This window comes from Symphodus melops, assembly GCF_947650265.1.
Source record: "Symphodus melops genome assembly, chromosome: 5".
Classification (NCBI taxonomy): domain Eukaryota; kingdom Metazoa; phylum Chordata; class Actinopteri; order Labriformes; family Labridae; genus Symphodus; species Symphodus melops.
In genome coordinates, this window is record NC_136695.1 from 24,036,115 (window position 1) to 24,108,203 (window position 72,089).

General features: G+C 41.9%; 2 protein-coding genes across 4 annotated transcripts; one reads left to right on the forward strand and one right to left on the reverse strand.

Moving 5' to 3' along the window:
• Positions 1-13,676: 13,676 nt before the first annotated feature.
• Positions 13,677-16,486, forward strand: cited4b (Cbp/p300-interacting transactivator, with Glu/Asp-rich carboxy-terminal domain, 4b). Of its 2 annotated transcripts, none has more exons than XM_079344333.1 (2): positions 13,677-13,932; positions 14,785-16,486. In XM_079344333.1, exon 2 carries the CDS (start codon positions 14,790-14,792, stop codon positions 15,609-15,611), a length of 822 nt encoding a protein of 273 aa, XP_079200459.1. In that variant the 5' UTR covers positions 13,677-13,932; positions 14,785-14,789; the 3' UTR covers positions 15,612-16,486. The 2 variants fall into 2 exon arrangements, with proteins under 2 accessions (XP_079200459.1, XP_079200458.1); XM_079344332.1 differs by having other exon boundaries at positions 13,678-13,932; positions 14,781-16,486.
• Positions 16,487-23,591: 7,105 nt separating this feature from the next.
• On the reverse strand, positions 23,592-38,266 carry LOC306824245 (polycomb protein SCMH1). Of its 2 annotated transcripts, none has more exons than XM_079344318.1 (17): positions 38,099-38,266; positions 37,332-37,452; positions 36,418-36,489; positions 36,059-36,130; positions 35,690-35,760; positions 35,291-35,525; positions 34,605-34,693; positions 34,180-34,423; positions 28,952-29,196; positions 28,473-28,664; positions 27,622-27,748; positions 27,272-27,472; positions 26,988-27,158; positions 26,448-26,570; positions 25,336-25,461; positions 24,520-24,647; positions 23,592-24,425 (listed from the first exon to the last, which is right to left on the reverse strand). In XM_079344318.1, exons 3-17 carry the CDS (start codon positions 36,440-36,442, stop codon positions 24,306-24,308), a joined length of 2,169 nt encoding a protein of 722 aa, XP_079200444.1. In that variant the 5' UTR covers positions 36,443-36,489; positions 37,332-37,452; positions 38,099-38,266; the 3' UTR covers positions 23,592-24,305. The 2 variants fall into 2 exon arrangements, with proteins under 2 accessions (XP_079200444.1, XP_079200443.1); XM_079344317.1 differs by having other exon boundaries at positions 34,180-34,426; positions 38,099-38,264.
• Positions 38,267-72,089: the final 33,823 nt, after the last annotated feature.

Below are 72,089 nucleotides of genomic sequence, written 5' to 3' on the forward strand. Positions count from 1 at the left end.
CTTTTCAGGAAGTTTTCAGGAGATTTGTACAAGCACATGACTTATCACAAAGCAACAAAGTACTCTTGCAGTGGAGTTAAAACAAGTCAAATGCTAAACCAATCAAATGAGCGTCTCAGCTAAGTCTATATAAAATAATAGCATATTGCTGTTATTTAAAACTGTGTTGGCTGATTCATATGACAGTAGAGAATAAGACGTGGTTTGTATTGACGTCACTAAACCTTACAGTTCCAACGATCCCATGATTTAGCAACTTGCTGCTATGAATGGAAAGAATTGTTTTACGTGATAATTTCAATAAAGATAAATCCAATTAATGATCTATGTGGAAGCTGAATTCTACTTTTTATTCCTAAAGTAAAAGATAGTCCATAATTTAAAGTTGTTGTTTTTTTTAAAAAATTGAACACATTTACTTTATTGAAATCCAATCAATCTCGTGCAGCTTTCACACAGGCCTCAGAGTTAAATACATGTCCCTGTAATTTCTAACAACCTCCGTCACATTTCTACATTAATACCAGTTAACCAAAAACCTGAACTGCCCTTAGGAGCTTGGTTTAAGCATGTTGGCTCATACACTGCTCCTTTCAGTACAATCACTGCAAATGTTAAGATTACATTATGTACAACACAAAAATATAATACAGAATTTAGAGATGCTGCACATTTCTCCAATTGCATAATAATTAATATTAGCTACTTATTAAGTAAAATTAAGAGATAATAATCTGTACAGAAGCATACACATACATGACCATGCATCACCAGTAATCATGTGTGCCCTTTGAAGGAAAGTACTGCCATAACCAGAGTATGCTAACAATGTGATATTATGTCCTTCCATTTATTTCAGGTTTTGTATAAAAGAAAAAGGTGCTGTTCAATCAGCAAACTATTTGAACCAATGCAATTCAATTTGATTGAATGTTTTGAATATCTGCAGAGTGAAAGCGCTCTGAACTTCATTATTCTTTAAGATGTCTGCTCTCCAGAATATTTTCAACAGAATAGTTTCACTTGTATTTGTTCCAGTCCCAAGCTGTTTTCTCCCCTGACTAAACACCATACAGCAGGGTGGAGGTCAAGACAGAGGCAGCAGATAAGAGGGACACAGGAGAGGAGGGAGTAAAGGAGGAGGGAGAGGAGGGCGTACTCCCTGACCACAGAGCACAATGTCTTATCTTGTCCTCTGTCCTCCCTGTCGTTATCAACCGCACATGGATGTGGAGACTGTGCACAGCTGCTTGTTGCCTAAAGAGAGTGGAAATATGGATGTGGAGACATTGCACAGCTGCTTGCTGCCTGCAGAGAGAGGAAATATGAATGCACATTCATCATATTCAAGCAGCAGGAGTCTGTTAAGAAAATGACTCATAACTGTTCAAACTCAATAATGTAAATGTCATAAAAAGTAGGAGTGACACTCATTTATAGTTTTGGTTTCCAGTCTGACCAGAAAATGACACATGGAAATAAATTCTTCTAGTGAATAGGCTATAGCCATGGTGACACCACCACCTATTTGTGCAAACTAACATGGTATTTCCAGGAGTGCCATCTTATTATTTTTTAAGCCAGAATTTGCCATATTTGAATGAGACTGGTGATAAACATGACCCTTCTCCTATGATTAAAAAGTCACATCGGTTGTTAGCTTATCAATTACATGTCGCCACACAATAAAGCATACCTTGAGTTGTTTTAAACAGTTTTTTGAACATGTGCAGAATCAGTAGTTAGACGAGAAACACTAAATTGTCCAAGTGGGGCTCCAAAGTTGAAACAAACCAAAAGATAATCACAGCAGCTTTAAGACGATTCATCAGGACAATGTTTATTGAGGTGAGAACTCCTAATGATGTTGCCTGCTTCACACCATCTGACTTGTTTTTTGGGGGGATTTTTTGCAACCAATGGTCTCTCACTCTGCAGGCTATATCAACTTCTTACCTTCAGTCTAAAGTTGTGGTAGTGCATAACTTGTAACATAACTTATAGTAATAGGGTTAGTCAATGATAAGCTCAATGCACTAGCTTTAGCCAGATGTGCTTAAGTTTTTAGGTTAGCTTCAACCAGATTAACATACTCAATTTGATTCCATTGTGTTCTTGAGCTTTTGCTTTTTAAAAGGCCAGAACATTTTAGAAGTGACTTGTTAGAACCTGTTACATACTTCTCATTGTGAGAGGGGAATATATTAACCTGACAAGGCTGCGATGCAATAGACAGTTGCTAATCTTTTTAGGTGTTTGAAATTCAATTTAAATTTCGAGAGTGTCACGATGAAGCAAATGTTTTTGTCAGATTGGACTTGAGCTCTGTTCTAGTCGCATCGCTACTCACAAGGCTTGCTACACCATAAGCCCATTCACACCACTGTCACACTAAATGGCTGAGGCTGGAGTTAATGTTTGAAATGAGTTTTCTAATAGATAAGCCCATTTATAAGTTGGATGGCTCCATGTCAATACTTCACATTCAAGTCCAACAATTACAACTCTTTGAAATAGTTATCTGTTGCAGGGGTCAATATTGTTTCTATTGAAATGAACTGTGCAGCTGTCTCCACTGTCTGGGCTGTATTTAAAGGTCATTTATAACTGCACAATGTAGCTCACATTATATTCACTAGATGGTATACATAATAGCTAAAAGCGTGCACATCCTTTTCAGGTATGTGTTTAACCAGAATGAAAAAATGAAATGTAACACTTGTTGCTTTGAACAAATATAGATGGATGGGTAGATGGGTATATAACAGAGGTCTTTTACTTTTCATTCTGTATCCTCTGTTCTCTATTCATGGATTCAAACAGCAATATCCAAGGATGAGCCTAGAGTGGATCTTGGATAAGCCTCTAGCCCTTGGCTTAGGTCCCCACCCCCATCTCACTAGTGATTGCTCTCCTTCTCTCTTTAACTCTCAAACAGACACTGTAACACACACAAGTACACACCAACAAGGACTCCAAAAACCACAACAGACACTCTGCCAATTTAATAAAGAGAGACTTTGTCATACGTATCTCTCCCACAGTTTCCTGGCCAGAGTGACAACAGTGTGGGTGAGTGGAAAAACAGGAAGAGGACAGGCGGAGTATAGTTCTAGTGGGCAGTGGCTTGACCTTTATGTGTGTGCGTGTGTGTGTATGTTTTTGTGTCTGCACTGAAGCATGTGCATGTGTATATACAGCATATGTGCAAACCCGCAAAGACATGTGCTCACCAGGACATTGCTCAACATTTAGCAGCAGTGATGGTGGTGTAACGCAGGAAGGAGAACGTGCTGTTTCCTGGCGGTGAGGACTGGCTGTCAGCGCTCAGGCAAGACAGCAACACAGCTCCACCATTAGCAGACCTCATGATGGGAAGACCAATGGACAAAGGCCACAGGGGGAACTTTACCCAGGCACAGAGCTTTTGGGCGAACTCAATAATGCATGATTTGTGTTTTCTTTGTAGTACAGCATGATTGCTCTCTTGAATGTCCCCCTGGAGGATGTATATCTCTGAAAATGTTCAGATCCCTCCACTGTTATTGAATACACTCTAAAAGATGCATTGCACCTTTTAGAACTGAGTTGTACTTTTAGAACCACCCAAGAGACCAAAGACAACCTTCTCTACCCCATTTGTTAGTGTTTCTTTACTTTTATTCTGCAATATTTTCCTTTCCACACTGTCTCACTTAATTATTTTGCTGCTGTCAAAGATGTTGTAACCAACTGCTTGAATACTAACTGTGTGTCCAAACAGATTTTTGCTGTGAGTGAGTCATTTGGTAAATATAGGGAACGACAGCACTGACTTTCAATTTGGGCTCAGCTGTTTAGCAGTCTAGTTGGATCACACAAACACAGGAACACGATGACAGATGCACACACGCAAGCACACACACACAGCTGTTAGTGGTTTGAGTGTTCAAAGGAAGACGTTTCAATTTTTCAGTGCATACATGTAGGAGATGAGATTGCAGCGTGCAAACATGGCATGATATGAAAAAAACCTTTAAATATAGGTCACTTCACACAGGTTGTAGAGCTTTCAAACTGCCTCAAGTGTTATTGAATCGATGTATCAGCAGATGAGACTTGCTTTAGCTTGACAGCCACGGAGGCTCCCCAGATGGTGAACAGAGAAATGAAATGGAGCCCATAACAATCCAGATTCTTATTGTCCACAAAAAAATGCTGTTAGAGCAAAGTGTTTGTAGAGTTGTGATACAGGCAGAACAACCTTGCAATTATATGTCATACGAACACCTGACAAATAACTTCGGATGAGTGAGGATGGGAGAAAGCATCTGGCATACACATGACAATGCATCTCTCACGTAAGACTCAAGCTTATAGCTGTCAACTTCAGTTTGAAAGCAATAGCCATAAAAAGTCATACAGCATAAGACTGCATTGCAAACAATTATTAACATTGAAAACATTCTTTATGTCCAGTTAAGACCATTGGCAGTGTAAAAATATGGAAGAGATAATAGCTCCACAAAAATAAAGCCAAGACAACTGGTGCTCTTCCTTTTGACCTGCTATAATAAAGGATAAGCTCTGTCTCTTCCATGTCAGTGTAAAGGTAAAAAAAAACATCAGATAGAATTGAGTACATTTATTATAATTTATCTAAAAAAAAAAAAAAACTTGAATTTCCCTCGGGATCAATAAAGTATCTATCTATCTATCTATCTATCTATCTATCTGCAATTTAACAATGTAATTTGGTATTTTGCGTGTGCTATGGCACTGAAGAGTGCCGCCAGGATGCATCCAGATGGAATCAAATGAACACAGCATTTTGAAAAACGCTTTTAATAGGCGCTAAATCATTTAAGACAAATGAGGATAATGCTAGCATTACCAGCCTTCAATACTCCCTGCAGGTTAACATCCACATGCTTGAGTTTAAAGTGGTCATAAATTTCTCTGGTCAATTTGTCAGTTTAACCGGATATATTCAACATGCATTTTGATTTCTTTCTTGTTCAAAAAATGCTGCCCAACCACACTGCTGTTCTTCCTACTTACTGTGCTTGTCTACAGCCATTAGGCCGATAAGGCTAGAGCCCTTGATAGGGGCCGTGAGGCTGTTTTGCAATTTGAGCATATATATATTATATATTATATATAATAATAATAATAATAACAACCGATTAGTCTAATTCTGTTCTGTTGCAGACAAGCAAGGGTGACAACGTATAACCATTTAGTCAACAAAGGGCACACATCGCTAGTTTGGACTGACTTCACCAATCAGTCTTAACCTTAAAATGGGTACCCATTAATATGTTTTATTATTTTACAATAAAACATATTAATAGTTATGTATATCGTTGCCCTTTTTAAATCTCAAATCTGATATTTTAATAGGCTAGCTACAAATAGCTAAGTTAGCTAATATTAGTCAATGATGTGGATGACTATGGGTGTGCAATTTTAACATTGGTAAGTGTAATGTTTCTCCTGGCATCAGACTTTAGTTCACTAGTTGGCTAGACCCTTTCTTCCTGGTTAATACAGGAGTATGCTGTCTCCATTTACTGAAGAGGTGTGAGTGAAATAAAAAGCACAGTAAGACCACAGGTACTGTAAGTTTGGAAGCAAGTGCACAATCTTGATCTGCATGCATGTGTGCAAAAAATAGTCCCCGGGTGCTTTAGCCCCTGCCACAAACCCGACTCCTTCTGACATCTGTGAGTCAATTAGCTGACTGAAGAGAAAACATCCCTGCCCCCTCTCTCTCTCTCCACCACCCTCCCTCCCTCCTCTCCATGCATCCCTTCCTCCACCAAACAACTCCAGCCATCCAGCCAGTTAGGTAGTGTAGCATAGCAGCTCCTGTCTGCCCCGGCTGGTGTGAGGCATTTGGGGGAGGGGTGCGAGTCAGGGCCAGGGGGGTGGGAGGGTAGTGGGGGTGATGAGGTTGGATGTCAAGAATGTGGCTCATGGTCTGCTCTTTTGTGTGTTTTGTGCAAGATGAATAGGCCCATGGCAGGCTGGGGTGCTAGTTGGCTGCATTTCCCCGTTGACTTGTGTGTTGGGGAAGCCTGAAGGCCCTGGCCTGTGCCTCTTGAAATGAGACACACAGATAATGATGGCTGCTGTGTGAACAACTTAAACACCCACTACATATAGACATAACTATTTCAGAGTATTATTTCCTCTATGGCTCATTCTTGTCTCAATATTGCCTCATTATCCCTGGTCTCTTCTGTCTGTCTCTATCTCTCTGTCCTCTCAGAGCTCACTATCAGGACAGTTATTGTTTGCTAAGCTGGTGTGGGGGCTGTTCTTTTTGTGCTCGGTGTATCCCATATTCCCTTCCACATTCGTCCCCAATGTCTTCCATGTCCTCGGGCTACTGCTATGGAAATATGCTTCAGTCACATTGCTAATTATTTAAGAGTCGTCACCTCATTAAGAGTGCTGTGAGATAATGAATGATTAATAGGTCATTCTTTACAGTGTCACTGTGTTCTCCCACTCCCTCCTATAGAAAATACTTGTTTGACAGGTTTTTCTGGCTTTTGTTGTCCGCCCAGTCTGTGCATCCCTACTCACTGCTTCTCTCTATGTGCATGCTCCTGGAGGAAACTGGAGACGTCACCAGTGGCTGTAAGGCAGGAAGTGCATTGAAGGGCACATGATTAGTGTTTGTGTCGACAATGATCCCTCAGGCTAGTAAGTGCTGAAGAATGGTGTTGCTCAGATATGCAGGCAGTGGGCTTGTGGCGCTGACTGCAAATGACTGACATTGCTTGGTAATGATCCAAGATTGGATACATGAAACCTGCTAGGACTCAGGTCATATTTGTTTAGCTTGCATGAAGTCATCGCTGGAGTGTGAACACCTGCAGGCACATATACCACTTATCATGTCTTTGCTATCAGGATAGGCATACTGGGAATTCTCAGCTGTAGTAAGGAAGTTAGTCCAGTGGTTATCTGGTACCTCAAACATCCCTTCATGGTCTCTCCTCTGTCTCAGCTTACATGAACTTGCATTCTTTGGGACTTTATGACGACTCTTTTCCTGTGACAGCTCCAGTTTACTCAGACTACATCTACAGTTATAGTTCATATAAAGATTATCTTTATCTAAACAGACATAGAAAGAATGTTTCTGAATTTATCTCAGTCCACACTACATGCCTAAAAGTATCAGATGACGAATCAAGTATGCTTCTGACATAAACAGGAAGCATATTGTCCTCTGTGTGATTGGTCGGTTAGATACAGAAAACAGAATTACCCAAGAACAACAGATGAAAAAGAATGAAACTAGAGATTTCCCTGTTAGCGATGGCACAGAGAGGAACTGTGAAGAAAAGTGTCATGTGAATAAGCTGGTCAGCTCAGCAACTAATGAGACTACTGATGGGACTAGAGTAAATGTGGCGAAAGTTCTGTTTTAAAATGAAAACATATTAGTTTGAAGACAGCCTTTAAATGGATAAACACAGTGAGTCAGTATCAACTTGTCCGCTGACAACGTCTTAAGGCAAAAGCATTCTCTTTAAACTATCATTGAGTGTCAGTACTGACGTTACAGAGAGGGAAGGAGAGAATAAAGGATTAATGAGCCAAAGGAGGATCACAAAGCACATTTTTGGAAGGTGTTTCCTCTGAGGATAAGATGATGTTGTGCTTGGTTGAACAAAAATACAGCAGTGTTGATAGAGACTTACAAGGATGTTCAAGATCTCACTTACTTTGACACCACCAAAAATTGTTGGGAAAGGTGTTTTCACACGTGAACTCCTGAAAATATCCGTGAGGCTGTCCATGAGATCTTCCTGAGGGGTTTGTTTGGACAGCATGTGGGGTCTCAGGAGGTGAGATAACAATGGACAACAGCAAGACACTACACAAGTGGGGGATGACACAACGCTATTCCAACGCTATGATTACAATGTTTTGCTTTTGTACCAATGTTATGTTTAGTGGGACATATTCATAAAATCCACTAAAGAGTGCAGAATAACAAACTGTTTGGACAGAAAAGATAATCATAATGACTTTACATGGTCTATGGTGGTGTCTTGACCACAAGTTGTTAGCAACCGCCTTTTACTCACTCAGTTGCTAAGTGAAAATTTGTATTCAAGTATTTTTTATGTATGTGCGAAATTAAAGGTTTTTCTTTCAACAACTAATGTAAAACTTAAGTTCAAGTGGTTGTTTGCAGTTGGAACACAGCGGGAGGGTAAGTTCAGGTCATTCTTGTGCATGCAACCAAGTGCAAGATCACAAATGCCTTCCAAGAGAAAAAAAACTATGTTTACCAGTAACTCTCCGAATAATGAAACAAATATTTAGTTTCACATCACTCTATGACCTAACCTTTGATTGTTGGTAAAAACAACTAACCTTAGCCTCTTTACTTTTTTGATGTCATGAAAGCCATTTTTACACCTGGATTCTGCAACAGCTCTGTGACAAAGCTCCACCATTAGACAACCTTTGTACTCAAACACTGTACCAAACGGCTTGGCTCGACTTTGGTTTCCCAGTGTGTGATTTCACACAGCGTCTGAGCACGGTAGAAAACAAATGAGTTACTGACTGTGTGAACTTCTTAACTAAACTATGAATTTAAAATAAAGTTGGCCTCTTAGCAGCATCCTGTCATGATGATAAGATCATACTACATGAATACTTTACATAACTGTTTTTCCAAATTGAAAAATCTGAGGGAGGTCCAAGATTTAAACTGAAGTTGACATGTGCAAAGACTTTTGAGCTTTTCTTACATAACAGTGAACTGTTGAACAGTAAATTGTACAGAGTGATTGCAATTACTTTATAAATTTAGAAATAATTTAGCCTGATGGCTGTAAGATGTTTTTTAAAAATTTATCAATGTCAGTTACATTGTCTACAGCTCAACATTCTTCACACGGCAAATCCAAAACTATTTTTTTTGTTAGTTTGTTAAAAGTCAAAGACAGAGCAGGGCTATACATGCTAAAATAACTGTGTAAAAAAACAAGTCAATCAAGTGTATCACCTTCAAACAGTGACAAACCAAAGTTTGTTTTAAGGACAAACAGTGTTCATTTAACTCCACATGGAATAATCCCAGAGGTTGTTGGAAAGCTGCTTTAATGTGGTATGTTCCAACCACCCCCCACCTCTGCAAATCACTACTTTCACTCAAGTCTCACTCCCAACTTGTGGCCTCAGGTCTGTGAGTGGCAGTTACCAGGTCCCCCCCCCTCATCCAAAGTCCCTCACCCACTTCTACAGCACAGCATGTTTTAGTCGGACCCTCCCCCCGATCCCTCCTCTGTTAGCCTTGACTCAGGCTTATTGCTCTCTCTCAGCTGCTCGGGCTGAACAGTGTCTGTTGATTGGTGGTTGAGACGGAGAAGGAAGCCTTGGGAGTATTTATAGAGACTCTCTCATTTACCAGAACAATAACAACCCTCCCCCACAGCGAGAGGTTGAGAGAGGCAAACTGACTTTTGATTTCAAATCTTTGGGGACATGAAAGACAGACTTTGTAGAATAAAGTGTATGTCCATTCATGTTGATGCTTTGTTTTGTGATTCATTGCGCAAACTTATTGAGCTATTGAGAGAAAACTTCTTGGTTTCTACCAAAGTATGCTTCCAATTTACAAATGCTTTAAAAGTTTGGATGACTGGGTTTATGTGGACGTGTGAGGGCTACAACTGGAAAGGCTTATAGGTATAGATCTCCACAATTAGAAGCAGCAGCACAAAGCAGTTTAAAATATTTATATTTTTGTTGCCTGCCGAAGCCGATAGGTTATAGTATCCTGAAACAGTTTATTAGTTAATTTCAAAGCATTAAAACATTGAAATGAGAATCCCTTTGTCTGAAAGAAGCTAACACAAATTATTTTAGGAAAGTTAATACCAGGGATGCAAATAAAATGAATTTATGCGAAAGGATGTGGGACACTCCTCTGTACTATGACTCCAACTCCAACTGTATCTTTCATAAGGTACTATACATTACTGACTTTAGCAGTCACTACTGGCAGAGACAGTGTTGGCAGGATTAGTTGGGTTTCAAGGACTGAACCAGTATTAGATCAGTGACAGTTAGTTGATAGTGACAGAGATTTAAGATGACTTGGGTGATGAGTTCAGTGGTCACTGGTAAATGATTACTGAGGTTCAAAGACAGAAGGGTAAATGTCCATCTCTGCCTGCAGAAAATAAAAAGTGTATGAGCTCACAGAGAAAGTTATTTCAGCCATTGGCCTGCATTTAAACCTAGCAGTAAGATTTAATTAATTTATAGATTTATATTGTAGTTGATGTTGATAGGATATTTAAACTGAAAACCAAGCAAATCTGCAGGCTTGTATTTTGCTTGCACTGCTTTTGGCTTGTCCCCAATCCATTCAGATGACCTGATTCAGCCTTTTATCTAATTTAGGGCAGGTTTTTTTTAAATGGATAATCAGATTGGGAAAAGGAGCCACAGGTCAGACTAAAACCTGCTGGAAAGACTATAGCCTGCATACATGAGGTGCAACCTAACCATTAAACAAACCAGAACCACAAATTTAAGGCAATTCCCACATGCAAAAAACTCCTGAAAGCTTCATGAAAAGTTTTATGTGAAAGCAAATATAAACATTTTTAAGTACAATAACTAGATTTTTTTCTTTCTTCCGCACTAATATTGCATGTGAAGTCAGGATGAACAGATGTGAGAACACAGCAGGAAAATTCACCGTGATCGAGTGAGAGGGGATTTTAACATTTATATCCTGTGACCACGCCATCGCACGCCACTGGTATGGTCTCGATACGTAATAAAGAAATTTCATTTTGTTTTCTTATTGCCATTATGTTATTCTCTGCACATTTGTTCACATCGTGAATATGTTGAACTACAGTTAGCAGTGAGCTAAAGTTAGCACCTAGCATCGGACATTATTCGCCATTGTTTGATTCATGTCCTGCCTCCTTAGACACTTCCAGAGCGAGCTAACTAGCCTAGCAGCTGACCACTACGTCAAACATATCAGTTGGCTATAGACCAGGGGCTGTTTGGTCCACACATGCCTACTGGTAGTTTCAAACTTCATCACGTTTTTAAATGTATAGAGCGAAAGCTAACCTACAAGATAATGGGGGTACATTTATATTCCTTTGAAATGAATTTGATTAGGTTTTATTGTCATCATACAATGTCTGTCTGTCATACAATATAAAAAAGTGTGATCTCTCAGTTTTTCTGGTTCAGCGTTTGAAACATTGTCTTGCATTAAAAAGCACCTTCACGACCATTTCAGTTAATAATATCACTACATTTTGCTTTTAGAGCACTTCATTAGTAAATCCCAATGTGCTACAGAATTTAAAATTTAAAAAAACAGCAAATTTATAAAGAACAAAAGCAAACATACTGAAAGGTTATCAGTGTTTGCATGTACCTAACATTAAAACATGCCATGATCAGTTTTGCAGCTCATGGTGAGAAACTATTCTTCTGTCTACTGGACTGTGAACTTATGGTTTGGTTTCTAGCAGCAGATGTTTCAAATGTTGAGATACAGATTTGAGTCTATTTCCCACCACAACAGTTTGTATGTTGGCTGCCTTGTGAAATATCTTGTTCTAGCCAGGAAATCAAAGTTATTTTTCAACCAACTTGCAGAATCAAAACAAAAGATGGTCATCAATGCATGCAGCTTGCAGCTGACTCTTCTGATCAGAGCATCCACGTTCTAGTCCACCACACTCAAGTGGATGCTTTTTCTCAAGGAGGATTCCTGGAACCTGTAGAGAAGCATTGAACATTTGCCACAAGCTCTCCAAAAACTGTCTTTGCTCCCTTAATTTACAAAATAGAGGATTCAAACTACATGTTTTCTTTATGGTTAACTTCCAACAACAACATTAGTGATCAGCAATGTGTTGTCTGCTACCTCAAAAGTAGAGTCAACAAGGAACACTGAGGCCTTTTATCAAGGGAGCTCAAACTGATTTGCAGAGAAAACATGAGCATGAGTTATGTTAGAGGGGGAAACCTGTATGAAATCAACCCATACTGCAACCTCAGCACTTTTATTGCATGTTTTACAGTGTAGCATAAGGGTGTGTCCAAGCTGGGAATAGAAGCAACACTTCCAGCCTATTGCGCTTATAAAAAGTCACATAACCTCCCTGGTTTGCTCTTTATCACTCAAATAAAGACACACATGCACAATCTCACAGAAGCGCAAAAATCAATACATGGCTCAAGGCAAGATGTGTTGAGGCCTGACCCTGAAACCATAGAGCACAGCTAGAAATGTGGGTGAATCTGCGAAACATGCACAAAAAAGTAAACAGCCAATAAAGGAATAAGGATGCAGTATATTTCTCTAGCTAGTTAAAACACACACTTGGTCAGTGAGTATATAATTACAAAACGCTCATCTTCCACCGCAATCATAGCTGATTGGGATTTCATGCAAATGTTTTGGGATTTAAACAGACAGACATGTGATTGGTGAGCTCCAGAAGGTTGGGACATATTGAGCTCTCTAATGCAAATGACACCATTAGTAAAAGTGTGTGGCCCCAGGATAAATCAAAAAGGCGGCATTGATGCGTTTTATAATTCCTCTGTATCGTAGTGTCGCCAAAAGGAAGTAACCTTTCGTCAGAAATGTGCATAGCTACAAGAGTGCTCATCCCAACACAACATAAACTTGTGTTGAAAGTGTGTTTTGTTTGGATTGACTGGCTGGGTGAGTTTTTTCACATAGCACCAACACCTGGGTGTGGCTTATTAACACTAGCTGAAAGTGGCCGGACAATGTCAAACAATGACAAACGCCTGCCAGTGGTTGCCCATTTATAGACGAATTCCCGGGACAATAGATTGGCTGGCTGGCCCAAAGTGGTTCTATTCATTTGCAATTGCAGGCAAGAGGTTGTTGTCCTGAAGTGGGCAATCAAGAGACATGTGCATCTGCAGAGTGGAGGTACAAACAGAAAAACAAATGCCCAAACGCAGAAAACATACACAAGGTGCCTGCATCCATAGTCCATACACGTAATCAAGCGAGCACACATCCGTGCACAGCAGTTACACTGGCACTGCAGCCAGTGTGGCCTAGAATAGCATGCAGGCTACATTCCTCTGCCCTCCCTCCTCTGCCTCTCTGAAGCCAACACACAGCAGACTGCTGGGTCACATGGACACACAGTGATCACAGTGATCTTGGAGATGAGGTGTGCATGCACATACCAGAGGAACACTGCAACACTGACACACGGGGCAAATAGATAAGTAGGTGCAGACAAGTTGGGGACACAGCAGTGCATTGCAGATAAAAGCGTGCATAGACAGATTATCTATCTATCTATCTATCTATCTATCTATCTATCTATCTATCTATCTATCTATCTATCTATCTATCTATCTATCTATCTATCTATCTATCTATCTATCTATCTATCTATCTAAATCAATGACTGTCCTTTAATTGTCCTCACCTGTCATAAGAGCAGCAGTTACGAACAAAGATAAGCAAGATGTCTAAATTCTTGTTCAAAAAGAAACAGTGGGGAGGAGGGTATTTAAATTGGCTACTATGTCACAGCCTCTACAACAGCCCCTTTTTTCTACGCCCATGCACAATTATATTAAGTAGGGCCAATAGGAACAAAGAAGAGGCAGGACCGAGGCTCCACCTCTCCCCGACTGCCTTCCTCTGAGCTTTTTAGATGTACATAATCCCTGAGTTGACCCAGAAAATAGGCAGTCGTTTCAAGATCTGATGCGGCAGTCTTTGTGCACACCGTCCCTGTTAGAGCATGAAGCGTAACCCTGTGGAATACATACTGTAATTCAGAGGAGATTCGCCTTTGCAGAGGGAAACTGTTTGGAGAGACGGAGCCGAGGCAAAGTCGCGCAACTTTGTGGAAAACGTAGCGGTTACGGGTAAGTGATTCTTTATCGGATTGATTTGAAGGAGAATTTGGGGTTTTTGGACTGTGGTGGTCTCAGAGGCTGCTACTCCATTGTTTGCATTTGCATGTTTCTAAAAGTCGAGGTTGATCAAATTGTATTACATTTGACTACACTATCGGGAATAATTAAAGGCAAACATTTGAACAGATCCACCAAAAGTAATCGGAGAAAAATCGAAGCCTTTGTTGAATTTTTCCCTGCCTTGTTAGAAATGTGGTGATTCAGCTGTTGGGGAGATGTTGCATGATGTCAGTGTTCTTTGTTGCAACCTTACGTGCGTAAAATGTAACAGATTTCTGCTTTACTTGGCATGCATTATACACGGGATTTAAAGAAGGCATTACGCGATGCACACACATATTCCCTCCTTTGTCGATCTCCTTCGTGCATTTATTATCTAGTCTAAAATGTATCCAAACAATACACGTTAACCTGTGATGCCAACCTGGGCGTTCATTCATATGCACAAAGAGGGGAGGTTTGGTGAAGACTAAATACGGGGTTCAGTTTTCGCCAAAAGGTAAAGGAACCTTGCATGTATTTTTTTTCCGGGAGCATCGCTTGTTTAACTTGAGGCTGAATGGTGACGGTGGAATGTATCTTTGTTTCTTGTTATTCAATTAAGGTGAAGCGTGTTGGCACTACATTTAAACAGACCAATGTGTAGGCTATGAAATAGCCCTGGATTATTTAAATGGATAGACCTTTTAATTGCACAAGAGAACATCAGCTGGTTTGCCCTGCTGTACTTTTCATTACATGCTTGCAAACATCTTGTCACCCTTGCATTGTCCTAACAGTGTCTCCTCTTCTCGCAGACAGGAGGCATGGCCGACCATCTGATGATGCCCATGAATCACAGCTCAGCAGGCGCCAGTCTCCACGGTTACAGGATGGGCATGAATGGCGGCCTGCCGGCAGGTCACCCGCAGCATGCCAACCAGCAGGGCATGCGGGCACTGCCCAATGGTCAGATGATGCACTATGGTGGAGCCCAGGCCAACATGGAGAGCGCCATGAGGCAGCGACAAGGCATGGTGGGCGGGCCCATGAATGGACAGCTGAACGGGGCCCAGATGGGTCACCACCAGATGACCTCTGGTAACATGATGTATAACGGTCAACCACAGCAACATCACCCTCAGCAGCAGCAGCATCACATGCACCCACAACAACACCAGCAGCAGGCCCAGCACCCACAGCAGCAGCAGCAGCAGCAGCAGCAACAACAACAGCAACAACAACAACAACAGCAACAACAACAACAACAACAGCAGCAGCAGCAACAACAGTTCATGAACGGAGGGTTAACATCACAACAACTAATGGCCAGCATGCAGCTGCAGAAACTGAACACCCAGTACCATGGACATCCACTGGGGCCCATGGGGGGAAACCACATGGGGCCCACTGCCCAGTACCGCATGAACCCAGCTCAGCTGGCTAATATGCAGCACATGGCTGGGCCAGCTCTGGCCCTGAATGGCATGGATGCGGACATGATTGATGAGGAGGTTCTGACCTCGCTGGTCATGGAGCTCGGTTTAGACCGGGTTAAGGAGCTGCCAGAACTCTTCCTGGGCCAGAATGAGTTTGATTTCATTTCAGACTTTGTCAACAAACAGCAGCCCAGCACTGTTAGCTGCTGAGAGGACCTTATTTACAGGGGAGCACAACTGGAGACAGAAGAGTGAGAATTGTCCGGGATGGATGAAGAGAGCTCATCTCTTTACATTTACTTTTGCGGGCACCTCCATGTTCAGCTAAAGTGGTGGCGAAGGGTGCACAGAAGAGAACTCTGGATATCCACAGGGAACACACAGGGTCTCACGTGTGGCCAGAGGAAGGCTGGCTTTGAGACCCAGCTCCACCTCTCTTGATGCCTGGACATGAATGTAATACAGTAATGCTGAAATTCTTAAAAAGCCACTCTGAACAATGCTATGACACTGTGTAGCCTCCAAGTCTGGACCCCATGAAAGCTAACCAGTTAAGAGGTGTATTTATTTGTTCCTATCTGAGAAAACTGAAGAGCCGCCACTTGTTTTTTGGAACCAAGTGGTTTTGATGATTTTTTTTTTCTCTCCAGAGTAGAGTGAGAGAGAAAATGAAATTACATTTCCCCACTCATGAATTATAATTCTATCTGCTCTAGCATTACATATAAGCTCAGATGGTAAGGTTGTCTGAAAAGACGCAGAGTCAGACTTGACAGAAGTACAATGTTATTTTATCTGAATGGGAGTCTCATGCAGATCTTAAAAATGGTTCACTTTTTCTGTGAAGTGCTGCCTTTTTAGATGTGATGTCCTCAAAAATCCTACTGCTTGTACTGTATGAAGCTGTAAAACTCCAACATGTCCACACTGTTGTGTTCTATTGGAGATGTAGAACCGCCTTAATCGCGCAGATTCTTATTTATTGGTTGTTTATATTGTCCCCACTTTTTTTGTGGTCAAGATTGGGGGGGATGGTCTTTGTGAAAGGGGTTGTTGAGGATCAATAAACATGGCCTGAATAGAAATGTGGCCTGCTTTTCCATTCATTGCACAGTTCTTCCCCCCAGGCAGTGGAGAGCTAGCTAAGTGCTTAAGTTAACCTGTGGGTGAAGGGAAACCTCAGTTTCTCTCAAGTCCAGGATGGGAATATTTAAACGGATGCATAATTGATACTTTTTGAAAAAGATATATGCCCTTCTCCTGCATTTTCTTTGTCTTATCTTTTCCCTATTTTGACATTTTCCCTGCTATAAAGACAACGAGTCGCAGACAGGAACATGACTGACACATTATGATAATTAAAAGCGTCCCTTCTGGTTAGCAAAACAGCAGCTGGATTATGTTGGTGTACATCTGATATGACATCTCAGGTAATGATAGCCAAATTAGATTTACTGTGGATTGTTTTCTTGGTTGTAATCAGGCTAATGCCATGCACTGACATTTAAGGTTGTTATAATATTTATGGTCATTGCTAAATATTCCGTCAAAGGTTGGTGGGGTGGCAAAGCAACATTTGAATAATTGGTTTCTCTCCTGCACCCAAACATTTTTTTTCCTTGCAGAGTGTTAAGAGCAATGCGAGCGTGTGTGTGTGTGTGTGACTGGGGGAGGTGGAAATGGCCAAAGAATGCTTACCTTGATGGGGGTTTAACAGACTTACAGCTTGTAAGCCCTGAGTCAAAGAAAACGCTCCTTTCTTGCCCAGCTCCTAGTCCATGGTGGGAGAAACTGACCATTGGCTCAAAACAAAAATGACTAGTACAAATAATAAAAAAAGACTGTCTTCTTCCATCCCTTAAACACAGTTGGTTGGAGGAGTAAAACAAACGTATGAATTGCATTCATTATGAAATGAGGGTAATGAGATGTTCTGTGGTGGCTGAATTCACTGGATTGTTTTCCACCTCCGGGCTATGAAATGTTTGATTGTGGTTATGTTGGGAATAGCATCATCGCATTGAGCTTCTCATGTTGACAGGAAAGATGTCTTTACCCTGCAATGTGAGCAACAAGGGGGAAGTGAGAGCGCTGTAGGAAAGGGAGATGCTGATCGCCCAGATTTTGTCAACGTTTCGCTTTCAGCAACCTTTTACTAAAGATTCAGAGCTGAAGAAGGACATGTTTAAATGGCACATTGCAAAGGGAAATATCTCGCCATATGATGGCTCAATTCAAGTAACACTGACTTGCTAGAAAGGTGTGTGTATTTTCAATGCCTGACACTTATCAAGACTGTCTTATAAGTAGGCCAACAGCCCTGGCGCAGTGCTTAGTAACGGCTGCAGGTCCCTCACTCAGTGCCAATCTGGTGGTGATCTGTTGTGTGTGGTACATGGGACATGTTGGCTCAATGTCAGAACTCTGTCTCCTCATATATCTCGTAATTGCACGCTGCACGATGAGCTCCTTGTTTAGCCCCAATTAACTGCAGAGTTTTTTTTCTTACTCTTGGTTGTGACTCTGCTATACAGGCAAAAAGCTAACTACACACAACAGTCCTGTTTGCTCTCCTGATCCCTTGTTATGACTGCCGAAGGCCCAACAGAGACCGGTCTAGATGCAGGCTGAGCAGGGTGGGACACCCTGAGACGGTTTACAGTTACTTCTGTTTTTCTTGCTTTCTCGTTCTCAGCCCACCCACGGCAGCTGCTCAGTACAATGCTGTCTCTTCCTGTGGCTGTTTTCTCAGTATAAGTCAGAGAGCAAAAGCCACATTTTGATAGAGATGAAAAGTGAAAGAGACAAGATTAAAAGAAGGCTGAGAAAAAAAAAACGTGAGGATTTGTCAAGTTTACAATTATAAATGAGCTGGAGGGATTTTTGTTCTTCTTGGGGATTTCTTTGCTGGTTTTTCCCCACAACAATTTTTACGACTCCATTTAAAACCCCTTACTTAAACGTCACGCAATGTATGCTAAACGCAATCCAGATTGGATTCCTCTCTTTTACGGCATAATTGTGTGCACATTGTATGTGTGGATGCATTTAGTATTGTCAAGTCGTTTCTTTGCAGGCTTTATTCCAGCTGGTGCCAAGCCAGAGCTCATGGTAATCTCAGGCCCTAGTGCCAGTGATGGATAGGTGGTCATTTGCTGCTGTCACGCATGGCCACGTCTTCACATGCATGCAAGCACGCAAACAGACACACACACACACACAGAGTATCAGCACACAGCCTGATCAAACAAGCCTACATGGATACCTCAATATCAGCATGAAGCCACTGGAAGATAAAGGTTTTATGTCTCATCCGTCAGTGTGTTCCTTACACCTACAGTGTGTATTATTGGTGCAAATGAGAAAACCCCATGAGTGAAGGGAAAATGTTATTGAATTAAAAAGGTAATTTTGAAATCTGACATAACTGAGCATACCTTTAATGCAGAGCCGATTAATTTTGAGGTGAATGAGAAGAATGTCCAAGTGGGAATAACTGTAAGTGTCGAGCATTAAGTGAAACACTTGATGAAAGTGAAATATACGGCTAAAAAACCTGCATTTCCCAGACGAGCAGATGAGTTATTTATTGACAACAAAAGGCATGTTTCACTCCATGTGTGAATGTTGTGCACGAAAGAAACATGTTTGAACTTGTCTGCTTTAACAAGAGACTTTGGAGGCCTTTTGTGCATTTTATGTGTTAACCGTGTGTGTGTGTGTGTGTGTAGAATTGAGTGTTTGTGCTGGCAGGGGGTGAATAAACAGCAGAATCCCCTCAGGGGCAGAGTTCATTCAGTGGACAAGTTGCTCAAGCCGAACTTCCTGATTTTCTAGCTGCTCACTCACCTTGTAGCTGCTGCGCTCGACATGCGGCCACAGGAGATTCTACTCTTTGCACTCTTTGTTTTTACCACCTTAAAAAGCATTACACACATTACAGGGATTTTATTACCGCAGGTCTCCAGAAAACATCAGTTGTTGCACAGTCGGATTTGCTGCCGGCCTTTTTAGTCAAACTCAGCGTCTTCTAAGCAGCAAAAGTATTTCCTTTACTCACACGAGGGGAAAAACAATATAATCACATCACGCTTTCTCTGCTGGAGCCACATAGCTGAGCCTTGTCTGAGGATTTTTTTGTTTGTTTTCCATATGAAGTCAGCTGATGAGGCTTTTAAATGCAGCATGTACCTTGCTTAAATGGATCCTCCAGAGCTAAGTGGCTGATTTTGGCATGTTGGGGCAGGTGACACAGAGGTTGCCTAGTGACGAACAACTCCACCTCCGTCTCCTCCTCTGATGAACCCCCCCCCACCACCACCACCTAAAAAAAATCTGAGGTTGAATGGTTTGCCAGTTCTTTGAAGTAGAAGGAGGGGGTGTAAATAATTTATTTTCCTGCACACAGCTGACACGTCCCCGCCGAGCCGGCTCAAACACATCGAGGTGTCCCAACAATGTCTAAAGGTGGTAAATATTTAAGGGCTGTGTGATTTACACGCTAGAGCCAAACGGAGCAGATCAGCAGCTTTTGCAATGGTGGCAGAACGTTACCCTCATGTGTCAGCACAAATCCTGCAGGGGTGAACCTCTGACAACCCTCGTCAAAATAATGTTTTATAAAATATTTAGGCTCTTTAACAATCAGGGATTATCAAAAGGGAAATATTAAATAACACTAATTCAGCCGCGAGGTGTTCAATCTATCGAGGTGTTCCTTACTTTTGCAAATAATAAAGAGGTGAATCTAACAGTTTGTAAAAAAACAATAAGCCTCACAAAGGCAATATTTGGTACCAATGCTTTCTCAGAAGTGAATATTGTTGCCTTCCCCTTCCTGTTTTTGCTGTTTTATTAGACTCAGCATCGTCTAACAAGCGCAGAAAAATGAATTGTGCCTGCCGGGGGGGGGGGGGGGGGGGGGGGAGAGAGAGTTACAGGTTGGTAGGTTGGAGTCGAGGGAAACAGTATTACCATGAGCTATGTTCTGTACACAGTGTCTGTGTGAGCAGGACTTTAAGCCTGCGTGCTAATCTGGTGACAGTGGCAAGCACATGCTACAAAGGCAGGCTAACAGGCTATAGGCTGGGGGTGGAATTAATACAAGAGAGCAGAGCTTGTCAGGCTTTACAAGTGTTATCCTGCTGGGGAATTCTCCATTTACACTATATTCAATGTGTCAATGCCAACAAAATAATCATGTGCACACACCTTACATTCCATTGTTTGAGCGTTGTAGACTCAGATCTTTCTATTTTTAAGTTTTTTATTTATTTGGGATCATGGAGAGTTAATACCCACTATCGTGTGTTATTCACATTTTCATTGCAGGAAAATCCTGACATTAGCCCGTCCACACCATCTGTAGACGCAGGGATGAGGGGCGAGAGCTGTCATTGCACAGTTCTTAGCAGATATTATCTCCCAATCAAAAGTCAACAGAGACACGCAAGTGAAACAGGTCTACGGCCTCATTTATGGAAGCTGATAAGATTAAATGTGACTTCAGGGAAATGTGTCACTTGGCAAGGCTGTCAGTGTCATGGATAACAAAGCCTATTCAAAAATAAATAGAGTAGTTGGCTCTTCTTCAGTTGGGTGTCTGGGTTCCTCTGGAAAGGCCACATTTTTTGACTATTCAGGCCCTCATTGTTTAGTTTTATCAAACCACTAACGTTCTGTTAAACAGCTGACTGATAGAAGACAGAAGTGTCCAATAATAGCAGAACACTTTGTCCAAAGAGATGAGGTCTGCTCATGTAAACTAGAGCCACACATTCTTCAACACGTATCTGTGTATATGCCTTTCATCTTGAACTGATATGATTTCTTGTTCTCGTAGAACGTATAATGCTGAAGCAATGCTTGGCATGATGTAGAAATGATGTAATCACATAGTTTGTAAAGCACACTGCACTCTGACCCTTCAGTTTTCAAACTGCAGATCGACCTCAGCACATGCACATGCACACAGTCCCAGCTGAGCGGACACTGGTCAGCACCACAGTTGGATGACGTTGTATGATAATTTTAAGTATGCTTTAGTAAAGTCTTTAAAGTATGCAGCATTTGGAATACCATTGCATTATCATATTGGTGCATAATTCACTTTGAAAAGATTTAATTTCTTACAAAAACAATACATGCCATAATATTGGTATCTGTGGATTTACCACTCTTAAATCAGTATCGCTTTCAGTCTAAAAATCCCATCTTGGCTGTGTCTTAAAGCTTACACTTCAGAAAGCATCATGTATGTGTGCACAATCTGTGTAAAAAAGATCAACATGACAAAGATAACAGGCATCTTATACAAAGTGAGCGCGTCAACTGACTGCATCAAAGGCATGCTGGGAATTCCAGTATCAGCTGGAGAGAAGGCTTTGGACTGGGAGCGCCCTCTTTTTGTGCTGACTCTCTTTTACTGTAGCTCTACTCACACTTTTCTGTCGCGTGAACATGCCAGGCTGGTTCTGCATGAACTGAAGTGATACCTGAAAGCAAAGAACCGAAAGTGTTGAGTTTTTTCCCCTCTCTCTCTCTCTCTCTCTTTCTCTCGCTCTGGCTCTCTCACAGTTGGAGCTGATCTGCCAGCCCACAAAACTTCCTTTCGTATATAGTGAAACTCTGCTCTACGTAGAGTACAACTCTATGGGGTAAAGGCAGTGCATGACTCAGGAGCACTGCACAGTAATGTTGGTAAATATCTGGCCAGAAATTCCCCAAAGAACCTCATGTGACTGTAATCTATAGCTCTGAAGAAATGACACATTTCTTTAAAATCGCGTTATATACAGTAAGTGGCTCTTTTTAAATTAACGTTAGTTTTAAGAGCCAAAGTAAAAACTTGCCTCACAAACCCAACATGCAGCACAAGGAGCTGTTGTTTCTATAAATAGCACTGGCTTCATGCACAACACTGACTACTATAACACACACAACAAGCACAGGCATCAGCCACGAGCCCTGAGCTTGTCACATGTGCCTGAGCTGAACACACAAAACACAGCACAGATTGTGTGTAAGTGTCATATGCTCGCTCGCTCGCTCTCTCTCTCTCTCTCTCTCTCTCACACACACACACACACACAGGCGTGCATTCATTCTCATCCATGTCAGTTAGAATCAGAGGGTTTGGTCACTGTTTTCAACCTCTTGTTTTCCTGTTTTCACTTGAAGGATGTGGTTACATGATTCTGCCTTGTGCTGAGTTGTTTCAGCAGACACAAGTATGTCTGTCGCCCACAGGCCTAATGGCACAATCATGTAGTCACAGAGGCAATGACAGCGATATATTCACAAAGAACAGCGTGAACAATGGGTCCACATCCTCATAAAAGGAAGAGGTTCTTTAAATAATTCAGAATAACTACACAGCAATAAAGGAGAATTGCTGACAAGGGAGCTGTAAAACAATAACAGCATGTAGTCATCTTTAGGTGGGTGTAAAAATATCACTGAGATGATCATGCTGTTTGTAACAGATGGAGATATGGCCACCCATGGCACTGCATGACAGTGAGTCCCAAGGAGACATGAGTGCACACAGGTAAGCAGGGCTGTGCTGCCCTCTGTTGGTGAGCCACTGCAAATGAAAACAACAAACGTTGAGGAACTGGACGCGTTTGTCTTCTTTTTTAGTGGTAAACTTTAGTAAACTTATGAATGAAATAAGACTGTTAGAAATCTAAATGCATGCATGTTCTTATGAGACCTTTAAGTCTGTACATTTTGTAAATTGTACTTTTTTCCGTGTGCGACAAGAATAAAAGATTATATTATCTCATCTTATTTTAAATGGCACGCATGTCAAAGTTTTCATGTAGCATGCGGCACTAGCTCAGTCTGTAGGGACTTGGGCACGGACCAAGTTTGGAAACTTCCTGGGAACTGCCTTGGTGCCCTTGAGCAAGGCATCAGAAAACTTGCTCTGGAGCTGTGGGCAGCCCATTAACTCTGAGACCTCTCTATTAATGCACGTCCATAAGATCCTGTTTGTGCATGTGTGTGTTTCGGCAACACAATTTATATTTAATGTACTTATAATAACGTATAAATTATCATTATTATTATTAATATAGACTTAATATGAAAATGCCAGATGAAAAAGAAAAGAGTAAACATGGTCCTTCAGAATTATAAAGACGCTGTAAATAACTTGCTTAAGTACAGAACAGATCAAGCCTCACCTGAATTATTATAGATTTATTGAACAATGTTTAGTATGATAGAGCTCTCCACATAAGAACTCTATTTTTATAGTATAAAAATTAAAAAAGTACAAATAACAGAGACCAGACAAGGCATTGTAAACAACATCCAGAATAAGAGAAAAGAACAGATTTCCTCATGGCAGTATTGTCAGGATAAAGTGTGTGTTTTCTCCCCTTTCATACAACAAGTCTTTCTCCTCCATCGAATGTTGTCATTGCACCATGCTGCCTCAAACAGAGACATTAAGAAGGAACATTCCCAGCAACTGGAATGAATTGAGTGTTTCCTCTTCTTCCTTTAAAAGGATTCTTTTAACTTATCCCACATAAACTGTTAAAAAAGTTCATATATTCATGACATAGAAAATATGAAGTGTACAGATTAAATGTAACAGAATATAAGCAGACTTCAAATGCCTTTTAAAGGTTGAAATGGCCACGTGACTTTTTAAGTTATACTGAAATGCAAAACTGTTGATGGGTGATCCTACGTATCCCATGCTGCCTCAGGGCTGGATTGTGCTACACAAAATAAAAAATCCTCACTGGATGAGGTCAGGAGAGTGTGTGTGGTACCAGATACGGCGCTCTGATAGAAGCTGCTACATGTAAATGGTCAGAATATGTCCGCTATGCAGTGCATGATATACTGATCCCAGAAAAGGGGAGATGGGGTTGGTGTTCAGCGTCCTCATGCACGTTTCAGCTTATCGATGTGGAAGGTGAGTTTGAGGGCGGGCCCGAGCTTCAAGCCCATGTATTTCATCATCATGTCACTTCGCAGCAACAGCAGCGCTTTGCCATCAATCTCCTGTAGCGATGGGAAGGGAGGAGAGGACGTGATAGCTTCTAATACAGAATACGGATACTTGAAGTATTGTCTGCAAAAATGAGAGAATACGTACGTGTTTTCTGAAAAGGTCAGCATGTGGGGCCAGCACAGGGTCAATATCACGGATGTATTGCATAACGTCCTCCACAGTCCACAGGTTGGCGTCGTGACCGCTGGGCCTCGGGCTCTCCCGGAAACTGCCTGGGAGGGAAAAAGCGCAAAATTAAATACATTAAAAAAAGAACGACTGTTAAAAATGTGCTTATACATATGTTAACAAGTAATCTCAAAACTCTTCTTAAAGTTTCATTGTCTGTAGTCTGTATGCGACCCTGTGTTTTTTAACAGTTTTGGGTTTGTTTTTTTTTAGAGAGAGAGAGAGAGAGAGAGAGAGAGAGAAGAATAATATTCTGGAAAGGAGTGACAGGTCGGACTCGAACCCGTGCCGCCCGCTTGGAGGACTACAGCTCCTATACATAGGGCGCAGTCTAACTGCTCGGCCATCAGCGTTTTCTCCGCAGTAAATATTTCTCTGCAGCTCAGTGGAGATGGACACAAACTGTACATTTCTTCGCTCTACACGGTGTAGGAGCAGAATCTTCACAAGAATATGGACTCAGAACCACGTTAGCAAGAACGAAAAGTGACTTTATAGACTTTTGTCGTTTGCACTGTTATCAACTAGCTGACCTGGGACTGTAACACAATGAAGCCTGTAATACAAAACATGAGTCAAACAAAGCTAAATTTATTGAGCAACAATAGTTCCCATTGTTATCATGAGGCTGTCAATAAAAAAAACAACAGCTTTTTGTTTCATAGTTGAGTCATGTTGAGCATGACGACTTTTTAAATTCCAGAAGAACAGTTCACTTTGTGTTTGCTGTACCTGTGGGGTTGTTGTGATGCAGCAGCTTGGAGGGCGACCTCAGGCCTTGGTTTGTAGAGTTTGGTGAGAGAGGACTCTTCTTTAAGTGCTCCGATACGACAACACTGCTCTCCATGAAGGACGGAGCTGGGAACGAGAAGGAACCACAACACTCAATCCGTGAGATCAAACAAACATGGACAAAATGAAATCATACGTAGACAAACTAATGAATCCAAGCGCACATAACATTTATTTTTGGCTTGATAACCCTGAGGATGGTCCTTCTCCACGAGTCGAATGGCCTTTTCAAAGGGGGGGGCTTACCCTTTAACATAAATCTCTTCAAATATTCCATTAAGTTAATTAAAAGCGGAGGAAATTGAAAGATGATTAAATGATTAAACTCCTGCCCCTGAACTTAACACCGCTTACTCCTGAGCCAACAGCGTCTTCTCCTTTACTGCCTGCTTTAATAGCTTTCTATAAGAATTTACTGGACAGCTTAGAGCAGTCGATTACAGGAGTGAAGTGTCTTTACATAAAGGGGCTGGGAGCCATTGCTTATACAAACAGGTCCAGTGGAAGCAGTGGAGGGTTTGTTTAGTCAGTGAAAAGCTTTGATTTAGAGGATTTTTAAAGACAAATAAAACTAAGAGAAACGCTTTCTCACCTTCACACTGACCTGGTGATGCACCTGAAGGATGCCTTGTGGTTTTTTTTTTGGTTTTTTTAACTTATCATGTTGATTCTTTTCCTTGACCTTACTGCAGGTGGATTTGTTTTTCTTCTTCCTGCACCGTTTTGTTCTTTGTAGAGGCCAAAGTGAAAAGAAGCCTCTACGACGGTGCGCAGGAACTAAACGACTTCCCTCCGATACACAGGAGAGATTACTGTGTGGGATAGTGGAAGTCAAGTAATGACAAGACACTCAGTGAGCGAACCAGTGTGAAGATGTAGCGACGGGATACTGAGAGTGTTGTTCGTCCAGCCGTCTCTAATAAGTAACGATCCTCTCGTCTGCAGTGACGTCAACATGTTGAACCAGATCTGTTAAAGTCTGACTTTGACTTTTTACATCCAGAGAAGTTTAAAAGAAAGAACACAAAACGAGACACGACAGAGTAACGTACCATCAGTGGAGTGTCGGGGGGTTTTGGAAAGTTTCGAAGGCAGAGGACTGTTGTAGTCCTGCAGAAACCGCTTGGTGCCTCGGCCGGGACCCGTTGTCAGACCGTCTCCAAAATGTTGCTTCTCTGAAACGGAAAAATATTCAAATAAATATGGGAGGAATATATATATATATATATATATATATATATATATATATATGAACATATGACTAAAACTCTGCCCTAATGTTGTAGTCAAAGCCACACTAACTGAGACCTAACTTCAAATTATTACAACTTATTGAAGTGAATGGTTGTTTAAGGGAAGGGCACATGAGGGGTGGTCTTGACCAGTCTTTACTTTAAATCTGGAGTCCACCCAGTCTGAGGGATGAGACCGACTACAATCTCCACATAAAGCCTTTTATTCTGATGTTCCCGCCGTGTTGAGCACATTTAAGCATTCAATGTAACTGCTGTGAGGAAAATAGAACAACATATCTGCAGTAAAAGAAAACAATACATCCTGATAGAGGAATCTGAGTCCAGAGTAAATCTGACCTGTAGTGTAAGTGTGAGTGTCGTAGTGCAGGCCTCCTCTGGCTACAGGCTGGCTGCCAAACAGAGGATCACAGTGGAGGTTGTGACAGAGTTTCTCCAGGAAGCGGAGCACGTAGGTGACGCTGCTGACTGTGGGCAGAGTCAGAGTGCGCTGCTGCTGGTCAACGAAAGCTGCCGACGATAAAACAGGAGCAAAAGAGTGAGGATGATTAACTGACCAATGAGAAGTCGGAAAAAACGTCAGACGGTGATGCAGTAATTACACTTTTTTTTTTTTTTCTGACCTGAAATGACTTCACCTCCTTGTCCAGACTTGAGGCAGGAGAAGACTGTGGCCTGATTGGGCGCAGAGTCCACGCAGGCCTGAACGCACTGCTGAAGCACCGAAGAGGCCCGGCCCGGTCCAAAGTGGTCCGGGAGCTTCTGGATACGCCGCTGGTCCAAATGGGGTCCCACCTTGCCGTACTTATTTAGATAGACGCAAACTACAACAGACAAAGCAGTCAAAGCACTTCATCGATTCAATACAAAGAAATGTAGAATTTAGGACTGCAGACACGATTTGTCTCTTTCCTTATTTCTGCCACACTGTTCTGATGCCACAGTCTTAAACATGTACATGTCAGTGTTGTACCTGTGGGAGCCTGTAGTGCAGAGTTGGGGATGGTGGCGTTGTCCAGAGGCACAGTGCTGGTGTCGGGCTCTGGGGTGCTGCTGGTGGGAGACGTGGGGACTGGATTAGGTACCACACGAGGTTTTCTCTGGATGTAAAACATATTTAGAGATTCAGGACAGCGTTGGGTCTTTTGACGTTTTCACACAGTGTCGAGTGTTTGTGTTCATGTTGCATTTTTTTTTTTTTTAAAAAGACTGCTGTCTTGTCAGAGCTACAGTGTGTTTAACATTGGGCCTTTTTTCCCCTCCTGGCATTAAAAACAAACTCGATACAGTTAAAACAGGACAAAAGCAACTTGCATGTCTGTGCCAAGTGTTTCCATTCAGCTCTGTACAGCACCTTATTGAAACTTGGTGAGTGTGGCCACCTGCTTTGCCAGCGTACAAACTAAAGCAGCCAAAATTACTCACGGACACGTCACTGGACTTTTTTTTTTTTAACGGTTGGTGCCTTTGAAAGTAAAAGCAGCTCAATTTGCATTGTGCGAGAAACACGTAGAAACTTAACATTTGTTCCTGTATTTGACTCTGAGAGGAAATCAGAACGTTTAAGTTGACCTCTTTTTTCATTTTCTTTGTATTCTAAACATATTCTCCTCAGCTCTGATCCTTTTAGAAGCTGAGCGAGTAGCTTACAGGCTTTCTGTGGACTCAAGTCTTTGTCAAAGGGACGAAGATGATGACACGTGACGTACGACATGTTCTTTGAAAGTAATTAGCTGATAAGAAACCTCATGTGGCGAACGCGTTTAATTTGAAATCCTGCGGTTCAGTGTGACCTGTGTTCATCTCTGAGGACAGAGTGGATACCTTGCTGCCCGGCTTTGGCCCTCTCTTCTTTGGGATCTTGATGGGTTCAGCCTGAGTCTGGACCTGCTGCAGAGCGATCCTCTGAGCCCAGTTGGCCGGCAGTCTGCCCCTGGTCCGTGCTGGTCCCGTCACAGGCCGTCCTGGGCCGGCCATGGCGTCTCCCAGCCACCCTGCTCTCTTCGCCCAGCCCATCTGCAAACAGCGGAAAGTCAGAGTGGAGCCAACTCTTCGTGCTGTGAGCCTTTTACAACATATACACCTGCTTCATACAAAACGTAAAGAAAGTCATTACAAAGGTTCAGCAAAGTTCAAGGAAAAGTTTCCACATTTCGAGATGTCAGCCCGGGATGACTCACTGAACTCATCTCATTTAATTCCACTTGTGATAAATTGTACTGAATGTATTAAACTTAGAACTACTGAGGAACTGATCGTACAATCAAAGACAACTTCCTATAAAAACTTCACTCCTTTCCTACCTTGCTGCCAGGCTTGGGCCCTCGCTTCTTGGGGACCTTGATGGGCTCCAGGCCCTTGCCTGCCTGGATGCTCTGTGGTCCTAACGCTGAGCCCTTCTGGCCCCACAGGCCTGTCACCTTGGTTTTCCTGCGGCCCGGCTTGCGACCTCTCTGACCTGGAGGTCTGCCCACCGTGGGGGCAGGGTGCATGGCTGGGCTCTCCACACTCCCGTCTGCTAGTGCCCCGAGGCTCTTAGGCAACACCACTGCAGAGGGGGGGGGGGGAGACCAATGAAGACTTTGAGGTGCAGGCTTGACATAGAAACACAATAACGTCCGTACAGTCAGAGCAGATTATTGATTGTGATTGCTTTCATGTGAGCTTAAACACATATCCATAAATGGTATAGACTAGTTTTTATGACATTAGTTCATTAAAAACTAACCACACCTCTCAATCCCCACACATTCACGTCACAGAAACAAAGAGTAGAGTGAGTCATGCAGCCCTCTGCACACATCCCAGAATCCTTTGTGCTGCAGGCTGTGATGTCCCTGATTAACTCCAAATGACTGACAGGAAAGTTGTATAACACACACACAGCATTCGATGCAGAACTACATCCAGACTGCACACCCGAGCCGGAGCTTCTTGCACCAATTTTTGAGCCCATATTGGAGAAATATGTCTCTTTGAATGAGGACAAAACAAAAGTGTGTCTTTGGAACCCAAAGTGCAGAGAATCTACATTTTATGACATCAACAGCCACATGACCTCCTCCATGTATTCCCCGTTACTGTGGAAAATCCAGATGATACAAGAAAAGTTCAAACAGCTCACAGTCAGGGTTGGAAGAAGTCACGCTGAAAGCTCACATCTGATCGAGCTGATAAGACGAGTCAACTGTGAGCAACAAAGAATATTAAAAAAACCCGAAGACATTCAAAACATGATTCAGAGTAAAACCAACACACATGCAGACTGTGAATGTGCAGATCAAAGCTCATACTGTCATTTCATCATCAGTACACAATAAATCTGAATATAAAAAATCCCCTTCATTTCCTTAAATGAATTCTTTCCTTATTTCTGGCGAGTCAGTTAAAGTAAGTTCCAGCTGGAGTCCCGACGGAGCAGAGCGGAGATAATAGATTCAAAGCACTTAACCTGAATCTTTTCAGTTAATGAAGTGAAATACTCGAGTGCTTTATTTGGTCTCTGTTAGGACGATTGCTGCATCTCTCCCTCCTTCCCCCTCTCACCACCAGCTCGCAGACCTCTGCCATCAAGAGATCTGATTGGTTAGTAGGCTGGTTGAGCTCTTACCCCAAACACAACCTGATTCAGAGTTTAAGTGTGTTTCACCATGAGTTACCGAGGCGGTCTATCCCACCCCTCACAGAGACTGTGGATCTCCTTTACACACATGTTTTTGCTGTTTCTTGATCTCCAAGCATCCTTCATTTCACAACACTCACTTCTAGATTATTTAAGAGAGGTTACACCGCTGCCTGAAACAACCACCTGTAAGTGGATCGAACATACGTAGTAGATGCAAAGCAGCCCTGTCTGGTAAGAGTAGAGGCAGAAGACGAAGACGAAGCAGAGACAACAAAGTACTGAAAGAATCAGCCTGCAGGAGAAGAATCGAGTCTGAAGAAATCAGAGCTGATCATCTTTTCTGCTCTAAGTTCATGTCCCTGCCGGCAGATGTGTGTGTGTGTGAACAACACCTTAAAAAGGCCTGGAGAATAAAGCCGAATAAAGAAGCCAGCTGCTGACAGCTGTGAGAAGGCCTTCAAATGTATCTCTCACACTCCCATCCGGGAGGAACGCACGCCCTCCCTCCCTTTCTTGAAGGAAAGAAAAAAAAAAAGTCTTGAAGGACTCACACGAACCACTGAGGGAATAAACACATGTGAAAGCATTTATAGCAGGGCGAGTTTGAAATGCATAAAAAAACTGCTAAATAAGTAGGGTGCTTAACTTAGCTGTAGAAGTCAAAGCAGCTGGCAAAGCTTTGAGTGTGTGTGTGTGTGTGTGTGTGTGTGTGTGTGTGTGTGTGTGTGTGTGTGTGTGTGTGTGTGTGTGTGAAAAAACAACTGCACAGTATCTGGTGCGATAGCTGGCTTCACACATGCACCTGCAATACTGTGCACGCATATACACAAACACACACGCACACGCACACACACACACACACACACACACACACACACACTGGTATCCATCTGGGATCAACCGAGTTCAGATTTACGAGAGGAGCAACCATGTTCATTAACACAGGTCCCGGCCCGTGGGAATGCATTTATTAAACACTTTCACACAGACGTACAAAATCGATGCAAAGCTCGGTCTGCAGGCAACAGCTACTTTTCAGACGGTGAAATCCAGGAAAACAAGACACCTGATTGATCTTCCACAGGCCCGACGATTTCCTACATAATATGTTTAAAAGCTTTAAAGAGCTCCAGGGTTACGCGCTCACTGATCAATGGCACCACTTGTTCATACAGCCAAACAAACCAACCGTATTTCTTCCCTCGGCCCCGAGTGCGCTGAGTTCACCGAGTTCACCGAACTACCACACACAGCTGGCTTCATGTTACAGGAGGATAACTTCATCAGAGCTTTGAAAAATCTATCGCTGCGGCTGCACCTCTCTAACTTTTACTCACCTCTCTTGTCCAAACTAAAAAAAGTCAAAAGTGGGGATTGTCTGCACGGCTGTCCTCAGATTCACCCTCTCTTACTGCCCTGTCCTCCTCTACCACTCTTCCTCGCTGTCGCTCCTCCTTTTCTTTTTTTTCTCCCTCCCGTCTCCTCCTCTCTCCTCCCACCATCTGCTGACAATGTAAACAATCCAATCCCTTTTAGCAGCATATGTCTGTCTTTTCTCCTCGCTGCTGTCCCCCTCACTTAACTCCTTCCCTGCGATGTGTCTGATCAGGCTGTAAGTCCGGGTGCCAGCGAGAGGCCTGTGGAGGGGCACCCTGGCTCCTTTCAACCACGTCATGCCCCCCCCCCACCCCAACTCTGCCAACTGGGTTCATGCCAGGCCTTCATAAAACACACCAGCACGCTACAAAGACATGTCCTGCCTCCCTTTCCCGCTCTGTCTGCGAGCACATTCGACCTTGTGAGTGATAACCCTCGTGTCCTCCTTTTTTCTTTGATGTTTTCTCAAATGAATCGCCTGAACTGCCACGGGTTTGTCGAGAATGTAAACAAGGCTACTTCCAGAAATCTCTGCCGGATACAGAGAATGCTTGCCGAACAGAAACACGACGACTGTACAGACGGTGGTGAACGGATCAGCCGCCGTGGAGCCGACTCGTGGCGCTGATTTGATCAAATGTTTTCTTGTGAAGCCTTCAGGCAGATAACCAGACGTCTGGAAGTGTCATCACAAACCTCCAGAGAACATATTGATGAAAACTGATAGTCACAGTTTCAAACAAAATCAATTCAATTCCAAAAACTTTATTTGTCCCAGAGGGGAAAAAGTCCAAGAACACTTTGCAGAAACAGATCTTTGATTCTAAAACAAGCCTGCAAACTCTTTTTTTTTAATCACGGACATGCTTGTTATTTGGTGGCGGCTGGGAGCTCAGTCTGTAGGGACTCGGAGGGTCGCCGGTTCAAGTCCCGGTGGACCACGTCCGGAAATTGGGAGCTGGAGAGGTGCCAGTCCACTTCATGAGCACCGCCAAGGTGCCCTTGAGCAAGGCACCAGACCCCAAAACTGCTCTGGAGTGCTCGCTGTGGGCAGCTCCCTCACTCTGAGACCTCTCCATTAATGCGTGCACTACGATCCTGTTTGTGCACAAGTGTGTATTTCAGCCGATGTGTGCTCATGTCCATTAAACAAGAGTGTAAACTGAATTTCCCCTCGTGGGATTAATAACGTATCAATTATTCCATTATCAATATATCAATTAATATTATCATTTGCTGCAGAGAGGGCTCACAAATTCTAGAAACGATGCAAAACAAGAGTGAGAGCACCGGTTCTGATGAAGTAAAGTCCAGTCAGTCACAATGTGTTGAATGAACCTAATGCATGCAACCTTGATAACGACAACCTGAGAAAAAGATTTCACACATAAATGTTTCTCACTCGTATAACGTGAAGGTGCATTCACACATAGACAGTTTCTAATGAGCTGCAGGTTTATTATCGACGAAGTACGCTGCAGACAAGTGTCGACCTTCTCAGAATATTACAACCCGGACAGGAAGTCAGGAATGGAAATGCCCAGAGCATCCGGTCACTTTCAAAATAAAACACAACATACAGCCTTGCGATGGTATTTTTCCATCCCTTTATCAACGTGACGTTAAGACAAGTGCCGATCGATCAACAGATCATCCTCAGAACGACAAAGAGGCATGCTGTCTGCACGCGTTTCTCTTTATTCCCGCGTGATCTTGTAGTTCTCCCGTGATTTGTGTACAGCCTCACCGCACTGATGTGACAGAAACGGAACCAGTGTGAACGGGCGTTCACCGTCCTGACGGAAGAAAAGCGTGTGAATGTGCCTTAATGTGTGTTTGTGGCATAAATACTCCTAACAGCCACTGGACCGCTACTGTTTTTATTCAAGGTCACTGATTGGCTGAAAAGTTCTCAGACTTTCTCCTGAGTAAAACGTCTGAGTGAAGTCGTGTGAACCACTGATTGGACACATCAGAAGATTGTCTGGAACAGTTACCGTGAGCGAGGGTCCGAATGATGACCTTGTTCACTTTGAGTCGTACTGATGTAAAAGTCGTAGTTATGTCATCTGTCAATCATAGTCGTATATGTTTTAGTGACATTAACACGGAAGACTCATCCACCTCCATCCATGTATGAAAGGCACGTCTGGAAAATGTCAACTCTTCTAAAACCTGACCTGATCTCTAAAATGTTAGTTTGTGTGGGGAAAGGGACATCAGAGGAGCGAAGCACAAAACAGAGGCAAATAAAACCAAAGTCATCTGCATGGAGAGAAGGCACTGGGGGGCCTGTTCAAGGGAAATGTTGACTCCTCTCTCAAGTCTCCACAGCCGGACTGCATGACGTGGGAGTGAGGGTCAGATAGTTGTTTTTGGAAAGTTATAAAAATGCGTCCATAAAAATTTCGACATGTCAGGGGAGGAAGTTTCCAGAAACTATTCTAAAAAGCCACAAGTCATTTGAATGTCTGTGGAAAAAAGACAAGCAGACCTCACAACACGTCCTCCTGAATGTTAAGTGCTGACCTTTGGTTCCAGGCGACTGAAGATTGTCTCCGGTTAGCGTGCACCAGCCCACGGGGAAGATGTCCCGCGAGTCGTACCGGCAGTAGTAGTCAAAAGCTCCACGCCAGCCGTCAAAGGTGACCAGCACCTCCACACCGCGCAGGGCACCCACTGTGGCCGGGCAGATAAAGTGGGGATTTTTTCGGTCCACTGCCTCCAGCTTCATGCCCACCTGGAAAGAGTTCTGCTCCGGAGCAGGAGGCTCCTGCTGGGGGAAACACGGAGCGGAAACACAGGGGCTCAAGTACAACGTTTTCTGTGCACGAGCGCAAACTAAATCAAATCTCCACAAGTCGTAAAAAAGTTAAACGTGACACCTTTTTCTCTGACGCGTAGCAGCGTATATGTTTATTAAAGTTGTGAGCTCGTGAGCCTTGTACAGGTACCTTGTGAAAGATGCGAGAGGGCGCCATCTCAGCTCCGTTGAGTGTCTTTAGAAGAAACATGGGCCAGGACGATGCGTTGAGACGGAAACCTGAAGAAGAAGCCGATTGTTGTGAAACTCAAAGGTTCTGTTGAAAACATGAAACTGGGTTGCTGCAGAATAATCCTGGAAAAAAAAAACTATTACAAAAAACTTTGACAAATGAAATCATTCATTAGCAGGAGAAAAACTCCCCAAAAATCTGTTAACCTCGTTTTTATTTCATTGTCGAAAGAGCAGATTTGAGTTGTTATTTTGGCTCTAAGAATTCATAAAGTGATAAAAATAAAATGTAAGGTAATAAAAAAAAAATTATTCATAAAGGGTGTTTTTTTTCTTTGAATATTTAGAATTACAAACAAAGCAGCACTTCCCCTAACACTTAAAAACTGAAGTTATTCACACAAGTAAAGAGGAGAAAAGAACAAGTATCAGACACCCTGAGCATTGTTGTGGGTTGGAGGCTGAGTCAGGCAGTTATTTATGAGCACTAACACGACATACTGACACTCTGTGCTGTCAGTCACTGACACCTGCTGGGCAGAATGAGAAACCTTCAAAGTGAAAAGTTAAGAAACAAACTGTGATCGCCAAGAAAAGCGGAAACGGCGCCTTCATTTGGTGTGTGTGTGTGTGTGTGTCCTTTACCGAGAGGTGGCTGCAGCATGCCTCCATTTTTCTCACAGTTGCCAATCGGCTGGATCTCCGAGGAGTCCACCAGGCGCCAGAAGTCGTTCTTGTTGTCCGAGCCGTCTAAACGCAGCCGCAGACGGGAGCCCGTCAGGCCCACCACTGTGGCGATGCAGGTGGATGTGGTGTTCCTCGGGTCCTGGGCCTCCAGCTTCATCCCCGCCTTGAACTCATTAAGTGGTGGAGTGATGCTCTAGATAGGGACAATGGACACATGGAGAGAGAGAGAGAGAGAGAGAGAGAGAGAGAGAGAGAGAGAGAGGGGCAGCACTATAACAGGAGCAGAAACTGGATTCGGGGTATTCAGATCAGCACAGAAGAAGATGGATAGATACAAGAGTCATCAATGACGCTCACCTGTCTGAAACATGAAGAAGGGGCAGCAACAGCACCCGTCTCTTTTAGATATTTCTCCCAGCTGAAATGTCCTAAAGATGAAGAAGACGAGTAACACAACCGTTAGAGACTACAACTGTTTTCTTCAGGTGTGCTTTTCCTTGTGTAGAAAGTTGGATGAATGTTCTTTGATTGAATTTCTCCTGAACTGTTTTTTCAACTCCAACACACAGAGAGAAAGAGAAGTGGATTTCTATTATCAACCTTTGTGCCAGGCTTTATCTTGATGATGGATGAAGCCAAGCTGAGGCGAATCCTTAGGCACTGACTCCAGCTGAAATTGCCCAAACTCACTTCATGTATCACTGGCTGCTGATGTGGCTTATTTACCTTGATACTGTGAGGACACCCGGGAGGGTCGTCCACTCCGCTTGATCCGTCTGGCATCTTTCCACTCGATAGCTGGAGGGGCCAGGAGAGACAGAATTAGCTCTCAGCTACAGGTGATTTTCACATCACTCACTAACTCGCAAATACCTGCCAAACTCACTGCTCCAAACATTATGTAAGACAACAATGCTATTACAAGATAATGAATACAAATCAGGCCACACAGAAAAAGAAGGGGAAAAAAGCCATGGAAGGAGTGAATCTTTAACTTCTGCTGCAAACTGCTACCATTGTCTTTACTCCATATTTTTCACAAGGAAGTTTTGTAATAAGATCAAAATAGTACGATAAATTCTTACCTTTCTGAGGCCCCGGTTTCCTCATGCTCCAACAATACAGACCAAGCTCACAACACAACAGTGGGCTCCTCTCTAAAGAGAAAAAGATCCATCAAATGTCAACGTGTGAACTACACGCAACTAAGGAGAGGAACTTTTAAAACATGTTTGCTATGGTTTGACATCAGGCGTGTATACATCTGATTATTTTCAATTATGGTCACAATACAATGATGCATTCAGACCACTGATTAAGCAACGACATGCAACTTGTAACATAGGCCAGTCTAATAAAACGGTCTGAGATCATACCACCACTGCACGACATCTGGATTAAATCTGAAGTGTCACACTTTAAAGACGCATCAACGCTACATGCTGTACAAACAGTATTTGGTAAAAGTGTAAGAGACTAAAGATGACAGCAATACGAACTTGTTTTTGGTGTCAATTAATTCCATATCATTGAAAGTCCCAACAGCCTGAACTAATGACTACAATTCATTCATTTCCAAAGAGTATAAAATGTTTACAATCTGAAAATAAAGCAATGTCCTTTATGTAGAAATGATTATATATACTGTTTGTTAACAAAACGTCTAATGATGATCAGTCAGTGGGGAAAGTTTAGCAAAAGGCCCCCACACATGTTTTCAGTCTGTTACCCAGACACTGGGCTGACCAAGCAGCCAGACACAACAGACAGGTCAACAGGTCAAAGTGATGTAAACACAAGAGCTGTTTCTAATGTCCCACATGTGGCCTTCTTTAAAAAAACAAAACAATATAAACGCAAACAATGTAAAACATAAGAAAGGCCAAACACGCCAAGGCTGATAACAAACAAGTTAGTACTGACCAAGGAGGAAAAACATCCGTGTAATAACAATAAGAGCGAATACAACGCGGAAAAAACAAATTTAAAAAACACCTACCTTAAAACTTCATAACCGTTTAGCAGCGTTTCTCCACCCCGGAGGATTTTCTTTTCAATGGAAGTGCGCCTTTTTCCTCCTCCAAAGGGGGCTGGCGTCCAAATTAAAGCGGCCCCGCTCCCTGTTTGACAGGAGGAAGAGGAGGACGACACATGAGAGCTCAGCAGGTAAACTACCTCCTGCAAACAGTTTAACACTGAGTGTTCAAACCAACACCTCTTCACGTCTGACACACAGCATTTCCTCCATTTGCATCCACATGATCGTGTCTAAAGTCGCGCTTCATTCAAAACACAAAGCCAACACACACACACACACACACACACACACTCGCACATGACCACCCCGCCCTCTCCTGTGTGCCACATTTGCATACACGCTATCTGCTCATTAACGCAGCAGCATCACTCATCTTGTTATCAGAGAGTTAACACTGCAGTGGCTGTTATATCGTTAAACGCTGTTAAAACAGGCGGAGAGAGAGAGAGATATGAATGGATAATGAGACGTGCACGGAGCCATGCCAAACAAGCTCCTGCAGCATGCTATGCTACGCACGGCTACACAGGAGACATGCCCGCTGCACAGTGAAGCTAGCTTAGCATGCTAGGTGGCTTGCTAGCCCCGTATGACCAGATAATAAATATTAGCATTAGCAGAAACGGGGAGCATACCAGTCCACTGAGGCTAGCTACGAGTAATGAGGGCTTAAACACTTCAGTGTATCCTAAGAGAAGACGTAGCTCGGTGTATCCGAGGATGTTTACCTTGCTTAGTAACGTGTTTGTTTGTTTCTGATGTGGATTTAGCGCCTGTCCGCCATGTTTTTCCCTGCTCGGTGAGGAGGGGGTGTTTTGCCAACATTTCTTGTCTGGCAGTCAGTCAGACAGACAGGCAGGAGGGCAAATTGGAGGGAAGAGACGGTGAAACGACGAGCTCTAGTGGCCAAAACTGTGTATTACCAGCGTATGGGAAAAATACAACATGTCAAATATATATATATATATATATATATATATATATATATATATATAACAATTTTTAATGAAAATGCGTTTCCCACACTTGAAATACCTTGTTCATAATCACTCACTTAAAAGTTATTTTTGAGCTGCTATTTGCAATGCTGCAATTGAAAGTGTTTAAAATAATCTATATAGTGTTTAAATTGACAGTCTGCAGCTACGAGTTACACCAAGTCTAGTAAAACTGTAGGCGACAACACACATTGTTCTGAACCTCCTGTATTAGATAACATTCTGCATTATAGTGTAATTGAGGTGTAATTGGTATTTCAGTAGCCTATAGACCGACTCTGTTTTTTGTTTTGTTTTTTACTTAAGAATACTCAGTAATAAATTGGTAATATTGATCATGATGTGACATTTATGTTAGTATTTTTTTGTGTTGCACTTTCACACTGTTGCACTTTATTGCACTAACTTGTCATCATCTGAGGCGCAATTGAAAATTGTATATGCATAATATATTGAGGTAAAAAAGGTAATAAAAAAAGTTATTTTAACAATTTTATGTAAATCCATTTGAAACAAATCATTCGAATCAGTTATATGTCAAGTTTGAATTCTATTGTTTGTGCATGTTTTTAGACACAACTAAGCCTATCTCTAAAAGATAACTTTTACAAGTGCATAATATCCTAACAAACATTAGATAATTGTATCCATCTTTCATGTATTGAGAGACTCTTAAATTGTTTATAAAAAAGGCAGGCAGCTGACATTTGATTTCAGTAGTTGACTCTTTAATTCAAAATAAAATGTCATTAATAGTAAGCACTGCAGCCATTTCATCACCCAGCATTAATAACCTTATTAATTTATTGCAGAAATATGAATATGAATGAAAAATGAGTGAAAATGGATTCTCAGTAAAACTGTTATTGCAGCAGTACTGTTAACAGAGCGCTGCTCTGGTTTGAACTTGTTCTAGTTTTGAGTGTTTGACTAAAATGTGGGATACTTGCCTTCAGCATTACATGAACTCATCAGTTTATTATGATCAGTGCACACAACGCTGAGCTTATTAAAGATTATTTGTTCCACTAACGATTATTACAACAATTTGAGAAGAAGAATGGAGGCATCACCACGTATTACAAACAGAGAAATTTAATAATGCAAAAACGATATAATCCACAATCCCGGAGTGAAATTGGATGAAGGAAAGCATCAATTAAATACAGTATGCCAGCAGTAGTGTAATAAACCTGGCAAAGTACACCTCTGAAGATACCCCGGATAAATCGTGTAGGTGTGAAAATTAGAAATAGGGTCCATTTGGTAATGCCATGCCAATTAGGTCTGGGTAGCAGCACTAACTATGTGATTTGGAGTAACACCCAGCGGTTCAATTGTGTGTAATGGTCACCTGGCAGCACTGCTAATGCCCATTTCAGCCTACGCTGGGCAGGCCATGGCCCAGTGGCCCCCTGCACCCCAGGCAATTATGTTTGGTTTCACACGGTGAAAGGGGTTAATTGGCAGCGCCCACGCGCCTGATTGGACCTGTTTCACGCCTGTCGGCCTTCATTGCATCAAAGGAAGCCCAAGTCCACCAGGCACCATTATTAGAACACACACACACCTCATAGACACATACTGTACACAGACTCTTGTTCTTCTAGATCTAATGTTCTATGACTATGACTGTACATCTGGAAGAATAAACACATGCAAATAACATACACACATAGTATAAACATACACACAGACACATATTAAAAGAAAAACAAATACACAACAAGTATAAAAGCATTCAAGCAGAAATAAGTTACTACTCTTCAGCATTCACTATTCTTATTCAGAAACATAAGTGCATTCACACTGGCTTTGCTCGCATGCAGTACGCAAATAACTTTATACATGATCCCAACAGCCACCACTAGGGGTCAGTGTTGTTTAACAAAAAGCAGAGCCAGGTAATTCTGCCCCTTTCTTCTCTGTATATTCATCTCATCCTGATGGATTCGTGCTTTCCAATGAGAACAGCACAGCACAACTTGTCACTTTTACCACTCACTATCTTCCTTTAACCCTCAAACTTTTATCACATTCTTTGCAAAGATGTTTTTTTGGTTTGATTGGTGAAATAAACATTCCTGGTGTTGTTTCCGTCTCACAGTCGTGAATGAAAGATGTATTTATTGTGTTCCTCGTTCTGCTGCCTGCGTTACTGTAATTATAGACAAACCAAGTGTCGTGCGGTGAAGCCATGCCTGCTGTATATTGTGTGCCTGTCTGTTTGTCAGAGCCTCCATGTGGTTCTACTTTTTTATTAATAAGGCTTCAACTACTGAGCTACCAGCAGTCTATGAAAGTCCATCAGCCATTATACAAGGCAGTTTGACGGGCAAATAACAACACTGACAACGTGTACCTATCCAAAAACAGTCTGCACTAGTAGGGGGGGAAAAAAGATCACAATTTCACAAGAAGCAACAGATTGGACATGTTAGCGGGTATAAATCTGCTATCGATTTTTTTCTGTGAAAGAAAAACTTGTGACTCAAGTGAATTCCCTTTGGTGCAGCAGACTTTAACTTTAAACATATCAAATTGATTAAAAGTAGACAGGAACAGCTTTATTGTTATGTGAACCAAACAAAATGTGCTGTACATCTCCCAAAGCACACATCACATTCATTACATGCTCGCATACATTTAATCATCCGTGTACACTTGTGTAAAATAAAACAGTCAGCATTAACATGAAGAACAGCTCTTGAGAGGAGACGGTAGGGAAAAGTCAAGATGGACTGGAAGTTATTGCAACTGCGTGTCACACAAGCTTTTTGAAAAGCAGTTACAGACAAGATCAACTGGATATTTATTTATGTTTTCAGGTTTAAAAGGCAGAAAATATCTGGCAAAAGTTGCCGTCGACGCACTCCATAGAAATGCAAATCAATTAAAGGAAGTGTGCCGTCTGATTTGCAGATGAAAAGTCTTTGATAGCTGTCATCAGAGCAAATTTCAAAGGTAGTTTTCTTTTAGCTGGTTGGAAAGGTTTCACAGATTTCTATAATACACCATAAATATATAGCGAGAGAGCTTCTAAATGTTCAATTTCAAAATGACCTTTTGTGTCAATACAAATGTAGATTCTCATGTAAGTGTCGGCTCCTTTCTCCTGGCAGACGTCTCAGTTTTTTTCTGTGCTTAATATGTCTTAGATGCTCTTTTCATTTTCTCACACTAATTGAATCTGGCTCTCTTTCTTGGCAGTGTTTAGTTTTTTTGGATTTCTAAACATGTTGCTGTAGGTGTCCGCTAGCCAATGGCATGGCTCCACCGCCGCGGTCTGTTTTCTGCACATAAACAGACAGTACGGCAAGGATCTTTTCCCACTGTGGCTCCTTGTCACTTTCAGCGCTCTGGCACGCTCCAACAAAGTCGCCCCTCACTCACACACACACACACACACACACACACACACACACACCGTGCACATGAACACAGTAAGTGTGGGATTGCGTGTGTTCCTTCACCGACTGTGCCTCAGAGGACTCTGCGCTTGTTCCGCAGACGAGGACATGTATGCACACACATACACACACTCATAAAGTCCTGATACACACTTCCCATCTCTGCTGGCATCCTGGGAGGGACATGTGAGTGAGAGAGAGAGAGAGAGAGCAAGAGCATATGTTGGATAGACGTTTGTTGAGGGGGGATATTTCTCTTTGGATGTTGTCTTACAAGCTCTGACGGCGTGGCGTAGAAAGAAGGCATTTTTTCGTCCAATTTATTAATCCTTTTAGGCAATGTTCTCTGTTCAGAAATGCAAATTGAATCAATCTGAGGCTGACTTTAAGACTTTTCAAGTGGGATTTAATTAGAAGCCAGGGCCTGCAGTTTTTAATGAGAGAGGGGGTGGAGAGATGGAGAAAAAGAGGGAGAGAGAGAGAAAGAGAGAGGCATGGGGAGGGAGAGTGGGTTGCGGTTTTGATCTAGGGGTCCTGCTGGAGAAAAGATACACAAACACCCACAACATACACACACACACACACAAGCATAGGCACATGCATGCACACACCAATGCACCCCGTCGAGCTGAGTATGAGGCGGATGCCCGCTGTTTGGTTTTTTTCTTTACTTCCCTCATCTCCGTCTTGTGAGAGTTCAGCCAGAGATCTAGTTTCTTCAGTGTACATCTCAAACTCTCACATAAACCCGGCAGATCTTGGCATGCTTGGAGAGTAGCTTCATGATGCTCTTCAGTTTCAGAGCTGCTTCAAAATATAGGACCTTCAAAGATAGCATATTGCATGTGTACGATCGCCAATTCATTTTAATCTGTATATGTTTTTATCAGCTAAGTGAGGAGATAATCGCTGTTACATTGCACATGTGCACCTAAAACAAAGCTTAGCCTGTGTATGAAATGGCTGTTTTTACAGTTTGTTTTGCAAAACAGACAAAGCAGGGACCTCCTGAATACATGCATCCAGATTTAGTTTTTTAGCTTTGTTACTTTAAAGATGAAAAGTCACACAAAATATATATATATATACTATATATACTATATATATATATATATGTATATATATATATGTATATATATGTATAAGATGTCTTCAAAGTGGGACTGCTACACAAACAGATTAACCAGGATGTGAGGGAAATAGAACTGTTTCATTGTGATATGAAGTGCCATGAATAAAAATGGAATGTGTGCACATGAGCTTTTATTCACAGTTATTATGTCCTTGCTATGCCTGTGCATTTTTGCACTAATATGAAACACATTGATCCGAGGGTCGCAGATTGAGCCTCACATGACTGCATTCAAATCATGTGAAAGGATGGCTGTTTTACACAGGCATCCATCAATGGGGGCCGATGTGCCCATGCTAAGTGATTTTTCTCATTAATTGCGCCACAATCAGACTGCATTGTATTTGTGTGAAGGTTCATATAACAAATTACAGTGATATTATGATTAATCCTGCAGCCTTGTTGCTCCATACACATTATTACCCAAGCGCCAACTATCTTTGAATGCATGCAATGTGTGTTTTGGAAGATTTTTTTGATCCACTTTTTGGTCTTTTTTTCACCGCTCAAAATAAACCAATGTCTACTTTAGAGTCGGAAAAACATTTTCTGGTTTAAAAAAAAATCTCTAAATCTTACGCTGATTTCACATATTGTAAGTGTGCGTTTTTGAAGGATGCCACAAGTATTAGTTAAAGGTTGGTATTGTGCGATATTGGACCATATCCAGTTGACCCGATGTTGGCAGACATCAGCCCATTGTCAGATAATGTAACATGCCCTGATATCAGTAGCTGATGTGTGTCTGTTGTGTGGCATCAGTGTAGTGTTTGTAAGCTAGTATAACTAGCTGCTGACTGAAAGAATAGTCAGAAGAAGTACCCTGTCAGAAAGAAAATGTCAGAAGAGTGGGAGTCGAATACCGCGTTTGAGCCACATGCTATTTGTAAGACATGTTTTAGTGCAACTGTTTAAATACATCCAATCATGTGCAGCTCATTTGACAAACAGCCACAAAGAATGAGGAATACATTAAAAAGAATTGCTAGAAATGTTCTTAATTGTTTTGTATTCCCTCACATTCATCTTACAACCCTGAGATGTGTTACCACTACTGGAGCTGATTTTGCTCATACTTTTTCAAGAAAAGTCTGTCTCCAAAGACATGCACCCTCTGAGTGTATGTACGTGTATGTGGTTAGTACTGTATGTATAAAGGCCTTGAGTGCCAATATGTAAGCTACTTTCGGTCTCTGTGGTTATTTGGACAGATCTTCTCGTCACTCCCTTTTCAAATGATTCGAGCAGACAGCTCCTCCCCTGAGAGTAAAAACGGGCCCCAGGATTTATCAGAGATTTCGCCGCCAATTGGCTATCACGTAGGTCCCTCTGATACATTTTGGGGAAATATGGTGCTGTTAAAAAAGGGTGAAGTCAGCCTGTGGTGTCGGGGATGTGGTTTGAGAGCTCACGCTCGCCCCTCGCTCTCTCCCTCTCTCGCTCTCTCGCTCTGTCCCTCTCTCTCTCTCTCTCTCTCGCCTTGCTGTTTCCTGTCACCCTTTCAAATTGGGGCCACAGCTTGAGAGCCCTGGCGGGTTTTTTTTCCCGGGCTGTGTGACATCTTCAGAACTACAGAACTATGTTGTTTGACTTTTTGCTTTTTTTTTTTTTTTTTTTTTTTTTTTGCATCTACATTTCCACTTTTGTCGTGCCATCCGAAAAGAGAAGCGCTTAGTGCTTCTTACTTGACCATTTCCACTTTGAGAGTTTTCTCTGTGCTGCTGTCTTTCATAAAAGCTGTGGTTTGCCAATGTAGTGGAAAAGCAGCAAAAGATAAATGTCAGGAAGATTATTTCAAGCTGGCAAAGCTTAATATAGGTAGGGCTAAACATGAAACGATACGCAGGAAAACAACAATTTTAGATGCCAGTGGAGTTGATGTACAGTATTGAAAGAGTCGCGGAAGGAGGGGAAGACGTGAAGAGACGACGTTTAGGCTGCCACGGCGAGACATGAATTCATCCATTAAAGTGAGAACTCTTGTGTTAGACCTCGCAAAACGCTTGACGTCTAGTTGATACTGTCAACGTTTAAATAATACTAATTAATCTCCATTATTGAAACATGTTATTAATCTTGCTCTCACCCTCTCTGGCTGTCTGTCTCCTTCTCGCTCACATTTAATGGAACATGAAAGGGAAACCCAGAGAGCAAACGCTGTGTTGTGGTCCTAACGGGGAGCTCATTGAGGGACTCACATCAGAGGAGAAGACAGGCAAAGAGACAGACGAGTGGACGTGTTTTGACAAACAGACAGTTGGTCCAAAACTCCTCCTCATCGTACTGCTCTGTGCCTCCTCTCCCTCTCATGCCCCCCCTCTCTGTGTCTTTGAACTTGGGCCTTCATTAACAATCTGCTGATTAACAGGCTTGGGAACACGGGGGGGATAGACGGATCAGAGGAGGAGAGAAAGAAGGAGGAGAGAGAGAGAGAGACAGAGACGCAAAGGAAGAATAAGAGAGGGATACACGTTTGGGCCAAGTGATGCTATGTTTAGACTTAGACCAACATATTTTGTGTCAAAAAATTGCTGCCACCTCATTTATTTAAGTGAGACCAATGGAGTGGGGATGCAGAGGGTTTTTAGCAACAAAAAACAACCTCATGCAACTTCATACTGCAATGTGACCAAGTGGACAATCACTAACTGTAAATAAAGCACACATCCTTTTTCACAATTACATTCTCCCATGTTTTTATTTAGACGTCTTTTATGTTACTAGTCACATCTTTGAAAAAAATGACAAAGAGATTTATTGAAAGTTAAATAAAGTTTTAAATTGTCCAGCCCAGAGTTCTGGATTGAGCCTATTTATAAAATACTTGTATCCACTTGAATATGCCCGATATCTAGTCTCTATAGATCTATAAGACTGTTTGTAAGTTTGTCAAATCATCTAATAACATCATGTGTGCATGCAACGTTTAAGTCACGCTGCGAGTGCCCTCTGCTGGATATCAAACTCCAAGACCACTTAGAACAACCTGATGCACTCGGACTGTACATTTTGAATTTTGGTTTGAATGTGAACTTTCTCCAAAAGATTAGAATGAGGGATCAAATTGAAAATAAGAATTGACAGCTCTACTGAGAAGTCAAAAAGGTCTGGACTCCTGCTCCTTGGGAAGGTTGATATGTGGTGGTAAGACTCTTTAATATACCTCTGAGTTAGAGGGGACTGTCATCATCTATTAAGGTGGGGCAACCAATATTTATCTTAAGGCAGCCACCCCTGGTGGTATTTATGATGACAGCAAAGCACACGAGATCCGCAACGTTGAAGAGCAAGAGAGTGTGTGTCAGAAGCCGTTCAGGGCTGATTTATCAAACAAACAGGATTTAACCCATTGGGTCTTAAAGTTTATACCAAAGATTCAGATGGATTATTGATTAAACTCCATCAGACGTAAGGTTACTTCACTTTATGATGTTTCAGTTTCCGGATAGATGTTAAACATCATTGACCAATTTTGGATTTGAAATAAACTAAATTTCCCAACTTTAAGACATATTTCTTTACCATGTTCTTATCAATAAGTCCCCCCCCCCCACACACACACACACACACAAACTGATGCAGAGGTTCTGTAACACCATTACTTTGAGCATATCCATTAGTCTATGGAAACCCTCACTTAAATGCAGGACGCATGCCTTGTAGAGGACTTCATAATATGAGAATGAGGATAAAATAATCGAGTCTCTGATAACATTCCAGACTCATAAAGTTCTTATAGCATTGTTCTTCATGCTTTTGGCATCTGATGAGCCTGTTGAGTAAAACGATTTAACATTCAGACTGTCCCTGGATTAGATTTCATCATCACTGATACCTGCAGCCTTGTGTAATTGTTTGTTAACATGTTGCATTTTGGAGGATCCGCAAACGTCCCTCTTTGCACCCGATATGTTTTCGGAGCCAGAAAGGATTAATCTGTCCTCACATTTCAGTGTGGTGTGAAAAATGTGAACTTTAAAAGACCATTAGTTGAGGTTTGATCAGCAATCACGACAAGGAAACAACTTTCTGAAGTTCATTCATCGCTTTAGATGTTAGCCGGGTTGTTTTGTGATAGTTTCTATGGACACTGCTTGAAAAACTACTCCGTCAATACAACACTGAACTAAACCGGACAACATGTTTTCATTAATCCAACTCTGTAATGTCTCAGTTGTGCAATACTCAGAGCTTTTGGTACCCATTGCTTATATTTCTCATTTTATTCCCATTTCCATTTCTTTGTCCTACATTTCTTCATTCTACATTCTGTTTTAGAGAAATTGCAGTGTCCGAATTTCCCTCCAGGGTAATATAAAATATTTCTGATTCAGATTTTGTAGCTGTAAACGGAATATTCCTTATTCATCTAGTTTGTATATTAAAAAGACTTTACAAAGAGATGCGAAAAAGGAGAACGCATCGCTGGTAAACTCTCAGAGAAAAAAGGGAGATGTTGGCTGATCGTGGAAGAGGCTGGACAACACAGTTCTGGAGAGAGACCGACTGAAGCAGAGGAAGAAACAGACGCAGAAAGTCGGGCTGATGGGCAGAGACAGTGTGATGGACGGAGAGAAAGAGACAGGCTTGCAGAGTAAGAGAGCGAGAGATGAGCCTGTTCTGAATTAATGACTGCTCTCATCAGAAGATGAATGTTCTCCCGCTCTCCCCTCGGAACTGAGCTCGCAAATAAAAAGAAAGTCAGTCCTACGAATAATGAATACAAAAATAAATAAATAAGCCAATAAATAAATGAATAAACGTGACAGAACTCCTGAAAGCCAGATTATGATCGATGTGAAGTCTTGTTTGACTGTGGGAGTTTTTTTTTTTTTTATCGTTTTATTTTTGTGTGTGATGGTGACGTATGGGTTTGTATCCATTCTATAGGTGGTTTGTTGTGTGCTAGTTAAGGGCTGTAAACATGCATGTACTTAATGTGTGCTTCATGCTACGCACACGTGTGTAATCCTGGTATGCGTGTGCTGGTGTTCTTGTTTCTGTGCATCAGAGTTCCTGTGTATTTGTTGCTATTTACTTGCATGTGGGTTTGTGAACGCGGCTTTATGATTGTGCAAGTTTGTGTGTGTGTGTGTATGTGTTAGTAGGGGGCTCTCTGGTGAGTCTCCTTAACATCAAACAGCTGGAAGTAATAAAATATTTAGGAAGCACTGGGAGTCTGTGAATATTAATACTGCCTTTTCCTTCTGTCTCTCAAATCTCCCTCTCTTTTTCCCATCTTTCTCTTCTTTTTTTAACTCCCAGATTCTCCTTCCCTCCACCCTGACTCACCCATCCTCTCTCGCTTCTCTTCCAAGCTCGTCCTCTTGCTCCCTGCCGTCTGGTTTTAAACTCCTTCTCCTTCTACCTCTGTGATTCCAGTCTCTTTGACCTTGTTTGTGGGGAATCATAGTAGTTTATTGGGAGTCCGCTCCGACCACTGGCACTGAGATTGATGGAGGGAGAAAAGAGGAGTTGACCTTTGACATGCTGTCTCGCTAGCAGCGTCTGCGTCTCAGTGTGTGGGGGAGAAGCAGTGTCACAAGTCGTGTGCGCCACCAGGCAGCAGAGTTCACCACGCTGCACTCTGCCATGTCAAACATGAGAGTGGACCAACAGGCAGACAGGCCACTCGGCCCCTGAACAATGAGGGCCACAGAACCTTTTGACCCCAGCACAGTAAAGATCTTCAGGTCTAATTTGAGAAGATGTTTGATTCCGAGTTTGCACCTCACTTACATTTTAAGTGTCACATCTACGAGCACTAAAGAAGCTAAAGCCAGATACAACAGCAGATGAGTAATTAATTTAAATGAAAGAGTATAACTCTCCATAAGTATCTGTTCCCCATCTGTCTGTCCCCAAGCATCTGTTTGTTTTTTTTGTTTTTTTTTTAAAGGAGAGATTTCTTCTCACCTTTAAATATTTAAAGTTGCATGCGATTCAGAGGCAGGACTAATTCAAAGTTAAATTATTAAATAAATAACAAGTGAAACAATTCATTGCAAATGTGCAATTTTGCAAAAAAGAAATGGAAAATGTATTTAGAGATAAATGCGCACAAATAGGAATAAAATATGTGTAGTTAAAATGATCAAAAGGTAAAACGTTAAAATATTAACAACAATATAAATAGTTTAGATGATAAGACAGTAAAGATAAAGCAGAAATAGTGATAAAAATAAGTAGTTAAATAATGTAAACAATAATGAAACAACATTAAAATCAACTATTTTTAAAAGTGTAAAACCCCTGACTATAAGTCATCAAGAATAGACAGACAACTGTCTTTCGTTTAGTTTAAAAGTATTAATATTTCCAACTCCTCTCAGATCCTCAAATTGTTCCCAGCCTCGAGGTTTAGTGGCAAATGTTTTCATTTAAATATAAATATAATAAGAAATGTGTCAGCAAATCAAACCAAGATAGAAAAATAGTCCTCACGCCAGAAGCTGCTCCAATTCAATTAAATTGAATGGAAATATCACCACATGTAACTTTTCAGGCCCTCGCCTTTCATCCGGCATGAACAAGTGAATAATAGACACACCTCCCAACCCCCCTGAGGTCACCTGAAAGGTCATGTGTACAAAATCAGGAACAATGTAAGCTATGCAAGACATTTGTAGTGAAGGCTCACGGACCTATAGATACTACAAATACACTTTTTTCCATTAATTCAAAACTCCAGTAGCAAAGAGCCTGCAGTAACTGGAAGATTACCAGAATATAATATAGAAAAAGTGATAGAGACAGATGAAGAAATCTGAACAAATGGCACAGCAGTGTGCCACACAATCTAGAGATAAATGGTTCCATTAATTCAGAGAAAAACACAAAATCATCATTGACAATCGTCAAAATAGCTAATTTCCTTTTCCTCCCAGTAGTTACATTCTTTTTTATGTTTAAGTATTTTGCACGTGTTTATACAAGTGATGGATATTTGTCATGTTTAAGTCAAACATTTAATTTAGGTTTTCATAAGTCGCAGCCCTGTCCCTGATTGGCTGTGCCATGGCTGTAGACCCCAGGTGACTCATGACAACACAACTGACAGTTCATCATCCGAATGCAATGCTAGCACTTCTTTCAGCACGTTGTGCGTTGCAGCCTTTACCGCTCATGAAAACGAAAAATGATCAATGAAGAGAAAATAAAACACGTCTGCGATATGAACGTGAAGCATCATCAACAGTCTCCTTCTTTGTGTCTGTGGCTGTTGGGTTATTTTGAGAATCTCTTTCTTTTCACAGGGAAACAAAAACTTTTTTTTTGAGAGGCATAATGTTTGAATTTTTTTTCTTTCCTTCCAGTGTACAAAATCCATAATAAGTAGCTTCTTTGTAGTGCACTTGATCTCTTAAAAAGACATATTTGCCATCTCCTCTGTCAGTATATTGATTTTGATTAGGCTTGTAACAAAGAAGACATTTACTACTACAATTTGTAAAAACCTCTAGGTTTGGATTGCTTCTGCATTTTCAATAAAGTTAACGTTTTTCAGGTACTAAACAGCAACCTGACAGGCTGTAAATGAGAATCTTTATTGAGGGAGTCTGAATCCATTTTTGTGCTGTGAAGTGTAAAAAAAAAGGAAGTGCTACACTACACAAGGTCACTCATTACAACATTTCATACATTCATATACACAGGGTAAGAAGGTGAGACAGGCTAACAAGCAGACGACAGCAAACACCGAAAAGTCAGGCAGGAGGACAAACAAACTTGTTAATTACATCAAGGTCATTTGTTTTGAGCAGCTGTTCCAGTGCTGCCGCTCTCCTCTGGCATTCCTGTATGAGTGTGTCATAGTGTGCATGTAAAGAAACAAATAATTACACCGCTTATTGCATGGCAATTTAAACAAAAGAACATACTTTAAGACAGGAAGCACAGTGAGACTCGTGGCCATGCAGACAGCGAGGCAGAGTGAGACAGCAGTCTGACGGTGAGACACACTCTGGGCAGGGAGACAAAGAGATATAGTCATACTGAAGGACAGGCAGATAGGAGGGCTGGCTGTTGTCAGCAGCAGTGACAACAACAGCAGCAATGTAATTATAGGCTCTTTGATTAAAATCAATCTCATTTCTGCCGCTCACAGCCTATTTTTTTCTGCTGAAAAGATCTCTGCCACTCTGACACCTCGGCTGAGGAGAGACAGAGCGGATCAGTTCTTCCTGGACTGATCTGGACAGGAAGAGAAGCCATCGGTCTGTGTTTAAGTTGTCCCTCTGAAATATGATTCCTTTCAATGAAGCATTGTTTCATCCACGATCCCTCTGTTTCAGACTGGACGTTGTTAGACTGTGAGCTCAAGTACACCATATTCCGTTTTTGTTCTAGCGTGGAGCTCGTTGGACATAAAAACGGAGAGATGAATACTAGGCGTATGTTGCATAACTGTTTGCTGGTTAGTTTCTGGTGTTGTGTGACTCTTTTTCATACAAACTTGGGGGATGGCCTGTGAGGTCAGTTATAGACTCATTTAAAGGGATACCTACAATTTAAGGAAAGTTATAGATCATGCAAAATTATTTAAAAACAACTCCACCTTTTTAGTCTTTTAATTTCAATAAACAAATTATTGCCTATTTAAGCCACTGAGTGGGGAATTGGAAAACCCGTTGAGACAAAGGCTAGAAAGAACATGGACGCAAGTCTCAGTGACGTCACCCATGAGAGATTGAAGGACCTTTATGAAGCTCAAAGATGGCCCTGAGAATGCTGTCTCATCCTAACTTTCCATCAACCTTGTGACTGGACAAGAGGTTAGCGCCTTTAGCCTATCAGTAAACAGTTACGATGCACCTGCTTGTAGTCGTATCAGCAACAACAATGTAATAATGGACAGTGAGTTTCATGGATTATTGAACACTGAAGCCAATTGAAAAGAAACAATTACATACAAGTTATTTGAGAAAGTGAGATTGAAAAGTCTATGAAATAAAATATCCTTAAATAAGATATTTTTTTAGATAGACAAAGTTAATCAGAGTCTCATTTGGAACTTATATTTTTGACGCATCAGTGCAAAGTGGTAAGCGAGTGATTTTTTTAGTTTACAGTAAGACACCACAACATTGTGCATTTCATACCCTTCAGTTAGAGTAAATGCCCACAGACACGAGAGTTACAAAGTTTTCATAAGATGGACTTGTAGTCATTGATTCCCCAAGTGAAAGGTCTCTTTGCTAAGCCAAGGAGAGAAAGACACACAAAATGGGTGAGTGACACGAAAACAGACACACTCAGAGAGAGTGGAAGAAGTGGAGAATACGCAGACCGACGGAGAGAGAGACAGAAGGGAAAGGCGTCAGTGTGGAGAGGATTTATGAGTGGGGCCTGTCTGTTGGCTATGGGCCTGGTCCCTCTGTGGTCCACTCCTCTGTAATATTCACTGCTCCTCAGGCTCCCATGTGTCTGCCTGTGGCTGCAGTTTGCACACATGCACACGCACACACACACACACACACACACACACACACTTCCATGAGTACAAATACTGTACAAATTCTCACATGCAGACTGCTCACAGCAGAGGAATCCAGTCACTGTAGAATTACCCGTCTACTGTGTCATTGACTGTCACCATCTGCTCCTGCTTTTGTCTAATTTCTCTCATTGTCTGCTCATCTCAGTCTGCTTTTTCATCCTGCCTGTCCACCTGACGCTACATGTAGACATCACACCACGAAGAAACGTCAGCCAGGGTATTCAACCCTGAGTAACCCAAAGAAATGTGCGACATAAAAATGCTATTGCAATTGCAGCTTTCGATCACAGAAGACAAAGCACAAGTAAACCATTCAAACAAAACCTATTATTTCAAGGAACTGACCGTTTATAGCAACACATTTTGAGCCACCATGTCCACAAATTTACAAATATGATTCAGACATGATTCATATGTGACTATGAGTCAGCTGGTCAGGAGGCAGCTGATGAATGAGCCACTCACAGTGACGCATGAATACAACAGCTGAAGCCAGACAGCTCACAACTTAAGTGCCCAGCTTGAACCAGTGCAGCGTTCTTTTCAAGCCACAAGATGTGATGCAAGTTTCACATAAATCCAGACGTGAAAGGGGGCTGCTTAGGGTGGGAGCTGTGGGACACTAGTCACAATACTTGACCAACAAGAATGTCATTTGTGAACCTCTGTTCAAAGCAAAGTGATAATTTCTTCATTAATTTCCCCTTAATTTGAAAGAGAACAGAGCAAAAATAATAATTGTGTTTTGTTTTTTTCAGTCATGTTTTTGCAGTCTGACATGCATCTTCAGGTTTTGTTTGGTGGTTACTGTATGTAATACTGTATGTACTGTATTTTAAGTTTTCACGGAGAGTCAGGATGATGTTCTCTAAATCAATGGCTCTCAACTTGTCGAGCCTCAGGACCAACCAACTACCATTCATGCAACTCAAATATCTTATATTTTTCAATTAATCAGAAAAAATGTGCATTTTGGACTTCCGACTGTACAAATCATGATAGAACAAAGAAACTGAGGGTGAAATTGGGGGTGGCAGTAGCTCAGTCCGTAGGGACTTGGGTTGCCGGTTCAATTCGGACAAAAATATGAAAGTCTGGTAGCTGGAGAGGTGCTACTTCTCGAGCACTGCCGAGAGCAAGGCACCAAACCTCCACCCACTCAGGGGGCACTTCCAGTGGGGGCAGCTGCCGCACTCTGACATCTCTACATTAATGCATGTCCCCAGGTCCTGCTTGTGCATGCTTGTGATCCAGGCCTGTGTGTGTGAGAAGTATGTCTCTACAATAACAGAGTGCGAACCACAATTTGCTCCTTGGGGATTAATAAAGTATATAAAATTAAATAATTAAAAGTACATGAAATAAACAAACCTAGTTTTAAAAAAAAAAAGCTTTTTCACAGCATTTTTCTTTCAGGCACTCATTTGCTAAACTAAAAATGTCTTCATGACCCGCTTTAGGGTCCCGATCCACCAGTTGAGAACTACTGGTCGAAATAGAGGAGACAATAAGCTCTTTATGGTTCACTGTTTAGTGCGACTAAAGCTGTGTTTCCACCCAATGTACAAGGAAATGTAAGTCCCATGATCTTGTTTTTTAAAGGTTTATGTTGGGGGCTTTTGTACGCCTTTATTGTGAGACAGGACAGTGAATAGAGTTAGAAACCGGGGGAAGACAGAGTGAAGAACTACACTAAGGAAAAGGGCCACAGGTCGAATTCAAACCCAGAGTGCCTGCTTGGAGGACTGTATCCTCTGTGCATGGGGCAAACACAACGTTTCATATTGTTACATTACATTTTTAAGAACAGCATATGTTTTAAACAGTTTCAGAGACATTACAACCATGCCTTTTTTTCAACCAATAAAACTAACCACAGCTTGTAACCCGCATGCACTTTCCTCTGTTTGAAATCAGAAGTTTACTCGTGTATTATGGTGAAAAGGCAACTTCCTCAAAGCCTTGCAAATGTTCAAGCATTGTAAAACCACTTCTGTCCTGCCAGTCTTTTAAATGTAGTACTTGACCAATCCAAAAAAAGTTTAGAGCTGCAAACCCATACTATTTGGAGAGCAGCGGAAATGCACCTTTTGGACATATCATTATGATTTCTGCATAAAGTTTGAATGGGGATTCCTCTGCAATCCCATTTATTAATACCACAGCAGTATCACGCAAGGCCGACAAACACAGAGACCTAGGAGATCAAAGACAAGCAGGGTGAAAGAGGATGAAGAGTGAGGGAAGGTGACATGAGATGGATGCTCGGAGGAACAAAAGCGTCTCAGGGATAATTTTAAGGTTTAAAAAGGAGGAGGTAGAAACATTCAAAGTGACAGAAGAAAAGAAAAAAAGATGAAGAATAGGAGGAGGACAGCAGGTTAGGAAGAGATACTTGCTAAGGTCAGGGAGGGAAGAGTACATCTCTCAGTGTTCAAAGAGAGCACATGAGGGATTTGACAATAAGAAAGATGGAGGAAAAAAAGAAAAGGAGAATGGGGAAGAGGAATATAAAAACATCAGTGGTATCCAGACAACAAAAGGAAGAAAAAAGACAGAAGGACAACTGAAGAAGAAAAAAGAAGACCAGAAAAATGAAGAAAAGTTTAAAGATGGCTCATACATGTATGTGTGTGTGTGTTGGTGTGTGTGCGTATCTCAGTGGATTTGTCCCTTGCAGCTTCTGGTGCCGAACTTCTCTCTGCCCAGGACACTCCTTTAGAGGACACTGAAAGACAAACGTGACAGATCCAAACATCTTTTTTGTCAGAAGTCTGAGACCGTTCATACATCTTAAGGGAAGTCTGATGCAATGAAGGGTTTCCTGCTGCGCTTTAGAGCTGAGTTGAAATTAAGACCACTACTACAAACAGTTAACAGAAACTTTTTTTTTTTTTTTTTTTTCAGATGATGTAAAAAAACTATATTAAGAAGCGAAACCAGCAAAGACACCATTTTTATACAGGTAAAACTTTCTATTAAACCAGTGCAACCAGTGTAGTGTCCATGTTGCAATTAAAGTGATCAGGACAAAAAATAAATAAAAACCTGCCAACACAACATGGTTTTATGTGTTCAACTGCAGAGTTGGCCCCAATACATATTCCAATCACAAGTGGACTTAGGGCAAACTCACATGAGGCAAGCTGTACCATCCTTAAGCACATGTGACCTCCAAAGTCCTGTTCCTTTACGATATGTTGCGTTCTCTCATTCACATGTAACCATAGCCAAAGGTAACAGCAGACGCAGAAGTCTGGTCACGCTCAGGTACCAAATCAAGTTGTGCTTACATTTTCATTCATACTGTCACGTCTATTTAAGATGTGTTTTTGTCTTAGATACATGTTCAGGGAGCATCCCTCCATTCCCAGCTCCTGAATAGACCCAGTTGTGCAGAAACTCAGTTGGCTTAATGATGAAGTCCAAGAAGCACAGGAGAAAGTGAAGGAATGCCACTGTGTGATAACACGGGTTTATGGTGAAGAGGGGACACCGAGCCGAGTCAGCATTGTTTGGGTCTGCAAAATAAATAATTGATATCTAGTTATTCATAACAATATCCATCAATTAACACCTCGATTGATATTTTTGTTAAAAGCAGAAGGCTTTGTGTTTATTCAGAGAAATAGTTGTTGTCTTATAAACAGTCTGTATGTAATGTAAACACTTGGCCAAATCTCCCCCCAAAAAATCCCTGCTTTCTTCCCTCCACCATTAAATAAATGTCAAACCTGAAGAGAGAGCTTCTGTGAATGTGTCTAAAGAGAGAGGGGTCTATGAATGGGTGCTGAATGTGTGTGTTTGTGTGCGAGTGTGCACGCATTTGTGAAGCTTGGTTCACTTATATAACAACCACAAGACACAGTCTGTGTGAGCTGGACTTAGTAATTACAAATCCAGGAAGAGGGCAGGAATAAAGAGGGACAGTGACACAGACAGAGAATCGTGTGCTGGGGCGACAGAAGTGACGGAAAGCGTCGATCTGGGGCCCATAAAATAATAGAAATCGTATTAACTACATAACTTCATTCAGTCTTCAGACACACCAAAATTCATAGAGTAATTGGAGATGCTTCCATTATTTAACTGACAGGCAGATGCGCATACTGACACACACACACACACACACACACACACATCCACACATCCACACAGAAAGCCCTGTGAGAGAGTCTGTGCTCAGAAGTGGCCTTCTGTGATCCCTGCCACTTCCAAACAGCATCAGGGAAGAGTGCTGCTCTGGCCGCCAGTCGGGCTGTCGCCATAGGGACCCAATTCAAAGAACCCCCCGGCCAAACCATCTGAAACATGTGGAAAGGGGTGATTTGAAGATGCAAAGACACAGGCTGGATCTTGATTCATTGCTTAAAAACCCATTGACTGCTATTATCCGGCCAACTAATCAAAGCCCCCAGCTCCTCTTTACTCTCCCTGTGTCTTTTTGTCTGTCTCTTTTTCTATTATCTGCGTTTCTTTGCTTCTGCTGCTCGCTTTGAAGTTCTATTAGCAAGATGAGAATCCCAAATTCTGTCTCCGAGTTGACGTCTTGTCTCGGGCTCTCATTCTCCCTCTGTGTCTTGTTTCCCCACTTTAGCTCACAGAGAAGAATTCAAAGTGTACTCTTAATGGCTTACATGTGTTTCGATTAAGAAGCTGGCATGCACTTCCCATTTTAATGGGCTTTCTGTGCTCTTAGTTCACTGCCGGGCCAGGTTGTGCGGTGTGGATTTGGAGGTAAAGTATTTTTCGGTGCCAGGCCATGGCAGGAATGTGGTTAGTCAGATGGCAGGAATGTGGCGTGGCAGACAAACATATTCTTCCTCCTTTCAGACACTTATGTGGGCACAGATGTTTGGACAAAACAGGCATTGAATGATGTGGTTAAACACGCTCTCCTTTTTATAAAACTCTGTCCTTCGTCTATTCAAATTAAGGATACTGAATAAGTGAGTTGAGTAGTACTGCTGTTTTATGCTAGCAGACATTAGGACAGCTTGGCCCTGAGACTAAGTAAATGCATCTTAAAAGGAATGTTGCTCTTACAAGGAGGAATGCAATCTGTAGAAAAGTGATTTACCCTGCAAGTGTTCCGAGTGCAAATGTGTAATGGACTTATTTTTGGAAGTGGAATTAACACTTTTTTCTGTTCAACTTAAGTCACTCAAACTCATTAAAGTTTTTGTAAAAAGTGTGGTGATCTTACTCTAACTTCATTTGAGTTTGTAGAATCAAACATCAGTTTTCCTCACCTGAAAGGGAATTCAATACCAAGCCTTATTAGAAATATATTGCTGCTTGTTGCAAATTTGTCAGTGAGGAAATCGTTTACATCCAGAAAACTGCTCATTTGTTGTAACTGCAATACATGAAGAAACATCCAATCGATCCATATAGATTACATTCACTGATAGCAACAACATTCAGCCAATAAAAAAAATAAATTTGGAAGATTTAGTTTTTCAAATTTGTTTGATATGCATGTATAGAAAACACGAGCTCAGTTCAATAAAGACAAATTCAAGGATACATGGCCAGCAAGGTTGATTCTGATTCTTGAAGGTTAATGCAAGTAGAGATTAATGAGACCAAAAAAATGCTTGAAAACATTTTCATCAATTAGCAGCTATATTAATGTGTGAGCTGCTGCTGGTTAATGGAGTAAGGTGAAGACATCCAGCAGCTGAAATAAAACCTAAACTTTTCAAGTTCACTGCATTAAGTATTAAGTACTAAGACACTGTAAGACAGTATCAGTGAATGTGTCCCCTAAACCCAAGGTGAAGCTGTAAAAAGGTATGTCCTTGTCTTTGTTTGTTTCTTTTCTCTAGACAATTCAAACTTTTTTATTTTTTATTTTAATTGTTCTAATTGTCGTACTTCCTCGATCAGTTCATCTATTAATCTTAATCAACGACAACAGTGATATACACTGCATACAAGCCTACACAAGGAGGGTCCTCTTGCTGGCTGTGTCTCTGTTTTTCCCTCCATCTGTGAAATACTTTACAGGCCCAAAACCACCCTGCGGTTACAGAAAGATGGAAAAAAAAAAAAAAAGCACTGGGTGTAAAATGATCCCAGCCCTGTAAAATTAGAAAAGGGGAGGAAGAAAAATGAGCGCGCCCAATGTGGCATGTGAGCTAATCATGTGTTGGTGGGGTTTTTTGGTTGAAGAGCAAGGAGGTTGACGATACATGTGATGCAATCATCACCTCAAGTCCAGCGTGTGGTGACAGTGGGCCGTGCCCTGGGTAGTTTGTGGCGCACCCGCAGGGTCATGCCAGGGCATGTGTGTGGGTGCTCGGTTGCCGGAGGCACGAAACAGGGTGGGGTGGGAGGTGGTCGGGGGACTGATTGAGGTAAATGTGATATGAGGAGAAGCCGAAGACACACAGATGGACAGATGAATGGATGAAGGAAATGGAAGGAGCGGAGACGCGCATAAACACATGCATCAGGACACACACACACGCACTGACACATTTACAACCACTCCAAGTCACCCTATTATTAGGGTGGTTGCCTGAAAGGCAAACCACACTACTACAATTGTTAGGGTGGTTGCCTGAAAGGCAAACCACACTACTACAATTGTTAATATTATTATTATTCCGCTTATTATATCCTCAAAACGGGCCGCGCTACTCCTCCCACAGCGTTTGCGCCACACACACAAGAAAGGTATCAAAACGAGCGTCTCGGCCCCAAAATGTGTGCTATTACTTTGTGGAAACCTCGGGCACACGGTTTGGACACAAATCGAGTTTAAGTGACAAAAATTTGGCCAAAATTTGCCCCATTCAAAGCAGATGGCAAAATTTGAAATCCTAGAGTGTAACGGCCAAAAACTTCAGTTTTGGAAACATATTTGTAAATCGCCATCCTGAAGTCACTGTTGCTCGCATATATAAACAAAATACATCAAAAGAAAGCTCTGAGTGTCCTCTCACTCATAAAGCAAAAAATAAAAACATAAAATGTTCCAGTCTCCCAGGAGAGACATTTGTTTGACAGTCACGCACCACATACACACACATTGGGCTCTCACTCTAAGTGATGTCCAGAATTTCCCAGTATTCACTCATGTTTTGAAATTGCCACTGTGGTCACAGTCTGAATGCTAGATGAAAATACAATACATCAAAACGTGCGCCTATTTGTTATGTCGCTCACAGTCCAAACAGATTGGTGATACCATGTTTAGTTTTCAAGATATTTGAGGTTTTGCGAGCAGTGGTACGCCCATTCAAATACATTGATGGAATGTTCTGGCAGATCAAAGCTGAATGTCAAGTGAGCAGCAGGTGTTCAGAGTTAAGAGTGATGACATCATCGTTTCAATGGGACAGAGTTCTGTCTCAGCTGTTAGATGGCACCATTCTTACTGCTGTCCCACACATGCACGCACACACAGACTCTCACGCACACACGGCAACCACCCTCACAATTTCTGCTGGAATTGTCTAGTTAATATTATTATTATTCCGCTTATTATATCCTCAAAACGGGCCGCGCTACTCCTCCCACAGCGTTTGCGCCACACACACAAGAAAGGTATCAAAACGACCGGCTCGGCCCCAAAAAGTGTGCTATTACTTTGTGGAAACCCCGGGCACACGGTTTGGACACAAATCAAGTTTAAGTGACAAAAAATTGGCCAAAATTTGCCCCATTCAAAGCAGATGGCAAAATTTGAAATCCTAGAGTGTAACGGCCAAAAACTTCAGTTTTGGAAACATATTTGTAAATCGCCATCCTGAAGTCATTGTTGCTCGCATATATAAACAAAATACATCAAAAGAAAGCTCTGAGTGTCCTCTCACTCATAAAGCAAAAAATAAAAACATAAAATGTTCCAGTCTCCCAGGAGAGACATTTGTTTGACAGTCACGCACCACATACACACACATTGGTCTCTCACTCTAGCGGATGTCCAGAATTTCCCAGTATTCACTCATGTTTTGAAATTGCCACTGTGATCACAGTCTGAATGCTAGATGAAAATACAATACATCAAAACGTGCGCCTATTTGTTATGTCGCTCACAGTCCAAACGGATTGGTGATACCATGTTTAGTTTTCAAGATATTTGAGGTTTTGCGAGCAGTGGTACGCCCATTCAAATACATTGATGGAATGTTCTGGCAGATCAAAGCTGAATGTCAAGTGAGCAGCAGGTGTTCAGAGTTAAGAGTGATGACATCATTGTTTCAGTGTGACAGAGTTCTGTCTCAGCTGTTAGATGGCACCATTCTTACTGCTGTCCCACACATGCACGCACACACAGACTCTCACGCACACACGGCAACCACCCTCACAATTTCTGCTGGAATTGTCTAGTTATCATTATGCAATTGTGACTACAAATGGTCCCCCTGAGCTCCGACAGGACTGAGCGATGAGCCTGTAAACAGATATGGGCGATGGTGTAGTAGCGTTGGCATTTTCGAAGAGGAAAGAGCCACACACACATGTGCTCGCACACGCTCAAATTCATTCACATACGCTCCTTTTTCCCTTCGACCTCTGCTCTCTGTGGGAAGACAGTGCGAGCGACACAGCCTGCCGTGGGGACTGAGCGACAGCGTGCCCAGCTGCATGCCAACTGCGCCTGCGGGCTGCCCTAACTCCTGCACCCAAGGGAGCAAACAGCCTCTACTGCTCTCTCTACACATCACCATCTTTCCCTTTCCTTCGCTTGTCCTGCCTCTCAGCTTCTCTCTGTCCTTCTCCGCCTTCCAAATGTTGTTAATCTCTCCCCTTTCTACTGCTACTTGGTCTCGCTTTCTCTTTCTTTCTTCCTTGTCCACATCCTCCTCTCCCTCTCGCTCACACAGCCAGTCCTACAGAGTGAGTGACAGGCTGTGAATTGCTCTGAGGCTATACCCAGATAAAAGGCAAGGAATGCACATAAGAATACACACACACGCACACACACACACACACACACACACGCACACACACACACACACGCACGCACGCATACACACACACACGCACGCACACACACACACACTTCGCTGGGAATCACATCCACTGTCATACAGATAGACACAACTACTGCCATCCTCGTGTTGGCGAGAGCAATACACACTCGACACAGCGAATGTGGAGTGACAATCTCTTTGTCCAGTCCCCAACTGATGCCTGTGTGCTTGGTCACTCATTGTAATGGTACCCAGCATCCATCTGTGCGAGAGAACGAGAGGGAGAAAGTGTGGGTGTGAGGCTGAGACAGGGAGAAAGAGAGACAGATTGAGAAAGAGAGTGTGTGCGCATATGTGTGTTTGTGTGAGAGGGAGAGATATTGCGTCTCACAGTGTGCGGTGTCAGGTCTGGCTGTGTGAGCTGACACTGATTATAGTCTTCACAGCTCACTCCCATCACAGGCAACTACAGCCACGGCCAAAGCCCTATATTTCAAAAAGTTGCAACACTGTGCAGGTTCCAGAATTGCTTTCATGCCTCCAGCAGTTTGGCCAGTGGCTTCCCAGAATGAAATTTAGAAACCATACTGTCTGAGTGCTCTGAATTAAAATAGAGAACTCAAAACTAATTGGGCCTTGGTACTGAGATTTATGTTTTTTTATTTTTTTTAAATTGAGTAACCTATTCACAATCGCGTTAACCTATTCTTTGATTATGTCTTTTATTGAAATTAAACATTCCGTCTATGCAATTTATGACAGATTCCTGTACAGCTGCCTGGGGTTAAACACCATTTTATATTGGAGAACTTTGGCTTCTTGTGAGGTTTCATTCCTCTCCAGCTCACGTCACAGGTTCATGAAAGTCCCTTGAGCCTGTATCATTCATTCACCCATTAGTCTGTTGTCTACGTATTTGTTCCTCCGCCTATTCTTTTCTTTTTTCACTGAAAGACCAAGGGCTGACAACACCTGTTTTCAACTTCTTTTCAGACATTATTTTCGATTAGTGAGATACCTATGATAGGATTGGTGGATGACAACTGTGGGAAAATGGTCTTGTATTATAACAACGGACTATCACTGCCTGTTGGCATGAAGAGTGATTCGCTCTCACGTATCCTGTACGTGGTTTTTGCTTTTTGGCTGTCGTCTTTGCGGTACGCTCTAGTGCAACTTTTTGGCTGCAATGCGAGGCGATGCTAATGGCCTTAAAGATAAAAACAAACGGTAAACATATCCAGTCCATAGCATACTTAACCATAGACTACCATAAGATGTGATACAATATGATATTACACACAAATGTTTAATACGATACGGTATTTTAAAATGCAATATGTTACAATACAATAAGATGCAATATTAAAGCTTCACATCCCATAAAACTGTGGCTGATATCAACCTGGACCCTGTCTGACTGTTGTTGACCTGCAGCAGGAGCCCATGAAGCCCCAATCTATACCAAAGAGACTGGAGACACTCTTAAAAAACACTTAGATGGAAGGTTTTGGACATTTCTTGCCTGGAACTGTATCAACAAGATTCTACGAAACACAAAAGAACACAATTTTTCGAACCAGAATATTTGTCTGTGAAGGTACTGCTGACCTGTTGCTTTGATTCGGGGAGGTTAAATATTTTTAAATATAATGGAAAGACTTGTATAGTGTTAAAAATATGATCCAACACAGTACAATATACTAGAACAGCATATCATGTGAATGAGACACCATGCAATATGATTCGATACCATACAACAAAATACAATGTGATGCAATAAAGAATAATATAACACGATATAATACCACCAGATACCATCACATTCTGTGCAACACTATAAGATACAATACTAAAGAATCATGATAAGACACAATGCAATATAATACGATTCAATGCAATACAATAAAATACTAATAAACACAATATAATAGCATATATGTTGATATAAATGATTTCATCTCAAAATATAACATCATATGATACAATACCACTTAATAAGATACAATATTCTTTATGTCACCATGGATAACTCTGTCTCAGACTCAATGCTGCACATTTATAGTTGTTTCTGCAGTACTTTGTGGTTCTTTCACAATAAAGCAGTGGTATAGGAAAAAAAGGTGTTGTTATTGAGGGTAAGCTATCATTAGTCTAGAAGCCATAAGCAGACATGGATCAATACATTTCATTCCAGTTATAACAAGTGCATTTCTGTTATTTTCTTGAGGTCTTTGGATGACAGAGCTGGTTTTTCTGTGATGACACATTAATTTAGAAAATCTGGAGAGACCGAAAAAAAAGAGCTGAAATGAACTTTTGGTAACTGGAAAACCAGTGTTGTTAGGTTGAGATCTTGAGAAAACAACCGAAATGTAGCCGCCTGGAAAAACTGAGTTGAATAAAATGTATTTATGCATGTCCACTTAGTTCTTCCATACTTCAGGTTAAAATTACAGATATGATTAACTATAATACAAAGTTATATTTTATACAGAATGGTACATTTATTAAATGTGGCCATTTTTGTGTAAAACCAGAAATGTGTTTTCGATGTAAAACACTTTGCTCTGCTCTCATTGAAACACATGCTCCTGTCTTTTTTGGCCTAATGATAGACCATACTGCAGAGTGTATAATTATTGTAACAAGCCTTCTGTCTTGCCCCGTATACACCAATAACGAGGAAGCATTCACAAAAACAAACAGTGACTCTGATAAAAGATGTCTGCTCTTAGATGCTCACATTGAAAGGCTACCAAACCATAAAACTCCATTCTATCTGTGGCCTCTTTTTTTCCTTTTCATGTGCTTTCATTTTTTTCAGTGTCATCGACTGCTTTATGCCTGATATAAAAAGCAGTGCATGGCCAACGAAGCACATAATAGGCAGATTTGACTAACGTGTCAGTGCAGAGGAGTGAAAAAGAGGAGGAAGGGAAGGAGGGAGGGCGAGGGTAAGGCAGGTGAGAGTAGGAGGGGAGATAGAGTGATTGAAGGAGAGGAAAAAAGAGAAGAAGAGAGACAGATAGAGGCAGAGGGGTGGTGACCTGTGCACTATCCTACAACTGAGGTAGCCGCCCTGGCATCTGCAGGCACAGCAGGCATCAGATGACATGTTACACGACTCGAAGGCTGTGACTGAAGGAGATTGGACCGGCACATTCATGCTGAGTCGTGGTGGTGGAGAGACTCCGCTGTCGGATAAAGTGACTCTCGGTCAGATGAAAACAGATGGTAAACTAAGAAGACGTCCAGTCTGAATCAGTCTGAATCATGAGTATGAGCAAAATCCAGGCAGTTTGAGTTCAAAGCCAGCACAGGTTTGATGCGAGACCCAAACCAACAGGCATTGAGGGTCAGGCCACGCATCACCCTCTCAAACCTGACTCACCATGATACAGTTGATGCCTGACGTGAACGTCGCTGCTGTGCAGTCCATCGAGACCGTTCTCTCTGAGTGTATTTCTCCTCTCTGTCATGTGTATCACGTACACCATGAGTACATTTGACTCCAGCTGATGTGTGCTGACATGTAAGAGCCCGTAGTGTGAATGTTAAACCCAGCCCTGTGCCGTCGTTATCCACGAGTAAACTCTGTGCTGTGTGTGTGCACAGTGAGATGATGTAACTGGGGGTCAAGCTTTGTCTATTTCTAACTGGCCTCCGCATATTGTAATGAGTGCATTGGTTACATCAGCAACTCTGTAAAGATCGACAAACTGTAAATGCCTTGGGGTTAAATCATTATGCATTTATGAGGATGCCGCAGTCGTATAAAAATATTTCATTCTTGGTCTTTGCAGTCATTAGGCTTCTACTGCCATCACAAGTGAGCTTATATTTATCTCTTGTCGCATGATTATTGAACATGTTAAGTGTGATCGATAGTTTACTTTACAAACATTTTTCATGCCTTTTTATTTTGAGGTAGGTCAGCTGAGACAGAGCAGGGAACGACAATAGAAAGTGTTGTGATTTATCGCATCCATGTAGCATCCATTTTTTGCACTTTCAGGGCTTTTGCACTTTCAGAAAACTCCTTCTCCTGTCCTGATCAAAAGAGTTCACCTCAAGCCAATAGGAGGGAGAACAGACGTTTATATAATGTGACTGGAATTAGTGCATAGATTGAATGCACTTCACCAGGATCTCTGTACACTTCATTAAATGGCTGCAATACATTTTGTGATTGTCAGTATGTTGTCCTCCACTCATTTGTTGATTCCTTTGAATAGATCTAGCATTAATATCAGGGCAAATATTGTTATTAAAGCATTGTGAAGCACACTCCATCAGTGTGCGAATGGGTGTGAATGTGTCAGTGTGACCTGCGGTGTAAAAGCGCTCTGAATAGTTAAAAGACTAGAAAAGCACTTTACAAGCTCAAGGCCATTTATCATGTCCATGTATGGAGTATATGTATATATATATATGTGTGTGTGTGTGTGTGTGTGTATTTTATATGTTTTTTCAAAATTACAGAACAGAAAAATCCCGACAAAACACACAAAGAGTGCCACCCGCAACAAGACAAAACAAAAAGCAAGACAAAACATAAACAAAAAATATATATAATAAATAAATAAATAGAAAAACGTTTAAATAAATTCTTAAGTTTAATTTAACAGAAAATTAACTTTGGTATCCCCTGATTTGTTTAAGTTGATGTTGATCACATCTATTTCTATTACAGTAGTGTCCACGGGTTGCATGATTATTACTGTGACAAAATGTACATTTATTACAGGCTTTTATCAGTGTTGTTTATGAAATCACATTCATAATAATATCCTGACCATGGGCCTCTGGTGATTCTTTTACACAGTCTCAAGGTGAAGGAATGCAGAGCATAACAAGAGAACCAGTGCATGCACCGTATCCAAAAAGGATGTTATTTGGGTGTTTTAGAGAGAACTTCAGGTGCATTGCATTCTCTATTATGTGTCTTTACAAAATTGTTTTTTAAATTAAGCTGAAGGAATATCTATCAACATGTCAAATCTATTTGTCCTGGCTGCTGTTCAGAACTCGACTCAGGCCCCACTTATACTTTCTGACGCAGCTGTAGAATAAAGGACGCACGCCAATTTTCAGAGGTTTCAAACCTTATCATTGCTGTTGCTTTAAAAAGCACGGCTAACGAGGTTGATGCTTTGGATAGTTCCAAAATGTGTGTGAGTCAATAATCCAGCCTCCTTGAATAATAACCATAACGTCTAAACATCATGTTATAGTGCATTTTTAGAGAAGCATGTAACAAGCTGTGATGGGCCAAATAACACAGTGTGCAAAGTATGGTCAGAGCTGGAAAATAAAACCTCATTCATATATTTGTAGGTAAAGGCATGTGGCATGTTTTCTGAGGACAGTCGGGTCATATCAGGTGAAAGGGCTCATCGCTTTGTCATTCCAGAAATATGATATTGAATCAGAATTGATCCTCCGATTTCAAGCTTTCAAAGAGTTGTAATTTCATCGTCCATAATTTTCTTTGAAAAAAATGATACTTCTAAACTCAAACTATGGTATTCCCCTTTTCGCCGCTGATGAGCTGTTGAAGTCTTGGTGGCTCCAGATGTGCACCTTTTTAAGTCTTTTTGCCCTTTTTCGATGGCTTTAGTGACGCATGAACATATAAAGGAAGAATACTGGTTTGTGGGCAAAGACAGACGTGCGAGGAGCAGGTGCATGCTGTGCAGTCCTGTGCCCCCCTCCCCCCCTCGCCCTCCACTGTTTAATGACTGTGGTACAGCCCTCTGCTGTGGCTTTGCCCCACCCCCTCTGCCTTTCTGAGCATTTGAAATGTGCCCGCCAGATGTTGAGGGCTTGCACCTGTAGGTAATGCTGCCTTTGCCACAATCTCCGTGGCTCTCCGATGAACACACACACACACACACACACACACACACACGTATAAGAACATATGCATGGTTGTGCACGTTTACAGATGTTTCAAAGTCCACGTGCCCGGCAGAAGTGCATGCTCAATGAGAAGCTAGATGAGCAGCTGACTCTTTGAAAGCTTGAAATCAGAGGATCAATTCGGACACACAGACAGAAAGAATCAGCCACACACACTGCTCCATCTTTAACCCCTCATTTATCACCGATCACTTACCCACTGCTCTGCTCTGGCATGAATTTCAGGACGCCATCCAGGTTATGCCACCCTGGTGCTACACACACCTCTCTCCCACGTCTTGCCCTCCCTCTGCCTCCTCTCCTGTCTTTCGATATTGTGTGCCAGTACGCTTCAGCATTTGTAACTGGAGACCGGCTGGCTGGCTGGCTTTAAGTTAATGGGGAAGAGTGTACGGAGAGGCTACAGGAGAGACAGCCGTCTTTCCTCGCATGCTGCTGTCAGAAAGCATACGGGCCTGATTAACGACAACGGCCACAATAGCTCTTTATGCATTCTCTCCCCTCTATTGGCCTGCTGCCAACTCTCCCTCAGGGAAGGAGAGGTATACGTGGTGTGAGGACTGAGGAGTGTGTGTGGCAGATAGAGTGAGGAAGGTGAGGTATGTAATATGTTCAGATTTTTCTCGTGTGTGTGTGTGCAAGGTGCGAGGGGGAGCATTTGAAAAGTGCTAAAGAGAAAATTCAGATGCTACAAATCCAATTCACAAGTCTACTATCGCCAATTCTCTCCTTGCAACAACATAGAAAATAAAGAGCTACTAACTGCAGTGTCTTTTATTCATAATGTCTACCGACAACTCACAAAACAACCTTATTGTAACCCTTGTTCTAATTTGTAAAACTTGTCGAAACTGGTGTTCCAAATATAATTGGGAGTTGGATGAAAATAGCCCTAAAACTTTGCATTTCTGTAAGATTTTGGGTCTCAAGTCTCCACTGAGGCTGAATTCTTGTGGGTGAGTGTATGTGCGAGCATGTGTGTTTGTGTGTGTGTGTGTGTGTGTGTGCTTTGCATGTGTGTGTGGCTAGCTAGCAGCTATCTCCCCTCGCTCCTAACACAGAAAGGTTGAGAAGAGCCATCTTTCATCTCCTCTGCATCATCACAGCGTCTGCATTATTAATGGCCCTGATTACTGTAATCAAAAATTCTTATTTATTTGGAGGAGTTGGAGGAGGAGGAGAAGGAGGAAGGGGGGTTTGGGGGGGGGGGGGGGGGGGGGGGGGGGGGATGGGAGGCGGCGGTGAGGCCTGGGCTTCTCTCTCCAGACAAAAAACCTTTGGTCTCCAGCTTTAATTTTTCAGAAATAGAGATGCCGCAGTGCCCTATCTTCCCCAAGTTCGGCGCTAAGCTAGTTAGGCTCACATAAACATGCAAATACCGAGGCACAGTCGTTCAAACTTTTTCCTTTTCAGTCTTTGAGCATTTTCACACACACACACACACACACACACACACACACACACACACACACACAGCTGCAGTAAGACGCACACTCACATAGAGGAAACTGTCAATAATAGCATCTTAACGAAGACAATCATCTAGACCTCCAGACAGCCAGAGCGATAAAAAGCAGAACGCACTCATCCTTGCCTTTCATCTGGTTTCGAGCTTCTTTTCCACCTCCTTTCCCTCCTTCAATAAAGTCTGTCTGTCTCCTTGCCTTCCTCATTCTCCTCCTCCTCCTCCTTCTTCTTCTCTCTTGCTTCCTCCACCATCCACTCCACCCTGTCTAATCTTTCCAGGCACTGCCATTTGCATGCAAATAGTCCATTACCCGGTGGCAGGGAGACACAGCCAGGAGCTCACTACTAGGTAATCAAGGACAAAAGAAGTGCAGGAGTGAGGGGAGAAAAGACGTGGGGAGAAAAGGAGAGAAAGACAGAGCAGAGAGAGAGGGAGGGAGCGCTGTGAAAGATCACAGGTGAATTAACGTTCAGAAAGAAAGGCACAAAGCAACTTGGCAGACGGAAGAAAGGAGAGGTGAGGCAAGGAGAGGAGAGGAGAAATTTAGTGCGACTCGCGGAGAGATGACGTGTTTGAAGAGGTGATTGGAGGCAAGGATCTTTGTAATGCTAAAGTTACAAGTTAAGTTGAAGACTAGAATGAGCGGAGTGCAGCTTTGAGAGCGAGAAGGATCAAAGAACACTTTATTGCAGCTTGTCAGCCTGTCAATCTACGACAGGTTTACTGTTAGCATCCGGAGGAAAGGTTTCTCCCTGCATGTTTTGTCTGAATGTTAATGCACGGCTTGCAACAAACAGCTTGTCACTTAGGCAGTGCCCATAAGAGGGCAAATCTGTAACAATTCAAACGAATTAAAAGCATAGCTTGACATTTTGAATATATTTGTTTTCATTATTTTTGCCAGTAGATATTTGTCACATTTTGTCAGTAGATATTGGTCACAGTAAAGGAACAACATCCGTTCTGTATAAATAACGTTTGCATTCCTCACAAGTCTTGCACTTAGATGTGTTTTAAGGAATCTTGCAAAAGCTCAGGGTAGAAACCGTTTTGAACATTGTGAAAAGTGTTGATGAAAATGGTCTTTCAAGAAATGTCAGATATTTTCAATTCATCACTTCAAAGTAAAAAACAAATGTAGCTTAAGGTGCATTGATTTTTTCTCATTGGTTCCAATGTGTAGATTCAACCAATATTGTGTTTGCTTGTTTTTGAACAACTGAAACTATTTTAGCTGGGCGACTGTGGCTCAGTCGGTAGAGTCATCATCCGTCAGTTGGAAGGTAAAGGGTTCGATCCCCAGCTTATGCGAGCAACATATCTGGTGGATCCTTGGGCAAGACACTGAGTAGTGGATGATAATATAAATCCCAGCTCTGAAAAGGTAAGTAGCCACTTATAGTTAGTTAGTATAGGATTTTTAGGGCGGCCCAGTAAACTATTGGAACACAGTTAAAGCAGCTATTGTTTGATCAAAAACCAAAATATTGGACACATTTACCAATTATATTTGCACCACTCTGCAAAATGTTGAGATATTTTATAAGATATGTAAGTAAAGGTAAATGCTAATAACAACTGTTGAAAGTTGTCATCTCTGAAAATGAGCTACTGGCATTACAATAATGTCTGGATTTCTTATTTCAGGTTTCGTACTAAGGTTTTGATGGCCATGTATCCCATTTGATTATAGACTGTGATTCATACAAAAACTAATTGGAAGAGTAATACATTACATTTACAAAGGGTTTTATATAGACATTATGGATTCAAGACAGTTGTTTAAGTGTCATTATTAAATGTCATATTTTCTGATTAAACACAAGTTTCAGCTCCTCTCAAGAGGTGACGACTACAGATGGGACAAATCTGATCAAATATTGGTATCGGGTCCAGTGTTGACGGTTCATCTGAATCAGAAGTCGGATCATAACTGAAAAAAAAAAAAAAAAAGAATCAGTGCGTCTAGTGAGAACCATATAAGAGGAAAGCAATAAGAAATGTTTGCAATGTAAAAGTTAAATCAGTCGACTTTGTCAGTTGCATGGAGAATAAGATTGCTTCCTAATTATGAAAAGGCTGCAAACAGATGATGACATCTCAGGGAAATATCTTCAACAGTTAGTGATGTTACACTGCCTCTCTCGCCCATCATTATGTCCTTGCAGGTAACCTTTTCGCACATAATCCTCAACATTACCTCTCACAGCTTTTGTGTCACCTCCACGTCGGTATCATCCATTAGCTAGTCTCACACTCGGTGCCTCTCTCTCCTCCTCTCGATAGATGCTTGAAGTAGCTAAACTTCTCGTTATAGGAGAAGAAGAAATGCATGAACGTCAAAGGAAATGAGCTCCCCCACCGCAGCCACCTCCGAACTCCTCCTGTCCCCCCTCCTCCTCCTCCTCTCTGCGAGGAAGTTGATTGCGGCCCGTTTGATGTCCTAAACGCAGCGTGCTAAGATTTGCTCTCTGTTCCTCGCCGAGGCCGTTTGAAGCTCTGCATGAGCGACACACATTTTCAACGTTACACTCTGCTTAAACGGGCAATTATTTTTTTCTTCCCCCTTTTTTATGTTTGGCTTTAGAATCATATAAGGAGGAGGGAGGGGTGAGGAGAGACAGGGAGCGATGACTTGCACCCACACATTCCTCTAACTGAGATGTAAATATGCACGGTGCAACGACCTTTCTTCTAAGACAGGCGCTTTACTGTTTCCTAAACTTTTTTTCTGTCACAAGCATTACAGAAATTACACCTCCTGCAGATATCACCAGCATGCACCTATTAAGACCCATATATTACTGTCAGTAGTGCTTGGTTGAACCTGCCTCAACCACTTCTCAGCATCTCTAAGCACTTCATAAGCTTCCTGCTTCTGTCGGCCGTGGGAATATATAAAAGTCCTCCCTGATACAAGTTGATTTAAAGAGGTTTTATTCATTTCATGAAGCGCTACTGAAGTCGCCTCAGGCTCGCTTCTTTCGAACACCCACTACAGCTGCTCCAAGACAGTGGCCCAGTAGGGAAAAAAAAAAAAAAACTCTTTAGCCTTGGACCTGCTCCTCACCCACTCACTCATCTCCATGTGAAGCAAGGTCACTATACTTCTGTAGGTTTATCATTTCACAGACTTGCATTTGACATGCAGTCGATCCAGAGCTCTGGCAGACTGTGATATCTCTTTGGCTACGGGTGTACTGTGGCAGATTGGTAACATATGCAAACACACACACACACGCTCAGGCAAAAATACACACTGAGACACACACACACACACACTTCTCTCAGAGCTTGGCCTGTGCCCAGTAATGCACTCCCCTTTTATGACCCTTGCTTTATGGTTTATTTAAAAAG

What these genes read in the sequence shown, in the direction of transcription:
- cited4b (XM_079344333.1), top strand. Translation starts at nt 14,790, where the DNA reads ATGGCCGACCATCTGATGATGCCCATGAATCACAGCTCAGCAGGCGCC.
- LOC306824245 (XM_079344317.1), bottom strand. Translation starts at nt 36,442, where the DNA reads ATGAGGAAACCGGGGCCTCAGAAAG. An exon ending in CTTCTTCATGTTTCAGACAG is followed by an intron (nt 35,526 to 35,689) that starts GTGAGCGTCATT and finishes GTCCCTATCTAG; the next exon opens with AGCATCACTCCACCACTTAA. An exon ending in TCAGTCGCCTGGAACCAAAG is followed by an intron (nt 29,197 to 34,179) that starts GTCAGCACTTAA and finishes CCCCCTCTGCAG; the next exon opens with TGGTGTTGCCTAAGAGCCTC.